Raw genomic sequence first — 72,089 nt, forward strand, 5'->3', positions numbered from 1 at the left:
ACCAAGCAAGTAAAAGATCTGTACAATAAGAACTTCAAGCCTCTGAAGAAAGAAATTGAACAAGACCTCAGAAGATGGAAAGATCTCCCATGCTCATGGATTAGCAGTATTAATATAGTAAAAATGGCCATTTTACCAAAAGCGTTCTACAGATTCAATGCAATCCCCATCAAAATACAATCCAATTCTTCAAAGAGTTAGACAGAACAATTTAAATTCATCTGGAATAACAAAAAACCCAGGATAGCTAAAACTATCCTCAACAATAAAAAGGACTTTGGGAATCACTATCCCTGAACTCAAGCAGTATTACAGAGCAATAGTGATAAAAAACTGCATGGTATTGGTACAGAGACAGACAGATAGACCAATGGAATAGAATTGAAGACCCAGAAATGAACCCACACACCTATGGTCACTTGATTTTTGACAAAGGAGCCAAAACCATCCAATGGAAAAAAAGATAGCATTTTCAGCAAATGGTGCTGGTTCAACTGGAGGTCAAAATGTAGAAGAATGCAGATCAATCCATGCTTATCACCCTGAACAAAGCTTAAGTCCAAGTGGATCAAGGACCTCCACTTCCAACCAGATACACTCAATCTAATAGAAGAAAAAGTAGGGAAGCATCTCGAGCACATGGGCACTGGAAAAAATTTCCTGAACAAAACACCAATGGCTTATGCTCTAAGATCAAGAATCGACAAATGGGATCTCATAAAACTGCAAAGCTTCTGTAAGGCAAAGGACACTGTGGTTAGGACAAAACAGCAACCAACAGATTGGGAAAAGATCTTTACCAATCCTACAACAGATAGAGGGCTTATATCCAAAAATAGACAAAGAACTCCGGGTTAGACTGCAGGGGACAAATGACCCTATTAAAAATGGGGTTCAGAGCTAAACAAAAGAATTCACAGCTGAGGAATGCGAATGGCTGAGAAACACCTAAAAAGAAATGTTCAACATCTTTAGTCATAAGGGAAATGCAAACAAAACAACCCTGAGATTTCACCTCACACCAGTGAGAATGGCTAAGGTCAAAAATTCAGGTGACAGCAAATGCTGGTGAGGATGTGGAGAAAGAGGAACACTCCTCCATTGTTGGTGGGATTGCAGACTGATACAACCATTCTGGAAATCAGTCTGGAGGTTCCTCTGAAAATTGGACATTGAACTACCTGAGGACCCAGCTATACCTCTCTTGGGCATATAAAAAAAAAAGATGCCCTAATGTATAACAAAGACACGTGCTCCCACTATGTTCATAGCAGCCTTATTTATAATAGCCAGAAGCTGGAAAGAACCCAGATGTCCCTTCAACAGAGGAATGGATACAGAAAATGTGGTACATCTACACAATGGAATATTACTCAGCTATTAAAAACAATGACTTTATGAAATTCATAGGCAAATGGAGGGAACTGGAAAATATCATCCTGAGTGAGGTAACCCAATCACAGAAAAATACACATGGTATGCACTCATTGATAAGTGGCTATTAGCCCAAATGCTTGAATTACCCTAGATGCATAGAACACATGAAACTCAAGACAGATGATCAAAATGCGAATGCTTCACTCCTTCTTTAAAAGGGGAACAAGAATACCCTTGCAGGGAATAGGGAGGCAAAGATTAAAACAGAGACAGAAGGAACGCCCATTCAGAGCCTGCCCCACATGTGGCCCATAAAAATACAGTCACCCAATTAGACAAGATGGATGAAGCAAAGAAGTTCAGGCTGACAGTTATCAGATGTAGATCTCTCTTGAGAGACAGAGCCAGAATACAGCAAATACATAGGCGAATGCCAGCAGCAAACCACTGAACTGAGAATGGGACCCCCGTTGAAGGAATCAGAGAAAGGACTGAAAGAGCTTGAAGGGGCTCGAGACCCCATATGAACAATAATGCCAACCAACCAGAGCTTCCAGGGACTAAGCCACTACCCAAAGACTATACATGGACTGACCCTGGTCTCGAACCTCATAGGTAGCAATGAACAACCTAGTAAGAGCACCAGTGGAAGGGGAAGCCCTTGGTCCTGCTAAGACTGAACCCCCAGTGAAGGTGATTGTTGGGGGGAGGGGAACACCCATATAGAAGGGGAGGGGAAGGGGTTAGGCGGATGTTGGCCCGGGAACCGGGAAAGGGAATAACAATCGAAATGTAAATAAGAAATACTCAAGTTAATAAAAAAAAAAAAGATTTCCTGTAAGGTATCATCCAATTATAGCATGTTGAGGGATAAAACAGGGTTTTTGCTTAATCTTTTATTTTCAAAGTTTCATTGTTCGGCATGTAATTTTTGTCATAATTAGTACATAAAATGTTTGGATGTCTTTTACATGTTATGTATGCACATATAAAATTTACAGTGTTACTATATATCTTTAAATATTTTTTATTTAAAATCAAGACTTGTTTTTGGCTTTTTAAAAAAACCCAGTTCATTGATTGTTTTAGCCACCCTTGCATTTGCATATGTATTTCTGTGCTTTGACACTGGTTTTAGTATCATTTACTTCAGAGTAGTGGTCTTTTACACAGTTTTTTTCTGATTAACAATGAATAATAATTTTGTCTTTCACAAAAATCAAATAACCCTATTATATTAAAAAATAGAGTACAGAGCTAAACAAAGAATTCACAGCTGAGGAATGCCGAATGGCTGAGAAACACCTAAAGAAATGTTCAACATCCTTAGTCATCAGGGAAATGCAAATCAAAACAACCCTGAGATTCCACCTCACACCAGTGAGAATGGCTAAGATCAAAATCTCAGGTGACAGTAGATGCCGGCAAGGATGTGGAGCAAGAGGAACACTCCTCCATTGTTGGTGGGATTGCAGACTGGTACAACCACTCTGGAAATCAGTCTGGAGGTTCATCAGAAAATTGGACATAGTACTACCTGAGGACCCAGCTATACCACTCCTGGGCATACACCCAGAAGATGCTCCAACATATAACAAAGATGCATGCTCCACTATGTTCATCGCAGCCTTATTTATAATAGCCAGAAGCTGGAAAGAACCCAGATGCCCTTCAACAGAGGAATGGATACAGAAAATGTGGTACATCTACACAATGGAATATTACTCAGCTATAAAAAAACAATGACTTCATGAAATTCATAGGTAGCAAATGGATGGAGCTAAATGCTATGCACTCACTGATAAGTGAATATTAGCCCCAAAACACAGATTACCCAAGATACAATCCACAAACCACATGAAGCTCAAAAAGAAGGAGGACCAAAGTGGGGATACTTTAGTCCTTCTTAAAAGGGGGAACAAAAATATTCATAGGAGGCGATATGGAGGCAAAGCTTGGAGCAGAGACTGAAGGAATGGCTACTGAGAGCCTGCCCTACCTGGAGATCCAGCCCATATACACACAGCCACCAAACCTAGGCAATATTGCTGATGCCAAGAAGTGCATGCTGACAGGAGCCTGATGTAGCTGTCTCCTGAGAGGCTCTGCCAGAGCTGGACAAATGCAGAGGTGAATGCTCACAGCCAATCATTGAACTGAGAACGGAGTCCCCAGGGGAGGAGTTAGAGAAAGGATTGAAGGAGCTGAAGCCGTTTGCAACCCCATAAGAACAATAAATAATACCAACCAACCAGAGTTCCCAGGACTAAACCATTATCCAGAGAGTACACATGAACAGACCCAAGGCTCCAGCTGCATATGTAGCAGAGGATGGCCTTGTTGGGCACCAATGGGAGGAGAGCCCTTGGTCCTGCCAAGGCTGGACCCCCCAGGTTAGGGTAATGTCAGGGTGGGGAATTGAGAAGGGGTGGGTGGCTGGGTGGAGGAACACCCTCATAGAAGAAGGGCGAGGGGGGATGGAATAGGGAGTTTGTGGATGGGAAACTGGGAAATGAGATAACATTTGAAATGTAAATAAAAAATCAAATAAAAAATAGATGGTTTTATTATTTGCTTATTTTCCTACTTTTGATAGACATTTACATTCAAAGAGATGATTTACTACTGTAAGAATCAACGATAAACAGAGAGGAGCAAATAGGGACTCGTAGTAACCGTGGTGGGAAGGCAAGCTATACTCTGCAGGAAGCCTGCGTTCAGTTCTGGTTGGAGTTTACTTTTGGGGACACAAAGATCCCATCTTAATGTAACTGTTTGTCTATTTAAAGCATTAGAGTAGTGTAATTAACATTGCAATGGCCAACTAGAGTATCACTTCAGCCCCTTGTCTCTGTCCCTAAGAAAAGCATCTTCTGAACTGTCTCATAATTTGCAAGTCTGTTTTCTTCCCTCAAACATAGGGTAAAAATCTTACAGTACTTGGTATGATGCTGCAGCATTGGCTGAGTGGTTACATCAGCCAACGGTGTGCTGAGAGAAGCAATGTCCAGCAGCTGGACAAGTTACAGCAAATGAGAAGACAATTTCCTGTCTTCAGAAACTTGTTCTAAGGGAGTCAGATGCACGGTAAAGACCCAGGACATGAGTTCAATTCCAGAGCTTACATCTAAAAGCTCAGGTGGTGTTGCATGCCTGGAACCCCAATACGGGAAAGGTGAAGATATGCTGGTTTAGCCTAGTCAGTGAACCCCAGGCCAGTGAGAAACCTTATCTCAAAAATGAGGACCAGAATGAGATCAGAGGGCTCTATATGCTTACACACACACACACACACACACACACACACACACACACACACACACACACACACACACGCATGCACAGAGACCCCTACCTTACCGCCTCCCCACAAGAAACTAAACCCAAACAAGTTATAGACAGAAAATAATCCAAGAGAGGATTGAAGCTATTTTGGCACAGTGGTCACCTTGGAGCTGATGGCAGTAGCTAAATCATGGATGTACTCTGAGAGAAGGCTAACGAGATTTCCTGACTGTAAGACACGTGTGTGAATCGGGATACCAAAGCAGCTTGCATTTTGTTGTCCTTGCAGTTGCTATCTGCCAAAGTGGGGAATGACTGGAAGGTCTGGTTGGTCTGTTTCTGCATGGTCAGTGTTTGGGAAGCTTTGCCTGCTGTTTTAATGATTAGATGCCTTTGAAACCAGCCAGACACAGAGAGCAGATGTATATGAGAGTTCTAGTTAAGGCAGAATATAAACTTCATAGTCATCAGCACGCACATGATATGTTAAGTCCAAGTCGTGAGACTAGTTAAGGTGTATTAAGAATTGGTTTAGAGGTCAGAGGACTGGGTTTTGGGAAATAGAATTTAGATGTCGAAGGTGTGAAGAGGATCCATAAAACAAGTCTGGCTTTCCAGATAGGAAGGAAAACGAACAGACAAAGAAGAAACAGAAAGAAATGGCACCCAGGTAAAGGGAAGATGGCAGCGTGGGGTCCAGGATAAGGACAGCAGTGACAGTGGGATTTAGCAGGGCAGGTTCTTGGTTCTCCTGACAAGAGGTAAGACCATGAGGAGTGAAGTGAAGCCCTAGCTTTGGGTGTACAAGAGCACAAGGGGAAGCTTGTTCTAAGGTGGGAGAAATCAAGCCCAAACTTCTGAGCTGGTGGCCATGGCTTTCTGTATCTACGTCACTTACTGCACACCAAGTCCGAGGAGATGACATCTCCACTGTGGAGTAGCGAGCTTTACTGAAGTACTGGGGTCTGATAAGATAGTGGGTCCATTAATATTTGCATAGTTTAAAGAGGAAAAAATGTGTGGCTTCATACAGATGATTAAATTTTGCTTTTTTAAGAGAATTGGAAGTAGGCAGGTGAGAAGGGACAGACAGAGCAACAGGAGGAGGAAGAAGGTGGCCGTTCATGGCTGAAATTCAGATTTTAGAGACGGGTGGTAATGCACAGAGCTTTGACCATCAGCTAAAAGGAAACATTCAGTTTGTCCATGGGGCAATATCATTAATGCTTCTGTAATAGTTCTATAAGAAAAAAACCAACTACGTGTTTTCAATAGTATTTTAGAGATAATTTCATTATTAGATAATTCTCTAAAATATAAGTACCAGTAAATATTAGCAATGGAAATCCCAATATAGATGAGTTTTTAACACAATTATTCTTTTTTTTTGTTTTTTTTTGTTTTCCACCACATTCTTCTTGTATTTATTAGTTGTTTTCTTCATATAAATCATTGCTTTCAAAGAAAAAGATCTAGCTTTCTTGAATGCTTTAAAATCAAGACAATTTTCCCATTTGATGTCTTAAAATGAATTCAAACCTGAAAGGTAGCTCAGTTAGGGCTTTTTTTTTTTTTTTTTTTTTTATTAACTTGAATATTTCTTATATACATTTCGAGTGTTATTCCTTTCCTGCTTTCGGGCAAACATCCCCTTCCCTCCCCCCCCTTATGGGTGTTCCTCCCCACCTCCCCCATTGCTGCCCTCCCCCGACAGTCTAGTTCACTAGGGGTTCAGTCTTAGCAGGACCCAGGGCTTCCCCTTCCACTGGTGCTCTTACTAGGATATTCATTGCTACCTATGAGGTCAGAGTCCAGGGTCAGTCCATGTATAGTCTTTAGGTAGTGGCTTAGTCCCTGGAAGCTCTGGTGGCTTGGCATTGTTGTACATATAGGGTCTCGAGCCCCTTCAAGCTCTTCCAATTCTTTCTCTGATTCCTTCAACGGGGGTCCTATTCTCAGTTCAGAGGTTTGCTGCTGACATTCGCCTCTGTATTTGCTGTATTCTGGCTGTAACACAATTATTCTTAAAGGTTTTTTTCTGAAATGATATACTTTTAAATAACCACAAAATTCATATTTTTGATACATTTTGTGTGTGTGTAGCTGTGTACTTACATACACACATACACATGTACACAAACACTTTTTAGTGCATACACACATACACAAACACTTTTTAGCACATACACAGAGGTCAGAGAACAACTTGTGAAAGTTCTATTATTCTACAGTCCCATGAATCCAACATAAGTCTGTAGGCACAACAGCAAACACCTTACCCTCTTAACCATCTTGCCAGCCCCAAGCTTCTTTTTAAAATATTGATTTACCTCATTTTTATTCTCCAAGATTTAAGTAGGCGACTTCTAATTAACCTGCTAGGGAATTTATAATAAATAGCCTCAAACTCTTTGAAAAATAACTTCTTGTCTATACTGTTTCATGAATCTTCTAGGGAATTTAATAGTATTTTAAATTCATATAAACACAACCCTAGAATAAATTTTATTGAATAAAAATGTTTACCTGTGCTTTTAAAAAATGAATGTCTAAAGTTTTCATCAATTCTTATAAAACTACTTTAAATATGAACCAAGCTTAGTATTTACAACTTTTATGATAATTATCAGTATATTTATGTAACTAGCAACTCATCAGGATCCTTTTTTTGAAACAAAGAAAGCCCTCCCATTGATGCCAGATAAGGCCATCCTCTGCTACATATGCAGCTGGAGCCATGGGTCCCTCCCAGTGTACTCTTTGGTTGGTGGTTTAGTCCCTGGGAGCTCTGGGGGCGGGGAGGGCGGGGTCTGGTTGGTTGATGTTGTTCTTCCTATGGGGTTGCAAACCCCTTCAGCTCCTTCAGTCCCTTCCCTAAGTTCTCTATTGGGGTCTCCACGTTCAGGCCAATGGTTGGCTGCAAGCCTCTGCACCTGTATTTGTCAGGCTCAGGCAACATCCATATCAGGCTCCTATCAACAAGCTCTTGGCATGTGCAATAGTGACTGGGTTTGGTGGATGCATATAGGATGGATCCCTAGGTGGGGCAGTCTCTGGATGGCTTTTCCTTCAGTTTCTGCTCCATTCTTTGTCTCTGTATTTCCTTTAGACAGGAACAATTCTGGGTTAAAAATTTTGAAATGGGTGCATGGTCCCATCCATCAACCAGTGGCCTTGCCTAACCTCTGGATACGATTTCTACAGGTTCTCTCTCCCCTTTGTTGGGTATTTCAGCTAATGTCATTCTTTTTGGGTCCTGCGAGCCTCTTGCTTTCCTGGCATCTGGAACTTTCTGGTGGCTACCAGTTCCCCATCCCCCACTGCTACACACCTCTGTTCAATTTCCTTACCCAACCCTGTACATCTCCCCTGTCTCCTCCCACAACTAATCCTGTCCCCCTTTTCTTCTCTTCCTCCTCTCTTTCTCCCAAGTCCCTCCCTCTCCCTCCTGTGATTATTTTGCTCCCCTTTCTAAGTAGGACTGACGCACCCACACTTTGGTCCTCCTTTTTCTTGACCTTTATATGGTCTGTGAGTTGTATCGTGAGTATGCTGACCTTTTTTTCCTAATATTCACTTATCAGTGAGTACATACCATGTATGTTCTTTTGTGACTGTGTTACCTCACTCAGGATGGTATTTTCTACTTCCATCCATTTGCCTGAGAATTTCATAAAGCCATTGTTTTTAATAGCTGAGTAGTACTCCAGGAGGCCCTTGGTCCTGTGAAGACTAGATGCCCCAGTGTAGGGGAATGCTAGATCAGTGAGGCTGGGGTGGGAGAGTGGGTCGGGAGCACTTTCATAGAAGCAGCGGGGAGGGAGATGGGATAGGGGGGTTGTGGAGGGGAAACGAGGAAGGGGGATAGCATTTGAAATGTAAATAAATAAACATAAATAAATAAATAAAACAATCAAAAAACAAAGGAAGCTGTTAAGTTGAACACTATGAAACTTCTTTCTGTAAGTCAAAAATAATGGCAAGTTAGCAATTTAATATTGCTCAACATAAAAATGCCAATTTGGTTCTTCTAACATTTGCTAGATTGATAAAAATAGTAAGTTACAGAGATCGATTTCTCTCTGAGGAACTGCAAATACTTGTTGATAGTATCACCCCTCATTTAGTGTCTACTACATGAAGTGTGGCCCCTGGTTCTATGGAATGTATTTATCATGTCTGTCTGTCTGTCTATCTATCCATCCATCTATGTATCACCTATATATCCTCTATCATTTTCCATCTACCTATAAAAGTATCTGTAAAAATTAAAAAGAAACATGGATATGCTATTATTAAAGTTAAGTTGATCAAGTTTAAAAGCTTCCTAGCCTTGAGATAATAATAAAGGCTTTGTGAGGGGAGAGAATGCAACCCTTGAAGAAGCTAGCATTATCTTATGCTGAGAGGTGGCAGATCAACATTGTTTACTACCATAACAAAAAGCAACACTGTGACCTACCACAGGTAGATAGATAATGGGGTACAATGCAGGGTGAAAGTTCAATGATTCTTTCTCAGGAAACACTAGGGGTTAGATTTGACACAAGGAGCAGGAAGGATGTGGGAAAACTGAGTCGGCCAAGTAACACAGAGGTGGAGGATGGTTTCCTGAATGTGATTCCTACTAGAGAAAAATCTGAGTTTAATCTTTGTGTTCTATACTCACTAGCACACAGAGCAGCCTGATATAGAGAATCAGGTGCAGTATCGACACCATGGCGGAAATAACAATTCCTTTACCAAACACAGATGCCATTCTTCTGGTAACTTGTGCAATACCCTCTTATCCAGAGGACAGGCTAAATCAAATTAGATATTGTGGATTTCAAGTGTACATGAAACACACACACACACACACACACACACACACACACAGGCACAGACAATGTTTTAATTATATTATTACGTATAGTTCTATCTTAAAAATTACAACTTAATAAAACATGCCATGAAGAAACAGGGCTCCTCAAGTTTTCAGCTTGAGTTCAAATAGAATAGAAAAACTTAGCCTTCTCTTGGGCATCACTACTGAAAGACAGTTGCCTCCAAAGCACAGAGAGAAACGGTCATCTTTCTCCTTCAGTTGCTCATCGGGAAGAGCCTTCTTCAGGTGATAAAACTTACAAGCTAAATTAAAATGCACTCTGTTCATTGGCAAGCTACAAGTGCAAGAATAATGTGAGCACGGTGCTTGGGAGTTTTTGATTTATAACTCTACGATTCTCTGCTTACGAAGCTGCCGTCCAGGAGACAGAGCAATGAATCATTACAATTGTCTATCTGGGAAATGTCAAAAGATTAAGGAAGGGCAGACGAAGAGAGAGAAAGAGAAAAGCACATTTCCGTTGAATAAATATTTCCCAGTTAATGGGAATGTATCAGTTGCACATAAGGCTTGAGAAGTATGAAACTTTTAAAGAAAGGTACCAATAAACCACAATGCTTAAATTCCCTGGTTGGAAGACAGATTATCATCGTGAGCCCTAAGAACTCAATTACTTCTTCCCAACAAGAACTGGGTGACTTCCCTCTACATATTAAGGGTTTGAAAAGCAGAGTGAATAAAAAAATTGATAAAAACCCAAACAAAAAAACACACATGGCTTGATACTTTGCCAATACAAAAATAAGCATCCACTGAATGTTTATTTATTGTTTAAATTACTTCTTATTGTCACATACTATGAACAGAACATATATCTTACCACACACAGGATAAAAGCAAATAAGTGCAATATTTTATACATTAAAATCATAATCAGATCTGTACAACAGATAAATAAATGTAAACCTCTAACAGTTAGCTTATAAAAAAACTGAACAGATCATTTATTGTTAAAAATCAGCAGTTTACTCGAAATTCTACTATGGTCATACACTTCAGTCAAAGGATTTGGAACTTCACTATGCTGTACAGGTTCAGATCGATAAATATTTTTTTAAAAAATGAGGACATAATAGGGAATACCAAATGGCTAAAAAGAAACTTCCAAACATTGGAAATAATATACACTACTTAATCAGTGGCCAGCAAACATTAATGGACCCACAGGGTAGTTTTTTGTTTGTTTTGTTTGTTTTTGTTTTTTTTTAAATCCTGGTATAGATTAGGAAAAAGAAATAGATTGTTTGCATTGAAAGGAAAATTTGGCCTTTTTGAAAATAAGCAACAACATTCACAATAACAAAACCTTGTCACAGAGCTTTAGAACAACTCTGAAGGGCAAAGTGTACAAAGAATTAGGCTTACACACCTGCGAACCACAGCTAGGAAAAAAATCACATCAGGAAACACACAGCGGATATAAATACATATGGGTTAAAGACATACGGTTCCTCATTCCACAGCATTGCACATGTGACAGAAAAGAACACTGCAAGTCACTTCGGTACTAAATTGTCTGTGAAGGAGTAGGTTCTGTGTGTACGGATGCAGACACAATGATTAGCACACAGAGGATATCAAGACACACAGTGGTGTCACTAAGCTAATTAACTTACTTACTAGGTTTACTGGTAAGTCCATCATTCCCTGCCTTCATATGCTAACTAGAATCACCTATAAATGGAGACACTAATCTGGTAGAAAAGTGTTTTCCACATGCACTTCTATACGATACAGCCTGGTTCATTGTTTGTATGCATTTCACATTGGATATACACAGTGTTGATATATACAATCACACAAGTTCAACGGACATCACAAAACTGTCCCGTTGCCAAATGTTTATATTTACACAGTCATTAATATCTTCACACAGATGATTTTCTTGTCTAGGCAGATGCAACGTAAGCCCGAGGGGTTTGCTGTTAGGATTTCAGGAGCCTACAGTCTTGATTTATCTTGAATGGAGGATAAGACGAGTAGTCCGGCAAAGAATGCAAGTGTACCCGCCAGCCTTCTGAAGAGGGCCGGGTTATCTTTAGGAATAACCACGTGCGCGAGGTCAGCAGTGATCTGCGAGATCTCATGCGCCACGCACACGAAGATGAAAGTGCTGACGGCGATGTTGAGCGTCGGGTTCCCAGGGATGAGTACCAGGATGCCCCGCGTGTCCGCCGCCAGCCATATGTGGTACTGACAGATGAACAGCTAGGACAGAAACACTTCAGTTAGGCGTGCACAGAGCACGAGTGAGCAAGTCAGGACTTTTCCCAGTTTAAACACGCCATGATGCTGCGGGCTTCTCAGCCCACTTCATTCTCACCGCGGCCCTAAAGCCTGCTGTGCTCCTGCTAACTGAGAGAATCAGAAAAGGATGGAATCCTGGCCAGAGAACTTGGAGAAACTTACCTGCCCTGTTTAAAAAAGTAACTCAATAAACCTCACATTCTAAAACGTATCTGTTATAACTGCACTATGGATCAGTTGAAAGCATTTTATTTCCAATAATAAAGGTCAGAGTCTGCAGAATGTGCCTCAGACCCCATGGCTTAAATTGATTTTGTTGATAACTTTATCTTTTAGAGCTCACACTGTGATGAATTTGACTATCTTCCTACAGTGTCCGGTCATATTAAAGTTACATTTACTACAGTAAACATTAGAAATCTCAATCCAGCAATATATAATTATGGAGATGAATAAAAAGTCAAAATCTCCCCGGTGTGAATTCATTTATATCTGGTTTAATACTTTTCTTCTTATTCAAGAGTGTGAAGAATGCTCTGACAGCGACCTACATCTAGCTATTGTTTAAAAAGTCTTTAAAAATCTTCCCAAATGCTTTATGACTGTTCAATGTATTATTCACCTAGAATGACTTTAGTCTAAAACAGTGTGTTGGACTTGCACGTTCGCACAATCACACATAGATGAATGCATACACTCAGCAAAACATTAGAGTACCAACCTCTAGTGAAATTTTTCCGAACCAAGCGAAAAATGAACTGTAAATAGAGCGGGCATATCCAGGGGTGTTCCTTATCAGGATGAAGGCTACGATCTACAAGGGAAACCCAAACAAGTAAACGTGAACAACACATTTATTTAAAAGGATTTGAGTGATGCCTTAACATTTATATTCTGCAATTTGATAATTTTTTAATTGATAAATACTGGTAGGGTATTTTGATTAGAGTGGATCTAAGCTGGGATTCTCGACACATGATCTGTACAATGAAGAGTAGTGTGGTTACTAAGAGAAGTGCTTTATTTTATGCATAACGAGGAACATGCTATTCACCGCCAACACCAGACTCTGTGAAGTTGACATACTCTGGCTTCACTCATGCACTGTCTGCCGGGTGGCCACTCTTTCTCTTTATATAGTTCAGATGCCTTGTTTAGGTTTGCATATGAAGGGTCCCTAAAATGGAGTCACCCACTGGTCAGTTTATGGCTGGCCAGATGGTCTATTGCTTGATGGGGCCTAGGTAGAGATAACGGATCAGGATCAAAGGGGACTCGCCTTCTCCTGGCCCTTCTCTAGCTCTGCCTCTTGGTCTCATGGGGCGAGCAGCTTTGACAGGCCACATTCAGTCAGGGCGCTCTGCCTCACAACCCAGATGCACAGACCTGCAAACTTCCATGAAACCCAGGAGATCCTGAGTTAAAGCCAGCCTTTTCTCCATGAAGTTGCTTCTCCTGAGTATTTTGTCACAGTGACAGAAATCCAATGAACGCAATCCTTCCTCCACTGACAGGGATGTGTGTTTGGGAAACAGCAGGGCCATGAATATCATCAGGTTGCTGCTGCAAAGCCTGAGAGATGACATCATCCTACACAGCATTCATACGCAGTAGTTTTCTGTCTGGATTTTTACTCCAACATAATCTCCAGTTTGGGGGCTTCTGACTTCTTACCCATCTCCTGTATCTTTTTGCACAAGGTAGAACAGCCTTCCTTACATTTTTGAAATTCTAATTCACAGTTTCATATCCAATAACCAGTTTATTGAGCAAAGTGCTATCCTCAGAATTCATTTTCTTTTCAAAGGAGCAAGATATTAAAAAAGAGATTGTATTTTTCATCATTATCTTTTCAAAACTTTCTCCTATCAAAGGGTTTGAATACATTTAAACATAAGAAAAGAACTTCTATTGAGTGATGTTTACCCCATGCCTCACTTACAAGATGCAGGCATTCTCTGGAAAGCAGAGGTAAGGAGGTGAAAGGAGGCATGTGGCTAATCTGACTGGAAGGAACTCTCAGACACAATTCAACTGAGGGATACTTGTAGCAATGGCATCAGAGACCTATCACCCTGGCCTGTCTGTGCCAGTTTCAGAATTTGAGGAAAGGGAGTTAACTTGGTTTGATTTCTCATCGACACAAATAGGGATGCGGTATGAAAATGTCGGCAGGTATTAGTTGAGGCACACAGTGAAGGTCTATAAAGAAACTTTTAGCATAGTTAACAGAATTAGCATTACACTGTTAGAGGCAAAGATCAAGAAGGGGAGACCCATGTCTGTTTATTGTGTGCTATTATAATTAGCAATTGTAAAATACTAGAAAGATGGATATATATGCATGCAGTCCACTAGGCTGAGCACCAGGAAATCTGGAAGAGTACGTAACAAGCCCCTGCCCTCCTTTCTATCTGGTATTTAATAAGTAAGGGAAAGTGGAAAGTCAAAGAAATAATAACCACAGGGAGCACACTTAGAGTCTGGGAGGTCATTATATGCTTCAAATGAACACAATGCTATTTAAAATTGGGTTAGTATTTAACTTCCTGGGTAGTATAACAATCATTTTCTACACATTCTTTATGGTTAATAGCAGTTCTATAGCTAGTCACTGTTAGAAATTCTTATCAAGTCTGAGAGGGAAAAACCACAAAGTTCAGATTCAACATCTGACACTGGTGAGGGGTACACTCAATGGTGATAGGACACTGGTGAGGGGTACACTCAATGGTGATAGGACACTGGTGAGGGGTACGCTCAACGGTGATATGACACTGGTGAGGGGTACGCTCAACGGTGATATGACACTGGTGAGGGGTACGCTCAACGGTGATATGACACTGGTGAGGGGTACGCTCAACGGTGATATGCTTGCTGAGCACCTGCCAGACCTTGGGTTTGATTTCTTGCTACAAAAACACACACACAGAGACACGCACACAGACACACACACACACACACACACACACACACACTCTCTCTCTCTCTCTCTCTCTCTCTCTCTCTCTCTCTCTCTCTAATAATGAGAGGGGGTAGGAAGAGTTAGGCTGGGAAATATTTTCAGATCCTAAAGGATTTGCCTCAGATATGTATATACTTTCATGACATCTATATATCTGTCTTTTGCTTTTTCGGTTTCTTAGGAGACAGACAGACAGACACCCTCTGCTCACGTGTAAGAATAAGCATGCAGTCAGGTTGGAAGGATGTGGCTATAACATTTCAAGTTCTTAGATGCTGTTAGCATTCACAAGATGGAACAAACAGTCTTAAAAAGAAGCAAACAGCCAATAAAACTAATGTTTCCTTGTCCATTCTTTTACCCTACAAGGAAGAAGCTATGGTCTTCTCACCAAGGTAACTTCAGATATACGAGCATGTGGAGGTGGCTAAGTGGGAAAGAGTTGGTATTATTCTGCTTGCAGCCATTCTCTCTGTCTGCTCTTCTTAAATTGTTCTGTCTGCTATATTGTGAGCGCTAATGTTCCCTCACCCTGTGAGTCACCGCCATGACATTTTGTAAGTCGTACAAAGAGCTATTGGTAAGTAGAGCTGTTGTCTGCAGAAGTAATAGAAATGGCATTCAGAGACATCACTGAACATTTCATTACTAATCGTGTCTAGAGGATGCCTCGCCTGTGTGCGCTGCAGTCCACAGAAGCTGAGAGAGAATAAACCAAACAGTCCCTGCACTGAAGAACACTCAGGGCCTAGGAGACACTCCAAAACCTCTCATGACTGTCCGGGCTGGACTACTCATCCTTTAGATTTTAAGGCCCAATTTCCTTCCAAACCCCTGCTCTTTCATCAGTAAAGGTTAGGAAAAACACCCATGATTTCAAAGCAATCATACCTACTGTTCGCACACTTATGATCATACCCTATAATGACTGCAATTGTCCTTCTGATTTGTAGGTCCAATCTGAGTCCTCAGCACACTCTGTCCCCTTTCAAGAAACTATCCCACACATCTTTATATCTCAGCTCTCTGAATTCCAGTTCCAGTGTCATGTGTAAAGTTCTTTAAATGTGTCATGTTCCCTTCCCCGAGAGGGTCTTTCCAACTGTTTCTTCATTTTCTCTCTTCTCAGGAAAATGATCCATGATCCCTGACCCCACCTCCTTTGTCTTCCAACTAGGCCACATATATATTCTTATAAGGTATGCTATACTTATATTCATAATTATGTGATTAATATAATAACTTATTACAGGGACTGTCAGCTCCGTAAGGATAGAAACTGCTGGATCTGGTCATTGCCAGAACATCTAACATGCAGAATAATCAAAAGATTATTAAATGATTACAAAACACTGAGACAGATGAATCAATGTATACTGGTCCACATCTTCACTAAATCATAAGTTTTGTGAGAACAGGTGTCATATCTTGTTTGATACTTTTATTATTAACATGGAACTTAGCACAATAGATAATGAAGTTAAATAAATTCAAGCAAATATGAACAAGGCAAAAACGAGAAGAGACTGTTGAAATGCTTTGTGTCTGATGTAATTGTTTGCAAATGTGCGTGTGTGTGCCTGTGTGCAGGGCAGATGGGTGCTCTGCGCCCTTAGTTTTGTCTTCCTGCGGTATGTCTCTCACTGAGGTTGGAGCTCACCAATTCGGCTAGGCAGACTGGCCAGCAAGCCCTAGGGACCCTCTGGGATTTAGGTGCTACTGCTGCACCTGGCGCTGGGATGGAATTCCAATCCTTGCACAGTAAACGTCTCACCAACTGAGTCATCACCCAGTCCTGGAGTTAACCTGCTCTAAGTTACAAATGCTTAAATGCATAATTTTCAAACATGAGCTCTAAGAACCCTTTGAGGGTGGTCTTAATATCTCTGTTACTGTAGAGAAAGACAAGGCTTGGAGATTAGGTAACTTCCCTACATTTTCTAGGGTTTGAACTCTTATCTCTTTACTTCTGAATACTATATTCTTACAAAAAAATGTTTAAGTGAAAAGTTGTCTAAATCAAGAGAATGCTTTGGAGCTGTGTGTGGTGGTAACCGCCATGATTTTATTGCCTGGAAGACTGAGGCAAGAGGCTCATAAGCTGGAGACCAGCCTGGGCTGCACAGTATGAAGAAGTATAGAGAAAAGTCAAGGAAGAATTACCTGGACCACAGACACAGAAGGGTGGAGTTCGTTGCACTCTGCTTTGTTTTTGCAACTGCTAGCCCAGATGGAATAGGTCTAAAATAAGAATGCACAGTCAGATCCCAAACAGCTGACCCTTAAACAGACACAGCCTAGAATGGTTTAGTGGTTCTCTTCTTTACAACAGGGCAGCTCACTCTGCTATAAAAAGTACTGTTAAAAGCTCTCCCCAGCAAAGGGGAATGCTAGAGGAGTAAGATGGAGGTGGGTGGGGGGGTGGGTCGGGGAGCACCTTCTGAGAGGCAAAGGGGAGGGAGTGGGAAGGGGGCTTGTGGAGGGGAGACTGGGAAGAGGGACATTTGAAATGTAAATAAATACGACTTCTTTTAAAAAGCTCTCTGGAGGTTCAGTCACTAGTTTTAGTAGCATCAACTGCCTAAGCAGGGAAAGCATGGGGGGAGGGAGAGGAAGAGAGAGGGGGGTAGATATTTGGGCATTTCTGGTAATCTGGTCATCATCATGGACTGCTGCCTTTTCACATTAATGATCACATGGAGCTGGGTGGTGGCAGTGGTGGCTCTGGGAGGCAGAGGCAGGCGGATCTGTAGTCTACAGAGGGGTTCCAGGACAGCCAGGGCTACACAGAGAAACCCTCCCTCCAATCCCCCAACAGGTAAATAGATCGATCAACTGATCGATAGACAGATAGTACATGGTATAATTTTTTCCCAAATTGATTTTAACTTTTAAAATTCTTACTTTACTATACTCTCAGCTAGTATTCATAGGTAACTTATATATACATTCTATTTAGAACTTACATTAATTAGAAAAAAAAACTGTAAAAAGTTTAATGTGTTCATTTAAACTACAATTAACCTTTATTTAAAGGTTAATTTTCTCTATCAGTTAAAAATTTAGAAAATTAGAAACTTATATTTTGAAACTTACCAAGAAAGACACTACTGAAACAAACAATAGAAAGTTGGAGATTTTGTTTGAAAAAAGAGGTTCACCCTTTCCTTCAGAAAGTATTTGCCGTCTCTGCAAAGCCAGATAAATGAAGGCAAACAGAGCCCCATGGAAGACGACCTGAGGAATACAGAGAAAATTGGTTTTGAAGAGCTACTTCTCAAATCCTAGAACCACCCTAGGACATGTAAAACTGCATTTATAAAAGCACGTGGCTAGAGGCATAAGATTTCCAGGCTGCTGGGAAGAGCAAACGTCTAATAAAGCCAGCACGTGCTGGAGAGGGCCAGCCAGGAAAGCAAGCATCCAGCAGAGGCAGAGGCAAGGAGGGCACTGCTAACTTCAAGCATTGGAGACTGAACCTAGGGCTTTATACTGAGAAGCACAAACCCCTCTGCTGAGCTACATCTCCAACCTCAACAATACCAAACTCTTTCAAACATTCTCTAAAACATTAAAACATATTTTATACCTATCCCTTCAATCAAACCAAACAACAGCCCCAAAACTTATGTTTAAAAGGAAAGTATGAATATCAAACAACACGGGGGGGGGGGAGCACACAGCTCTTTCTTTAAAAACAAAAATTATATAAATAACCATAATATGATTTATCACTGCAATGGACTGGACTTCTGTGCCACATCCACTCCCCCAAAGACCCTCTCATATGCTGAAAATGAATTCCCATGTGGAATTTGGAGTTTTGAAGTGGGTATGTGGGAACTGGTCAGGTCATGAGGGTGTAATCTTTATGAGCAGGGTTAGTGCCCTATAAAAGAGACCCCAGAGACCATTTCCAGTGAGAACATGGCCGCCCATGATCCAGGAAGCAGGCCCTCACCAAACACTAAATCTGCCATCACCGCAAACTTGGATTTCCCAGTCTCTGGAACTGTAAGAAATATGCTTTGTTGTTTGGGAGCCAGTCAGGCGATCCTGCTCTGGTTCAGTTTCCCAAACAGACCAAGATAAGCACATCCTAGCAGCTTATCTGCTAAGGCCCTTTGAGGCTTTAGCAGAGACATTTTCTTTGTATGTGGCTGGGAGATGCAATAAACTATCCTGGGAAGTAAACAGGAGTTAGAAAGCAGGGATAACACAGAATAGCTATCAAGGCATATTGAAAGATGGTGAAGGATAGAAAGAAAAGAGCAGAAGGGTAAAGTAATTAGCACCGACTGAGTGCTCTGCTAGGTTTACGTTCTGTTAGTCAAAGGTATCTGAACTATTTCAAGTTAAGTGTGTGGAGTCACTCACCATGTTGTGGCTGCTGCTGCTTTGCACGCCTATCACCAAAGCTACACTGTGTGGAGCTTAATAAGCCCATTATAATAGTGGTTTTAGGGTTGAGAGCAGACTGAAAACACTTGGTTGCTCAGGGGTTTGCTTTTCTTTAAGACACACTTCCCAACATCAACATCTTGTGAAACTCAGGACATATCATGAAAATCAATGAATAGTGTTCTGAATGGTAGAGCACATACATGTGAACCACCAAAAAATTACAACTGTCAGTCAGAGGCCCCTTTACAGACAACACTTAAAATATTTCCCTGCTGAGAGAGATGCATACTTATTTTCTGCTGTCATGAGAAAAGGCTCATGGGTAGTCTGCTTTAACAAACTCTCAACAAGTTCCTTTGTATGAAAACTAAGCAGAAATAGACAGGAGTGCAAATAATTTTCTAACAGTATAATTTGAGGCATGAAGATATCACAAAGTAAATACATACGTAACGGTCTAACCTCCATCTGAACCACCATTCATATACACTCCCTTCCAGTTCAAAACATTTGGAAAGTGGCCAAAGAGAAAAGATCTTCTCAAACGCACCCTAAAAAAAAAGAATCCAGCCAGTTAGGTCAGTGCTCGATTTGCAGGCCATTATCATCTATACATTGTTAAGCTAGGATTAAACAAAGAGTATTCACTTCCTTAACTTCTGTTCAATTCTTTTGAAAACTTGGTTTCATTTCAAAAAGAGTAAATTTATTTTAGCTATGGCCAAAAAATTTAATATTTTTCAAAAACAGAAAAAACCTAATAATTAGAAAATCATTCTATTAAGGAGTTTAATCAAATATCAAAAAATTCTTATATTTAATGGTTAGAAACACAAAAATACAAAATACCTCAGCTGATAAAGGTAAAAATGTAATTTATTTTCCTCTAAATGTCTTTAATTATCTATAATTATTACAGTTGAAAGAGCCCCCTGAATTAGTCACTCCAATCAGCCATCCCCAAATGCTATTACTAGCCACAGTTTCAAGTTCTACTCTGTCCAGTTAGTGAATGGCACCCTCTTATTAATCTGACAGCAAGAGAATGTGAGAACGAAGGGGTAGAAGTCTGGGGGACATTCCTGCACATTAATGAAGCCTTTCAAAGAGAACAAGTCCTCAGTACGGACTAAAGAATGGCAGCAAATTCTACTAAGGAATGCCCCCATTGCTCGACCTACTGCAACAGCATAAAAAAGGATTACTAAGAAATGATTACTGCAAAACAAAGAGAGATATGAAGATAATACTTCAGATACTACTGAGTCCTTGTGTCAGAAGAAATTCATTACTTTAAGAAAATACAACTATTTCCATTTCTCCATAATGTCAACTGCGCATAAAAGAGCTATATCAAGATTTACTCCACAGAAAACGTAGGTTCATTCTTAAGAAGAATTGCAAAATAAAGTCCCCTGGATTATACGTGTATAAATAGTGTACAAATATAGATATAAGCAAGCATATATATATAAAACATAACAGGTATGGACCTATTGAATATAAGCATATAATCTTAGCAACTATATATGAAGAATATCTAGATATAAATGCATTTGTAATTTAAAATTTTATTTCTAATTGAAATGTTTTATTATATTACTGATAAGAAAGTTATTGAGCACTGACTTTAGTGTGCTGTACAGTGAGCAGAACAAAGAGTGAGTGCTCTGAACTAGGTACTTTATTTTCCTTGTCTGGGGTCCACAATGACCCAGAGCTAGGGAAGTTTTCTCATTCTCACTATTTAATGATGGGTCAACTTCCCTTTTTCCATTCAAATGTACCCACAGAAAGCTGGGTATTCATTGTTACCTATTTCTTTATACATTTGCCTTGTTTTATTATTTTATGTATCTCTCATGGAAAAGAAAACTGGATGCCATGCAGAAACAAAAATGTTTTATTATATACTTCTAAATAAGAAAATAAGTACAAAAGCCTAAAAATGCCTCCCTGAAAGGTTCTGAAGAATTAGCTCATACCCCTACCCACACATAACAAAAGGTAAATGGACATTTACACTTGAGGCAGCTTTGTGCAAAATGGAGCATTGTAAGCCAACTGCAGCTTATGTCAGAACTATAGATATTCAAATTAAAATATTTTGTTATGAGTATCGTGATACCCAAATAATATGTCTGCCTGATGGATTTAACCAGCAGATAACAGACCGCCATTCTGCTAAGTGTACAGAAAATCTCAACCATCAAAATAAAGGATATAAGGTTAGAAGTACAAAACTGACCCAAGTCCTGTAAACTAAGTACAGACGAAGTTCTCAAACCCTATGCACAATAAGTGCATTTGACTCTCTCAGTTTTACTCTGTGCACTTAAAGAAAAGCCAAGAAACAGTTTGATGCAATGCACAGTGCACGAACTACACTGCAAATTCTGTCCAGAGACTTCTGATCCTCACTTAGAGCATGTCTCCTAAGAGGCATTCAATAAATGTTTGATTCATCAAAGGTCAAGTCAAATGGATCTTGAACAATTGCCAGAGGAAGAGCTTACAATTGTTCCTGTAACAAAAACAGTGGGAAGAAAGTAGACTGGGTCTCAAACAAGTACACTGAGCACTCATGCCAGTGACACTTAGGTCATTAAAAATGAAGCTAACGAAAAGACTCTAGCTCTCCTCACATACTTAGTAGACAAACTTCAAGACATTGTAAACATAAACTGAGAAGACCATACACACCTGAGAATATGCCAAGAAACATATGCACAGCAGCAGAAAGGCTAGTTTCAACAGTAAGCCGAGATACCAGAAACCATTTCCTAAAAGAGAAAATATGCAACATACAAAGCGATCTAAATATTAGTGAACACACTCAGCACACTGTTTAATGTTTTTGTATTGTGAATGTTTCTCAAAAGAAGCCTTGAATCTGCTCTCTGTAAACGTGTTTAGGGCATAAGTCAAAGGTAAGGCAAAGAGACCAGTGGTGCACTACTGTGTGGGAAGCGGCTGACAGGGGTGACTGACAGCCCTCACCCCTGCAGATTACGGGAGATGCACACTTCCGGTGCCTCTCGGATGCAATTACACCCATGCACTATCGAGTGTTTCAACTGAGTATACAACTATATGTTCAATGCAATGTTCAAACTCAGGGTAAATACTAGCATATGTAACACTGCCACTGCTTAAACATAAAGTTCCAGGAGGTGTATGCTCCCTAGTCGACTAGATTTAACCACAATGTACATTAACATATGCATACTTCAACATACATGTTCCAAGTTTATGCATTTTCCTTAATGTACTGTTTCTATAGACAAACTGTATTCTAAATCTATAGACTGTCCACAGATACTAACAAGTTTTAAAAGTTTTAAAACTTTTCTGAAACTTATTTAACATTTTAATGAAACTTAAAAAGAAAAAATTTATTAGCAAGATTAAAGCTGAAAGTCAGATACAGCTTTAATATTAGAACCAATTCTCTATTTTTTTAAAAATGAAACCCAGAAAATTTCATTTGAATGACATGATCATGGGGAAACTACATTAAGATAAGCAGCTGTGGCCTGACTTGAACATGATCGGTAAGATCAGGATGAGGTTGGAAATGTCAACCTTACGGGTAGGGAACTGGTTCCTTATATGTAAATACGCTGACAATAATGCCTAAAGAATTGTGCAGAGGACAAACTATAAACGCATTGAAACATGAAGGCTTTGAGAGTACATGTCTACTCAGACTCTCCACATGGATAAGAAACCACACAAACAGAGGTGCCCACATTGAGCACAATGTGGGAAGAACCTCTCACCCACATGGCTTCTCCCTGCTTATACGTTCACTACTCTGCTGTATGTAGGGCAGCCTAACAACTGCCTTCCTAGTGGAGGAAACACACTGCAAATGTAAACCAGTGTTCTGTAGTGTCCGTCTGTAGTAAGCTATCTGGCTATATTAGTTTAGAAACAGTTGTAAAGCAAAAATCCTAAAACCACACACACTACATCTCTTAGTGAAACATAGCTTTAAACTAACAGGAAATCTAGTCCAGTGATAGCATATATTTATTGACATCAGTAAGTAAGTCTATTTACCATTCGCCTTTTTCTGGGTTACTTGTGGCCACAGTGCTAAAGTGACATATATGACCATGAACCACACGGTGACCAAGGGGACAAAGTAATAGAATTGATATGGTCGATCCATTACGATACATAACACCACAACCAGGAAATTGAGACGAAATAAGACCTATGAAAATGGAGAAGAAAATGGTTTTCATTCACAATACACATGGAAAGCAAAGACAAGTTTACCTAAATATAGTAATATACTTATGAGTCAAATAATGACTTTACAAATGTATTTTACCAATCCCCAAAGTTTCATTGGCCCCACAATCACTAAAGAGGCTGATATGAAGCATTTTTGTATTTCCTAATGACATTGCAGTAAAGAACCACCCGGGCTGTCCTGTGCCTACAGGTGCCATTTTTTTAAAGAGAGGGAGGAATAAATCACACACCGCCACCCTCCTAGGCTTATGTTTTACAGGCAGAGACTCAGTTCCTCAAGGAAAGCTGGATGTTGATTTGCCCATTAATATCATTCAAGTTTTCAAAGATCTTTGTGATTTCCTTACAGTTGTTTGGATACAGTCTGAATTTATCAATAGAACACAGAGTGTGCGCTGGCTTCTCTCTGTCCTGTCTGCTGACTTTGTGGCCCTGGGTAGAGCTTTTAGCCCCTCTGAGCCTCTCTTCCCACCTATGATTGAGGCTACCTCAGGGTTGTAATAGAGGGAAAGTAATGTTTAGAACTGCTTAGCGAGAGGCAGAAATCAGTACGTATTAATTGACTCTTCCAGCCCTGGCACTATTACACATGCATCTAGGTTCCATTTTCCTCCCACCACTAAAAATGTCTTTCAAATTACTAAACACTTAACACAAAAACTTGAAGATGATATTTCATAAATCCTAATGACCCACGACCTCAAAGTGAGAGAAAGTCATATTTATACTTTCTTAACAGACAGAATAACTGCCTGCATTCTTACCTGACATACTCTATGGATTCCGAAATCTCCTTTGATCCAAAAGTAAGAGAAATGCCCATACCCTGTCTGAAACAGATACGCAGCCACCAGAACGCGAATGTGCATGTACACAGGCAGAAACTGTTGGCAGAAATAAGCAGGGACAGTGTGTGATGACGTGACATTTGGAGGCATAACTTACTGTGCGCTCTCTCCATGCCCTTCCTCAGGAAAGCATCTCATTTGGAACTCTGTCACCCTCATGGCTCTCTGCATCATGCCTAGGCTTAGCCATGCCCACTGCAGTGTTCTAGAGACCTCCTCTTCACAACTGAAACACCACACATTTTCACCTACCAGGGCAGTCATAGGCAGTGCCCTCCTTTCCACATACTCTGTCATCCCATCTTTAGAGTGTGGCTACGTCTCAATACAACTAATTAATGCCTTTAAAAGCTTTGTAACCCCTGAACTTCACTGGCTTCTGTTTTACAGCTACCTGGTCACCTCTGCAACTGTCCAGCCTTAACGGTGCTTAGAGTCATAAACTAAGATAATGGGAATGTCCCAAATGATTCTTTGTAGGATAAAATAACTTATGTGCACACATACCTTAATTAGATGTTAAGGCCTAGATTATATATATTTTGGAATGCATCTCTTTTTTTACAAAGGATATTTTACTCGAGAAGGAAAAACAAACAAACCCCAGCAAGAACCTTTGAACCTACAACACATACACATGTATGCCTAGTCTCTACTCTAGCCAATCTGATAGACTCTGACTCTGAAGATGGGCAGTCCCATGCTTCCTTGTCATCTATCTTCTGTTTCATGTCAATGCATGCCCTGGATCTCCTTCTAAATGCAGTTGTGTTCCTGGAATCCTATCTGCAAGCCAGGAGGTGGTGGTGTCTGTAATCTTAGCGTTTGTGAGGCTGAGACTGGAGGGCCAGGAGCTTCCATAATAAGAGACTGTTTAAAATACCCAGGGCTAGGGCTAGCTCAGTGGTACAGTGCTTGCCCAGTATGCTCGGGGCTTCGGGCTCCACCATAGGCACGCAAAATCTCCAAATCCTATTTTCAGAGTCTAGTAAAAATCTCAGTCTTTATTTTTCCCAAGTCACAATAGTGGAAATGATCTGCATATCAGCTTTTATTAATTGCATTTCATCATTGGTTTTTTTCTTCTCAATGTCTTATGTTGTGATTAAATGAAAAATTCTAAATGCATTAGAATCACAGACCATAGAGAAGAAAAGAGGAAATTTAGTGTTGAAAAAGTCCTTAGAAGTTAGCAGACACAAACGCATCTTTGTCTACTCCATTCTTGAATGGCAGCTCTGGCATAAATCTGAGTTGTTTTTTGCTGCTGTTGATTTTGGAGACAAGATTTCTCTGTAGTGCCCTGGCTATCCTGAGAGATCTGCCTGCCTCTGCAAACAGGTTTGCACTATGTGGTCCAGGCTGATCTCAAATTTATAATCAATCTGTTTGTCTCAGTTTCTTGGTTATGGAATTACAGGTGGAGACAATCACACACAGGAGTAAGTGTGTGCACGTGTACACACACACACACACACACACACACACACACACACACACACACACACACACACACACACAAAGAACGTGCGCATTTGAGCGCAGATGCCCATGGAGATCATGACAATAAACTGGATCTCCTTGAGCTAGAGTTACAGACAGTTGTGAGTGACCTGATATGGATGCTAGGACTGAACTTGGGTCCTCCAGAAAAGCAGCACTCACTCATAACCACTGAGCCATCTCTCTAGACCATAAATGCTTTTTAACAGCAGAAAACTATACTGTTAAGGCAGTCCATTCCATTATAAAATGGTCACTAACTGCTATAAAGTCCCCTGTAGTGTAAAGTTGCAGTACAACTATTTATAAAGGCTGCGACCTCTGCATTTCACAGCATCTTGTCCAGTAGAAGTAAGGAGTAAGTTCTCTAGTAATTTTTAAACATGGCTTCTAGAACCTTTATAGGCAAAAAGAAACAGATGAATCCAATTTTAATAAACATATTCTATTTACTTAACTAAAATATTTTTTTTGGTTCTTTTTTTTTTGGAGCTGGGGACCGAACCCAGGGCCTTGCGCTTCCTAGGCAAGCGCTCTACCACTGAGCTAAATCCCCAACCCCTTAACTAAAATATTTTAAAACTATCATTTAAACATGTTAATGTAAAGGCAATAGTCTTTATTATCTCTAATTTGAAATTTTTGAATTTAGTGTAAGTTGATTGGACTTAATCATATTAATTTGCTTCCCTCTGAACAGCACATTTCAGCTCTGACTAGCTACAGTGTGAGTAGCTACTTGGCTAATAGAGTGGAGTTTGGCTGTAGAACCACATACTTGAGGTGCACCTCTCTTCGTCTGACAGTTCTGCAAGTATTGGAAAAAATTGTCAAACCTATGTTAACCAATGTCAATTACTTTAACCACTCTCTACAAAGCAAACTTTCAAGTCCCTTCAACACTGAGGCTAGAACTACAGAGTTGGGAATGTTTATTTATATTAAGCAATACAATTCTATCACAGGAAATTGCCAAGTTCCTATCAGAGTTATAAACCTTACATAACATCTCTCATAACTTTTGACTCTACTATATATCAAACCAATAGAAAAGCTGCAAAAACAATACAATGAACACAAACAGACTTGTAGTCAAGTGTACTCCTAAATATTTTACCATGGATCTTGTTAGAAAGACAGTTCCTTACATAGCCACATTATCATTACGATGGCCAAAAAACATAGTATCAATAGAATAGTTTCTGCTATATGATCCATATTTAAATTTCTCTGGGCATTTTTGTCTGCTGAACATAGTGGTTCATGTCTGTAGTTTCAAAAGCAGAGGAAGGAGGATAATGTATCTAGGGCCAGCCTATGCTATACAGAGAGCTCTAGACCCACCAAGTCTACCCATCGAGACACTGTTTCAAAGAAACAAGGGCTGAAGAAGTAACTTAGCATAGGATACTGGCCTAGAATGCGTGAGTCTGTGATTCTAATCCCTGACCCTGCAAACAATGAATCACACATTGCATTTGACTGTTATAACACTTTAGTATCTTTTAATACATAGTTCCCTTTTATCTTTCATGTATCTGCCTTCTGACAAAATTTTAAGAGTTGAAATTATTTGAAAGTTCAACTTCATTAAAGAGCTAGGCCGACTTTCTAAACCCTCACGGTCTTTCATGAAAATCTCAAAAAGGAAGGAAACTGCAAAATGAACAAAATCATTGTCTACTGCAGATGCTGGGCTTGTGTCTCTCAGCATTTTAAGCACATTTGATATAAACTTTATTTAAGTCAATATAATAGCTCTTTTAAAAAAGAATGTTTATACCAATAAGTACCATCAGCCTAGGCTATTTAATAATTCTGTGAGATTTTACCATATTTTCCCTTGTAGCATGAAAACTGAAGAACAACTACACACAGACATATTTTATTTAAGATACCACAATTGGACAATTAAAATACTATGGCAGTTAAAGTTTTAAATAACATTAATTTCTCAACTACCCATGAATGACAGCCCCAAATAACTTCTAACCTACATGAACAATGCTTTTCCAGTGAGGACACAGGTAATTTTTAACAACAAAATGTGTATAACAGAAGTGGGACACATAATTAATCATTACAAATGATCTGCTAATGAAAAGTATGTTCTTTCAGAACAGAGTCGTTGTTTTTTCATTGTAAATGAGAATGTATTGGGAGGCCGTCTAGGAAGATGCATTAAATGCTGGGTTGGTAAATGAGTATACAGAATGCCAAATTGCCTTCATCTTTTTACGATGTAATTCCTTTCTGGAATCACTGAATTGAGGAACTTAATCTGCCATTAATTTTTTCCCACCTAATTTCTTAGATAGAAATATCACCACTTAATATGTCAGCAATTAATTACATCTCCAAATGGCACGTTCTTAAAACAAAGCACCCCTCCCCCTATTAACTAAATCTTTATTCATACATCAGAGGTGTTTCCAGGCTCCAACATTCACCTCTTCTCATTTCCCAGAGAATTGAGGTGTTTATGCCATGAGTCCTAAGCCAGATCCCCTGACTGGATTTTCTTCACCGTCTAAGCTTTACTAGCTGCAGCTTAAACTTACAGCTGCAGGGACCACAGAAATCTCAATGCTGCTGCAAGGACACATAGCACAGGTGTGGAATTTCAGAAAGGAGCACATTTCATTTCTTTGCTCTCTGACTTCAAGCAAAATATCCATAAAACTCAGAAGTTCAACTGCTTTTAATTTTCTTAGAAAAAATTCAGTAATAATATTTACACTACTAATTGCTATCCTCCAAGCACTTTCTTTTTACTTGAATTTATCAGGTCAAATACTAAATATTTATAGATGAGTTTGGGATAAGCAACAAAACAATAAAACAACTTGGTACTTCACACATTGTGAATGCGTTTCTAACTTTGAATTCTAAAACATTTTTCCCGTGAGTCTGCTGTCCACTGAGAAAGCTACGTGACAAGCAGCTGCCAGCTTCACCCACAGAAGCTTGTTCTCTCTGGGCGACAGCTGGCCTGTCTTTAAAACAGGGACGACTATAGTCTTCTTAACCCTCCCATAGCCAGGCCAATCCAGACTCTCTTTCCTGGGAAGAAGAAAACGGCGAGGGCAAACATAAGTTTTTAAAATATAAAACTAGTGGGGCCTGGAGCGATGGCTTAGTGATCAGGACACTTGCTGTGCTGAAGAGAACCTGGGTTTGGTGCCCAGCACCTATATCAGGCAGCTCCCGACTGTCTGTCAGTCAGGCTCCTGGGGAGCCAACTGTCTGTCAGTCAGGCTCCTGGGGAGCCAATGTCTCAGGCTTCCACCGGCACTGACACTCAGGGACACATATCCAAATGCAGACACACGATAAAAAATAAATCTTCAAAATGTTTCAATATAAAACTAGTTAACTAAAGTTCTTAAAACACAGTGACAAATAGGATATAAATTTGAATTCTTTTGATAGTAACTAGCCTATTCTAAATCCTTTGCTATTTACAGAGCTTCCTGATACCTTAACTGTTCAACAAGATGATATAAGATATTGGCTATTACTATAGTACTAAGGACAAAGACATATAAAATATAAAGTCTCATTTTTTTATTTTAAAGAAAATTGACTTGGCTTTTAAAATGGTAGACTTTTGAGAGACTTAGGGAAACAGTTGGGTGGGTGGCTTTCTCTTCGGTCTGAACTTGGCCGCCGAGTACTTACCGTGCTGGCCCCTGAGATGTGATAGATGAGAATCACCAGCTGCATCCAGCCCTTCCATTCATCCGTCTGCTCTCTATTTAACACTTTCGTCTGCATGAGGGAACCAAGATCCGTTTGAAAATCTACTGGGAAGTAGTTATTTGGCAAAATACATTAAGAATGTATCACTTTTCTTACAGTATTTAAAGCTAATGTGAAAACCAATGTCAAAGAATCATGGTTGGGGAAAACTACCTCTATTTCTTGCTAAAAGATATAATAAAATTTTTTAAATATAAATCCAATTTGAAAGATAACTATAATGAGATCTTGAGGACTTCAGGTGACCCTTCTGATTTTGCTTCAAATGACACTAAAACCATAACAAATGTATTTATAGGTATAAAAAATAGCATCCTACAATTTCCTTTACAAAATTGTAGAATTTCAGAATTGAGAAAAGATCTTACAGACCTCTTATACTTTCGCCGACAGATAATGTTCCATTATTAGAATTTATTTTCCTTAGCACACTCTTACAGGATATGAAGAACTGATTAATCATGTTTATAAAAGAGCTTTTTCTTTGGAGAAGAGTTTGGTAATTCAAATAAGAGACCCTTATAGAGAAGTTATGCAAATAATTCTGAATGATGGTCACACTTCTAATTTAGGAAACTTGGAGGATCCTAAATAGAAGCCACAGCATTATGTAAGTTCTAATTTTTGTGTACATGTCTGATAAATATATAAATATAAAATATTTGCCTCATATAGAACCATTTCTTAATATAATTATATTTTTACATTTTAATTGACAATGAATACCATCTAGTACTTGAAGGAACCATTCTATTTTTTCTAGTCTTAAGCAAACAAAATAACATAAGTCGTGACATACGGCACCCTTCTTCCTCCTGTAGGAACATGTTTGTAACTTCTGCCATAAAGCATGACAACAGTTTTTGAAAAGACATTTTGTAGTTCATGGAATAGGATAAACTAATGAAAATGATCTTACCTCTTTTGTGTTTTCATTGTAAAACACTCCCAAAACCAAGATGTAAATAATTGGAATAAAGAATGATGAATGTGTATAAAATTTGTTTTCCTTCATAAACAGGTTTGCACGGTCACACATATAGAAATAAGCCATAATCAGGCCAAGTTTGCAAAAAGACTGTAAAAGTATTTCTAATGAGGACACAGGAGTATTGATGATATTCTTCTTTTCCTCACCACTTTCCAAATCAGGACATGGTTTATTCTTCCGGTGAGCATTACGATGAATTACATAGAAGATTAAATACCCAATAATGGATAAAGTAAAAAAGCAAGCAGCTAGCTTCTGAATGAGAGTAAGAGGTGGCCGAGGCTGACAGCAGGAACCATCCACGGGCTTCAAAATTTTATTACAGTACACGTTCATGAGAATCATTGCACTCTGTGAACACACAGGTTTTATCCTGGTTATTAACTTGTCAGTGATACACTCCCCGTCACATTTCCTCCTTAGACTACTGTGGAGATCTTGACACTGAAACCAAATGTTCTTGTCCGTTTTGCACCCTCCTCCCAGACACACGTGTAAATGATGGTATTCCTGCACATGGTAAAAGCTAGTTTGGGCGACTCGAATTTCTTGGATTTTAGTCACAGTAAGAAGTTTATTTTAGAATGTGACCCACGACATACTAAAAAGTGATACCTCCTTCCTACTTAGAATGCACTGATATTGTTCTCTTCTTTTAGAAAATAACAATGAAACAGCAATGAAAAATAGCAAAAACCTCATGGCTCCTAATAGATCAGCTAAAAAACAAAATCCTGAGAGTTGTCAAAGACCAAAGAATTTTAATTAGCAGAATTCCAAAACCATAATAGTTAAGCTGGAGTCCCAGTCTTTGCACGGCAAAATGTTGCAATATAGGTAACAATGAAAAATTAATAATGCTTAGCTAATGATATTGATAATTTGCCTTTTATTTAATTCATAGCTTATAGATAATTTATGAGTATAATATTAAGATATCTGTTGTTATATCAAATGTGGGGAGTGCTCACTATAGTTTGACTGTAACAAACTTATTTTAGGCAAGCTGTCAAGACTCTGTCCAGCTGAAGATTTGGTCAAAATCTAAACTTATGAAAACTACAATTTCCTGCTGGATGTCTGCTGGATGCTGGTGTTATCACTTGAGCATTGTTCTTCAAAGTACTCAATTAACCACTGAAAAAATCCTGTCATCGTGCCCCAGACTGAGGAAGTTCTTGGGTCGGCATTCTTACAAACCCTCATCTACAGATGTTCTGACAGAGTCCTCAACTATGTCCTGGAGTCTTCAAAGCCAGTTTGTACATAGAGAACTGGGGTTTACAAACAAAGACATGTTCCTATAGGTGAGGGATGTTTCCATGAACCCTAATCCTAAGCCTAATTCTACAGAAAGACAGGACTTTATAGCCACACTGCATCCATCCAGTTTGTGGTCTAATACAAGTAACACGGGCTCCTTTTTTTTTCTTAAAATTTAAGTTCCTCCTTACAAACACCTTTTCATTTATAGAATCCCTCACTGGATCTTGCTACAATAAAATAAACAGCCAATGCCAAAACTTTTAAGTGGTTAATGTGATTAATCCCTCTCCCTTTCCCTGTCCTCCCCCCCCCACACTCTCTCTCTCACCACTGCTATTTTAGAAAGTTAAAAAGTCCAGTGGGGTGAGCTCTCCATTGCTGAAGACACCACACACTTAGGACTCAGAACACCTATGATCTATGACAATGACCGGCATGCCAAGTTGTCTGTAAAGGTGTAGGAAGAGCCATTCACATGTTGGTGATAGCCAACAGCTGTCTGACTGAATGTAAAACCCTCTCAACCAAAGGGAAGCCATGGCTGGCACTGAAACCTAGCCAGTTCCAGAGCTAATGAGATCATGGACCTTAAAAAAGAATTTACTATTACTACTTTGCAAGACCAGCACAATTCCTTACTGAATTCTAAATCTTATCCTTATACCCACAGATAAATATAGCGATAGTCCTTCATTAAAGAAGCTTCTCTTTATAGCAAACAGAAACCATCACAGAGTGCACAAGTGGACACGATTCAGGGGTGAATGGGTCATAGGGAAGTACAGCCCCAATAGACACGTTTACATCACAGCCCCTACATCTATGGCAAAGGGAACAATGTGGACCAAGGAGTAGGAAGATTGTGAGAGACGGAATAGCAGGAAGTCTGCTGTGAAATACTCGTCTAGAAATGGCTGCATAAACAAGGCTGAACAATGGTAATATCAAGGGACATGTTAACAAGGAAGGGGGAAATTTTATGGGGTCCTAACCCCCAGACAAAGAACTACAGACAATTAGTGACTGCTGGGAGAAGGAGATATAGGTCTTTCCCAGGGATGAGCTCTCTTATAGGTTGTCCACACTGAAACCATATCCACATACATATAAACAAACAAGAAAAGCAAACTTAGTTGTGTTTATATATTTGTGTATGTATATATGTCCATACATTTCTATATAATAATAATAATAATAGTGTAATAATAATAAAGAAAAAGAGGCTATCAGCTTTAAAGTGTGGGGATGTGGGAGGGGCTGGAGGATGGGAACCTGCAGGGGAGAGAGGGAAGAAGGAAAGTGATATAATTCTTTTCCAACTAAAGGTATGTTTTTGAAAAGCCCTCTAGATACTGTCTTCTAGTGAGTAAAGTGTTTACTTATGAAGTTTTCTTTCACACTTAACAAAGCTTTTCCATCTGTCACTCTGCTGTTTACCTTGACCAAGGCAATTTAAGAAGCAGGAGGTTATAAAAATACTTTTTTTTTTAATCTTGTAAAGTGCGCTCCTCACCATAGCTGTCTCTTGAAGGAGAACAAACACGGTCCTTTGGGCATGCTAAGAGCTTAGAGGCTTCTTAATGGTGACAGCCACTTTAGATGACATTTCATTTTTCCTACCACAGCTACTGCTACATGGAGTTTTGGAGTATCAGAAATTTCTTACTTAGTGTAGCATCAGTTAGGTGATAGACAGCAATCTTATTTCTCCATGTGCATTTGGAGAGAATGAGTAATTAGTACTGTAGTGAGACAAAAGGATTGACATCCAGGCTCTGACTGGTAGCCTATCAGCAACTGAATCTAGCCTCCTCCCACTGACATACAAGAACACTTACAGTTTCTCTGCTTGATTCAGGAAGGTGTAAGCCATCCAAAGACTCCATGATGGTTTCTTGGGCAATGAGTTTGGAAACACTGAACATCTTGACATTGGACTTGGATGTCCTGGCGCTGCTGTTCAGAATGCTGACAGCAGCTTCGTTGTAGGCGTCTATCTTCTCGTTAGTAATCATTTTTCTATTTTCACTTAAGAGATCTTCATAAACTGGGTCTGCACATTGAAAGTACATTTAAAACAAAGGCCAAAGCTTCTTATTGGTAAAAGCATGACCACACACGTTAGATAATCTCCATTTCATACTTTGTTCTGAAACTAGAGGTGACACCGGATATTGAATAAAGTACTTCTACAAAAAGCTGGATGAAGTTGGCAATGTTTTCCTATTTTACATCTGACTTATGAGTCGATGTGTCCCTCAAATTTCCCACTTTCCCATGTATATTATGGAGGGGAAATATTTTCATGTTGCAGCATGCCTCATGAATTTAAAATTCTTGATGTCGATTATGACAAATTACAACTGGAGTGTGGAAGAATGTCTAAGGAGCAATAAGCAGTATGCTTTCCCAAGGCTCTCTGCAGCTCTGGGAAGAGTATTCAAATGATCTGGATGTAATCCTCAGGAGCCAAGTCTGCCTGTTCTCGTCAATGGTTATATGTTAACTCTCGCTCATTTTCCGAACAGAAAGGTTAACCATGAGCCTGAGAACTGAACAGAAATGGCACAACAGACTCTCACTCCCTTTCTTGTTCCTTCCAACTTGGAAATAATTTTCAGAGTCTTTGACAAACATATTGAATTGCTAAAATATCCAAGGCATTTCATATTGTGTGGTGCTTTAAATAATGGGCATTCAATACATTCCTGAAATGAGCTGACTTAATGCGACTTTCACACCCAGGATACACTAGATGGGGTGTCGATTTAAAGACCGGTGTCATTTGCATGTATATTTATTTCTAATGGTTTCGATATTATACAAAGTGTGATTAATTTCTATCTTCACTGCTTTCCCTGAGCACAGGAATATACTCTGCAAAAAGTGAAGCAGTTGGAGGTGAATGTATTTGCCTTCAGGGTTTATCTCTTCACTGTATTTTGCAGCCATTCTGCTGCTTGGTGGATATTTTCTATTTATTTTATGCTTGCTGTATTTATTAGTTTGTTCCTTAAATTTAAAAAAGAAAGCAAGTTCCTCCAGTTTATTCTAATCTTGCAAACATCATTTCAAAATTTATTCTCATAAAGCAGTAATTTTGTTTCTTGGAATGTGGTATAATAAAACCTATACCTTAAAATGTATATAAAATGACATTTTTTCATTACTCACTCCTTACCTTGTAAGACCCAATAAACATCACTAGTCTTGGCCAGTTTTTCTAAGAGCGGTGCTATGGAGGTGATATTCATTTTATATTGAGACAGTGCTTCCTCGCTACCATTATGAATCTTGATGGACCACTAAGAAACAGTGAAGGTTAAGCATTGACTTAGCGCTTAGCACAGGAAAGTAACATATTTTAACAGGGTAATTTAAACACAATTCTAATTTTAGTCAATACTAGAATAACTTTGGTCAAATTATTTAATGAAATACATGTTCACAATTACAAAAAGGCACGATAAAATAGTTTTTGAATGTATAACACTCAAAAATATAACTCTAGATATAAAATAATACTGAGATTTAATATGAAATTTTCTTAGTTCATTCAGGCCCTTTTATTAAAATTCATCAGTCTGGTTAATTATAATTGAAATGGAAATTAAAATGTAAAACAATCAAGAATTCTATTTAATATAAACTAACTTTTTCTTAGCATGTCCTTAAGAGTGAAACAAAGATCAGTCTGTTAGAATGCAGACAGGAACTTACCGTGGCTGCTCCTGCTACAATCACATGGGGCTTCGAAACCGCGTCCTAAAGGAAGAAAAGCCTTATAGCTATGCTATATCCAGGTAGACGACTGAATGTAAGCAACAACAGTCACGTGACTCATACATGCTCTTGACAAATGTACTCTAGTTTATAGATCGCTTCAAAGCTTACATGGCTATATGGTCACAGTGCATGGCAAGACACTTGTGCAGTTAATCCTCTAGTATTCTTACACACACACACACACACATACACACACACACACACACACACACACACACGCATACGCACAGGCACACTACTGAAATCGAACATGACCTACTATTATTCAGAATTCTGAGTCAATTTCTTAGAGTAAAGCTCCAGTGTATTATGTCAGTCAATTAAGAAGTATTCATGGAAGTCTACAGGGTACACAGTGTAAGTGTTAAACAAACTATAGGATCAGTGCCCTAAGGAAACATAATCTGTCAGGAAGGCTAAATCTAACATATATTTAACAAAATATACTGGTGATTACTAAAGACCACATGTGGGGAGACAAAGGAAAAGTCTCTAGAAAGGCTCACAGCTGCACAAGGCACTACTTCCAACCCAGTGAGCTCATATACTAGCACACGGAGATTTGTAACATTGACACAGTGCTGAGTTTTTAGTATCCGCTCTTAAAATGTCTCCTTTCAAAATAGATTCCTACTGCCTTGTGAGACAGGCAGGGGTGATGTTAAGTTGTTCAGTAAGGACCATCCAGAAAAACAGTAGGGTATTCCTCAGCAGGACAGGAGTAGTCAGAATACCAATAGCCTAACCTAGGAATCCAATGCATCTTCTGCCACTCAGAAGACTGATGCTGAAACAGTGTGAGGAAACAAAAAAATAAGCACCACGTTTAATTAATCATGTCACTGACATCAATCTTAGTTGACAACTGCTATTTCTTATCATGAAGGTAATTCGTGTTGACCATGGTCCATTTCCCTTCAGCTGGATAAGACTGTAGTTTATAGCACCATATTTCTTTCTTTTTCCTCATCCCCAGGTAGCTTCCTTTCTCGTTCTTCAGAACAGTGGTTCCAAGCCTACCATTCCACTTGCTCTCCTCCAGCAGAGTCTGACCCTTCAACTTTATACAGAAACAAGAATTGAGACAGCGCATGCGCTCCGCTCTCCCACACGATGCCGCCCGCTTCATCTCCACATTCAGTCGCCTATCTTCCTCTAATAGAAAATGGACTCCATGTCTCAGTCCTAGCCCCAAACTCTTTTCTCGAGTTCCCCTTTCAGCTCTGATCCATATGTCGCCTCCGAAGCTCCTAATATCAATCCTGTCCTGCTCTGCCTTTCTTCTTCCTTCGACCTCAAAGTACTAACTGATCTTTATGCTTCAAAGCCTGTCTTCCCGGCCTGCCTCATTTTCTGCAACCTCCTCAACTTAAGAGCACAGGCTTACTTGGATGAATACTCTGTGTTCTGTGCCAGTTTCTCTTTCTCAGGCCTAGGCCTCACTTCACCAGGCTTTCGGTTTGGACTAAGCCATCCATTCCCACTAATGAACCCCGAGTTGCCAATCCCAGAGGTTCGTTCATCTTACCTAGTTAACATCACATCACGGCCCATCCTCCACTGAAGATGCCTTCTCCCTGCACTGTAACAGCTCAGTCCCTCCACTCTTTCCCCTTCCGCTGCCATTTCTAGATAATTCAATTCCCCGGAAGCTTTCCTCTTTCATCTCTAAATTCTGACATATTCAAGTTTTTCTATGCAAATGCCTTCTAATGACACCTTAATCTATACCAAAACTCATCAAATCAACTAATGTAGCTTCGGCTTGATTTTCGCTCACTTAACAAACCCATCATATGCAGCTGGTTTCTTCACAGGTGAGCTTGCTGTCCTATCTCTTTTCTGCTATATCTTGGCATTCTTCTCCTAACTAGTTTCAATAGATGTCTACTACCCTCAAAATTCAAAACATATTCAATCTAATGGCCTTTAGAAAATCCACTCTAAAGTATCTAGAAGCACAGGCGAATAAAGTTAGTGTTGTTTAGACTATATCTTAGTAGGTAGCTATCCTATGCATTATCAAGTCTCCCCCAAATAAAAAGAAGTAAAACCAAAGTGTGATCTCCAGGCACGCTCAGACTGCTGCCGGTCCCCTGAGCAGGCTGCACCTGTTCTCCACTGTGGTCCATACATTTGAACACGTATCTCAAACAAATGAATTACAAACAGAGGTGAGGTTTCAACATGACCTAAAAAGCTTATCTGTCCCATAGTGTGGTTCAGTTTTAAACAGCTATTGTAAGTCAAGGAGGGTGAGTTGGTGTAAAAATGTCATTATGTAAAACATGTCAACACTTCTAAACATTGCTTTATTCATGACAAATGTAAACAGCTTTAGGGAAAAAATACAGGCTTCATCTCTACAGCATCATGGAGACCACTGTAGAGACTGCAAGGTGGACTTAGAAGAGCCCACGAACTTTCTGACACCAAGAACACACTTGCTGTTCTAATTTATCTCCACAGATTATGGAAAATAAAAGCAATGATACAATCAAAAAAGTTTATAAAGTTGGAGATTTAGCTCAGTGGTAGAGCGCTTGCCTAGGAAGCGCAAGGCCCTGGGTTCGATCCCCAGCTCCGAAAAAAAAAAAAAAAAAGTTTATAAAAGTAAATGCAAGTTAGTTCCTTTTAGTCCCTGGTTATAAATAAGGAAACCTCAGAAAGATGCCAAGAAAACAGGTTTTGTTGGAAGATTATTTGTGTTTATTTAGCTTTAAGATAGGTACTCACTATACACCTCAGCCTTGCACCAAATCAATCAATCTCAATTGCTCAATTGATGTCTCTCCTCTCTTCTCTCCCTACTCCAGACACCCCCGCCCCCCAACCAGCACTTGGACTCAGGGTTTAATGCATGCTAGGCAAGTCCCTTACCACTGACTTCTATGCCCAGCATCTGACCTCACCTTGACCCTTCTTTCTTGTTGTGTCACCCCAAGTTTGAATTCCCTGTGTGACAGCAGTAAGAGAGGACCTCATACATGGAGAATCTAAGTATTATCTACATGGTGATAACAGGCAGAGATATTTAATAACACTTACTCATCTTAGCCAAGGACCTGAATCAATCTCACACACCTTAGAAAAAAACCAGTTTCTCATTGGCTTGTTAAATTTGGTTACACACCCAAAAGCCTGTTTTCAGATACAGACCTCAGTCCACAACTTGATACACTGTTTCATAGAACCATTAACTTCTGGATGCCAAAGAAAATCCTAGGAGAAGAGTTAGAAGTAAAAAAAAAAAAAGATAAAAAAATAAGTACTTTCATTTCCATTATTCAAAATAAGTATTATCACTTTCCTAGAGAGGGTTTGAGAGTAAATTACCAGGTTGTCGAGGACATCTTCACCTGTCATCTCAATTTGGACAAGAAGGTCATGACAGTTCTTCCGTCTCCTCTCTACTCCCCACATTTGAGCAGAACAATCCCTACTCAAATCCGGTAACTGTCCTCAGAATAGTCCCCTGAACTTGACGGAGTCAGCATGTGCCTCTGCCTGCCCTTCCACTTTCCTGCTAGGTTCTGCTCCCCTGACTTTTGGCTCAGTCGCTCCACCTGCAAAGCTACTTCCATCTTGGCTCCTACAAGACACCCATCTTGCCTCCTACACCCAAAATCTCCCGTCGCTCCTGCAGGCTGTCATCTGTATGTGCTCCTGGAAGGCACCCGTCTCCTCCTGCAAAGGCACCCATCAAACTCCTGCAAAATCACCCATCGCTCCTACAAGTCACCAGTGCGCTCTGGAAAACACCCGTCTCGCTCCTCCTCCAGGGTTTTGCATTTTCCGTCTTTTGCCCACAATATTTGTGGCTTCATCCCCTGAACTTGGCTCATCCTCCTTACCCTTGAGGTCTTGATGAAAGCACCGGTTGGTCACAAGGAAAACCACTGCTCATCCTTCCCTGTGTATAGCCCTTCTGCCCTGCTCTCACTTTGCAGTTATCCTACCCTACTTACATTCGTGCAGGACTACAATGTCCTACAACTTCTTTAGGCTAAGGACATTCTTTCTTGTATCTATACAGAAAATTTACATATATTCTTAAGTATCTGTCATTAATAATTTATTTTATATTAAATTACATAGCAAACCACAATAAAGCTAATATGCTGCCTGCTTTCAAGCATTTCTGGGGTCTGGAGGCAAGGTCTTCCTCCTGTGCCCTGGCTATCTGTGATTACTGCATCCCTGTACGTTTGGGATCACACACACGAGCCACTAGACTGGCTTCCCGAGTTTCCTGATGCTTATATTTTGAAACAGATTCGCTCTATTTTCAAAGCTCAGTGTGGCAAAATACATTTTCTAAAAGTGAAAGTGATAATTTTGGGTACACACTGTCTCTGACTTTTCTTTACTGACCCATGTAAAAGTTGAGCTTCTGACAGTCTCTCTGAAGCTGGGTAGGTCTGACTCTCAACTCTTATAGACTATGATAGAGACAAAGGCCTGTAATTTTTCTTCTTTTATTAAGAAATGTTTCTTTTTCTTATGTAAAACATCCTGATTAGTTTCCCCTTCCTCTACTCCTCTCAGGTCCTCCTTGCCTCCCTACACATGTTCTTGAACAGACATTAATCCTGAACTCACACTGGTTTCAAATTACTATACAAGATTATTGCTTCCTGGACAAAATTTTGAGAGCCCAATATTTTGTTATTTCATAAAAAGTTTTCATAGACATTAACCCTACTACTTCCCTCTCTAGATATACTAAAAAAGAGTGCACTGAAATCTATTTATTATAGATACAATGTACAGAGTATTAGCTGATCTACAAATAAATTTACCTTTGAATATAACTCCAACATTTGATTTATTAGCAAAACTAACTTACCACTTTAAGGGATGCAACTTTGTCTTCAAAAGGAATGTTTTCATGCTGTGTAGGAAGGAGGCAACAGAGAAGCTTTAGTCCATAAGTGTTTCTGTGGTATAAATTCATCATCTTGCTATCTTTCCAGTGACATTTTTTCTTATATATAGAACTTTCTCCTACATTAAGTTAATAAAGATATTCTTTTTTTTTTCAAAAAGTTTCAAAGTTTTGACCACTTGAAATTCACCTAAAAATTATTTTATTTGATGATGAATGTTACCAAGTGCTTCAGCAAAGTTAATAAACAGACCTGCCTACACTCAGGACTCTTCAGTAGTATGTGCATGTGGATAAGCTTTTGTGTGTGTGGGGGGGGGAGCATATGTGTGCACATGTATGTGTATGTGTGTGGGGGTGTGCATGGGTGCGTATCTTTTTAGAACTCCCTGTTTTAGTAATTTGGTTTCTTTGTTTAGCCTACTCCATCACTGTGTTACCTTTATTACAACAGTTAAGATAAATGTTTGTATTATAGAACAGATCCTTATTCTGAAGATATGCTGGAGTTACTGATACCTTTCCTCATAAAATGTAAGATAAATCCACTGGTTGCACAACACATTCTGTTAGACTTTACAGGAGTTATATTGAACCTATGGGCCAATCTGGGTTTAACTGACTTCTTTACAATGTTGAGTTATTTTACCAAGGTCATATCTACTACTGAGTCCCATCACTTTAAACTGTCTTTCAGCAAAGTTTCGCCTAGTTCTTGTGCATACAGAAACACCATCTTTACTGGTTGCCCTTTGGCCCCCCCACTCCTTTTTTGTAGCTGAGTAAAACTTTAAAAGTTTTGGTTTTGTATTACTACGGCAGAGACTGTAATTGGACTTTAACCTTTATTTTAGCTGCGCATGTAATGTTCATGTTTACATGTCCACCTTCTGACCAGCTACCCTCCCTGACAAGAACATAGTTGCATCATGCAGGCTCCTGAGTCTTCTTGTCTCCAGACCTTCATCTTTACAGTTTTCAACTAGTCTAATAAAATGAGGAGGAACAGCAGCAATGAACACCATTATTCTCTCCTGATTTCAATGAAGATGTGTCTAACATTTCACCATTGAGAAATTTTCTGTAGGCTTCTGGGACTTTTATCAAGTTAAGCTCGAACATAAATGGCCTAACAGAGAAAGAATGACACCAGTTTCCTGACACAATTGAGACATGCTTGCTAATGGAGTGATATGTGGTTAAAAAAACCCAAACATGTTCCAAGTGTGATCCAATCAGCTCTCACAGTTACCAAACTCAAGGCTACAGAGTCGGAATGGCCACAGGTTAGCCATGCTGGTTAGTTTTATTTGCTTGCCCCTCCTTCATTGAGAGCAATGGGATAATTCTGCACGAATTTGTCAATGTTTTGTTATGTTAATCTTCACTAATCTTAATGTTAAGGGTAACATCCCAATTTTTCCATCTTCTCAGCGATTTGACCATTTGTCATTAGAAAATAACTTTCTGTGGTGATAATGCTTTTACCTCAGTATCTATTTTGTCCTATATTAATACAGCTTCCTTTTCTTCAGCAGGAATTTGCTCACTACTCTTTTTCGTAACGAATACCTTCATGTTTTTTTTTACTTTTATTTTAGGGATACTTTACTAAGCAGGTTCCCCTCTGTCCCTCAGCTCACACCTCCTTAGGTCCCCACTGTCCCTCAGCTCACACCTCCTTTAGGTCCCCCCTGTCCCTCAGCTCACACCTCCTAGGTCCCCACTGTCCCTCAGCTCACACCTCCTTAGGTCCCCACTGTCCCTCAGCTCACACCTCCTTAGGTCCCCACTGTCCCTCAGCTCACACCTCCCACTGTCCCTCAGCTCACACCTCCCTAGGTCCCCACTGTCCCCCCGCTCACACCTCCCTAGGTCCCCACTGTCCCTCAGCTCACACCTCCTTAGGTCCCCTCTGTCCCTCAGCTCACACCTCCTTAGGTCCCCTCTGTCCCTCAGCTCACACCTCCTTAGGTCCCCACTGTCCCTCAGCTCACACCTCCTTAGGTCCCCACTGTCCCTCAGCTCACACCTCCTTAGGTCCCCACTGTCCCTCAGCTCACACCTCCTTAGGTCCCCACTGTCCCTCAGCTCACACCTCCTTAGGTCCCCACTGTCCCTCAGCTCACACCTCCTTAGGTCCCCACTGTCCCTCAGCTCACACCTCCTTAGGTCCCCACTGTCCCTCAGCTCACACCTCCTTAGGTCCCCACTGTCCCTCAGCTCACACCCCCACTGTCCCTCAGCTCACACCTCCTTAGGTCCCCACTGTCCCTCAGCTCACACCTCCTTAGATCCCCACTGTCCCTCAGCTCCACCTCCTTAGGGTCCCCACTGTCCCTCAGCTCACACCTCGCCAGGTCCCCACTGTCCCTCAGCTCCACACCTCCCAGGTCCCCACTGTCCCTCAGCTCACACCTGGGCTAGGTCCCCACTGTCCCCTCAGCTCACACCTCCCAGGGTCCCCCACTGTCCCTCAGCTCACACCTCCTTAGGGTCCCCACTGTCCCTCAGCTCACACCTCCCAGGGTCACCACTTTGTCCCTCAGCTCACACCTCCTAGGGTCCCCACTGTCCCTCAGCTCACCTCCTTGGGTCCCTCTGTCCCTCAGCTCACACCTCCCAGGTCACCACTGTCCCCTCAGCTCACACCTCCCTAGGTCCCCACTGTCCCTCAGCTCACACCTCCTTAGTTCCCCCCTGTCCCTCAGCTCACACCTCCTTAGGTCCCCACTGTCCCTCGGCTCACACCTCCTTAGGCCCCCCCTGTCCCTCAGCTCACACCTCCTTAGGTCCCCACTGGCCCTCAGCTCACACCTCCTTAGGTCCCCACTGTCCCTCAGCTCACACCTCCTTAGGTCCCCACTGTCCCTCAGCTCACACCTCCTTAGGTTCCCCCTGTCCCTCAGCTCACACCTCGCTAGGTCCCCACTGTCCCTCAGCTCACACCTCCTTAGGTCCCCACTGTCCCTCAGCTCACACCTCCTTAGGTCCCCTCTGTCCCTCAGCTCACACCTCAGGTCCCTCTGTCCCTCAGCTCCACACCTCCCAGGTCCCTCTGTCCCTCAGCTCACACCCCGCTAGGTCCCCACTGTCCCTCAGCTCACACCTCCCTTAGGGTCCCCACTGTCCCTCAGCTCCACACCTCCAGGTCCCTCTGTCCCTCAGCTCACACCCCTAGGGTCCCCACTGTCCCTCAGCTCACACCTCCTTGGGTCCCCACTGTCCCTCAGCTCACACCTCCCAGGTCCCCTCTGTCCCTCAGCTCACACCTCCTTGGGTCCCCACTGTCCCTCAGCTCACACCCTCCAGGTCCCCACTGTCCCTCAGCTCACACCTCCTTAGGGTCACCACTGTCCCTCAGCTCACACCTCCCTAGGTCCCCACTGTCCCTCAGCTCACACCTCCTTAGGTCCCCACTGTCCCTCAGCTCACACCTCCTTAGGTCCCCACTGTCCCTCAGCTCACACCTCCCTAGGTCCCCACTGTCCCTCAGCTCACACCTCCTTAGGTCCCCCCTGTCCCTCAGCTCACACCTCCTTAGGTCCCCCCTGTCCCTCAGCTCACACCTCCTAGGTCCCCTCCCCACTGTCCCTCAGCTCACACCTCCTTAGGTCCCCACTGTCCCTCAGCTCACACCTCCTTAGGTCCCCTCTGTCCCTCAGCTCACACCTCCCTAGGTCCCCACTGTCCCTCAGCTCACACCTCCTTAGGTCCCCACTGTCCCTCAGCTCACACCCCCTAGGTCCCCTCTATCCCTCAGCTCACTCCCCCTTGGGTCCCCACTGTCCCTCAGCTCACACCTCCTTAGGTCCCCCTGTCCCTAGGTCCCCACTGTCCCTCAGCTCACACCTCCTTAGGTCCCCACTGTCCCTCAGCTCACACCTCCTTAGGTCCCCACTGTCCCTCAGCTCACACCTCCTTAGGTCCCCACTGTCCCTCAGCTCACACCTCCTTAGGTCCCCACTGTCCCTCAGCTCACACCTCCTTAGGTCCCCTCTGTCCCTCAGCTCACACCTCCTTAGGTCCCCACTGTCCCTCAGCTCACACCTCCTTAGGTCCCCACTGTCCCTCAGCTCACACCTCCTTAGGTCCACTCTGTCCCTCAGCTCACACCTTCTGGGTCCCCACTGTCCCTCAGCTCACACCTCCTTAGGTCCACTCTGTCCCTCAGCTCACACCTTCTGGGTCCCCACTGTCCCTCAGCTCACACCTCCTTAGGTCCACTCTGTCCCTCAGCTCACACCTTCTGGGTCCCCACTTCATCAGTGCTGTTTCAGCACGGTGGATAAGGGAAGGCTGGGGCTGGGGGTGAGTGGGGCAGGCCAACTACTTTACCTTATTTCCTTCTTCTTTAAACTGGGGGTTAATGATTTTTACAAAAGAATAAAATAATTGACGGATCCTGGAATCTCCAATAAATGCAATGTGTTTATCTACAAGGCAAGTCTTTGCTTCACTGAAATGAAAAAAATTAATAAAGCCAACATAATTAAAATAGAAAGAACATGGCTTAATAATAACAATATTTTTAAAAAGGTCAAAACAGTACAAACTGTTAGGCAATCACACAGCTTTAGAATTAGGTGGCCAGGTTTGTTTGACTTACTACCTTATTACCAACTAAGTCACTAATAACACCTTAGCATTACACGTCGAAGACTCCAACTGTACTGGCCTTTATGCTATTACTCAGAGTGTTTGAGGGGCCAGGCACCCAGGTGCAGAACAGGTCCTCTCCCACATCCTGTCCTGGTCACCTGTTACCTGAGATAAAGTTGTTTTGTCAAAGTCCTTCCTCTAAGGCTTCAGGGCAGCAGCCTACACTTGGAATCAGCTCCACCCCTGCCCAGCCCAGCCCAGTTTTCTATCAGGAAGTCTCCAGCCCACCGCCATCCTGTACAGAAAAATACTATATATGCTTTACCCCTGCCTCTCGCTATATATTAAGATTAATGCTAGGAGAGAAAACAAGCGAAGGGAAGATATTTTACCTTATTTTGTATTTATGCATCATACAACTGTGAGGTTGCCAAACTTTTTCTCCAAGAAATCTGCCACTCGAGAGAAGGAATTCACACGAATCATTGCCTATGACAGTAAAGCATGTGGTGTTGTAAACATTAGTATTTATTTACTTTATATTTTCCTTGTCCTGTCCTAGTTAGTGTCTGTGAAATCAGGCAGTAAAGTTTTCTGGTCGTCCTTATGCCTTCCAGATGCACGCAAACCTTTCATGAGAACCACGGTCCACATCAGCGCACTGGCAAACACCTTCCCACTTTACCCTTAGGGGACTTTTTCTTCTTTTTAATTACAAATGGATTCTTCTCTCATACAATAAATCTCAACCACAGTCTCCCCTCACTCTACTCCTCCTAGCCCACCCCCACATCCCCTCACCCTCAGGCCCATCCCCTCCCTCTCTGTTTCTTCTTCAGAAAGGAGCAGGCCTCTGAGAGATGACAGTCAAAACAAGGTAAAACAAGACAGGGTAAAAGCCCTCCTATGGGGGCTGGGAAAGCCAACCCCACAGGAGGAAAAGAGTCTCAAGAGCAGGCAAATGAGTCAGAGACACCATTCCCACTTTTAGAAGTCTTCCAAGAATTCTGAGCCAACGGCCATAATACATATGCAAAGGACCTGGTGCAGACCCATACAGGCCCCATGCTCCCACCTCTGTGAGCCCTGGTGAGCCCTGCTTAGTTGATTAAGTGGGCCATGTTCTCCTGGTCTCCTTCATTCCCTCTGACACCTATAGTCTTTCCTCTCCATTTTCCTTGGACTTCCTGATTGCGGAGGCGAGGGACCAGAGGGAGACCTGCAATTTTGACTTCCTCTCCACATACTGTCCGGCTGTGGGTATGTGTACCCCCTCCCATCTGATGCCAGAGGAAGCCTCTCTGATGACTGTAAGGAACTTCTAATCCTTAAGTGCTATGGCCACCATTTTGGCGGCTTCTTCTATTTCCACTTTCTTTGTTCAGACATCTCAGTCTGAAGCGGGCTTTTATAGCATGTTGTCAATCCTGTTCCCGAGGAAAACAAATGTGTAAGGGTGATAAGAAGGACTTTGGGACTGACCTCTGTACAGCCACATGTGTGTTCTTACACATGCATGCACGGGCACATCTAGAAACCTGGTTTTAAACTGAGGTTGAGAGCTGCCTGGCTAGGAACTCCTTCTAGCTCTGTATAAATCAGGAGAGCCACTTTACCCTTTGGCCATTTTATTTTACTTTAGCCAAATACACTGGATCAAAAGGATGAAAGGGAGATATTTGCATTAACTGCACATTGTAGGAAAGCAGATTTTCAAGTTAACCTCTAGTAGTTCCTTATTAAAGTTAACAGCAAGCTAAATTTGGTTTATAAATATAGTTACTTCAGGTTGCACTAAGGGGTCTGGTTAAAGGTACACAGGAGAACTGACAAGCAACCAGTACTGAGGCACTGGGCTTCGAGTCAAGGACCACCAAGCTGGCTGCTGTTTCTATCTGCCAGGGTACTGGGTCCACGCCAGGGCTCCCTGAGCCGTGCAGGAACAGTCCACACTGGACCACAGTGTCACAATCACACCTTCCTTTCTCAATCTAGTTATTTATTTATCTGCCCTGGCATAATACACGTGAGAAGAACAAATGTGCAAGGCAGGACAGGCCAACACAGAAGTGCTATTGTCGCAGTATCCCAAACAAAATGAAGGGAAAATTCACAACACTGCACCACCTTGCTGGTGAGAAACTGGCTAACAAATGCAGGATACCATGATTAAATTTTGGCATTATAAATGTACCCTAAGCAAGAGTTTTTTATTTCAAAGATTTTAATAAGCTATCTCTAAATATAAATAGTTCTTAATTTTTTCCAATTTTAAAACCTAATTCTAGCTCAAAAAAAAAAAAAGCACAAAAGTAACCAAAGATGAATAAAAGAAGAATAATTGTGGAGAAACTCAATGCAGTTATTTTCCTGAGAACAGCACCCCTGCAAGTACTCCTTTATGGTGGCCCCATAGCAAAATTCCTAATCTAAATTAGGGTAAGTTTAAAATGAGAAAGAAAATGTGATTCTTATTGCATTTCTACCTTTTTAGATATACATATAAAATCAACTTATAAGTTAGTAGCAACTAGTTTTAAAGGAATGAGTTATGAGTTGCGAAAGCGAGGTATTGAGCTTACGGTGTGTTCCTGTCCTTTATTATTATTTAATGAAAGTCTCAACAAAAACACTTAGTGTCTCCATGCGGAGACAGAAGCGCCATGCCCATAGCTTAAACAGTCCTTTCTTTCGCTGGACGCCGTGACATGCAGAGTTCCTTCATTCTTGGTGCCACTGCCCACACCAGGCCCTCAGCTCATCTACTGAAAAGGCAGCTGGGCTCCTGTCCTGAGCACATTGAGGAGAATTGGACAGCAGAGAGGACTTGAAGAGATCAGCAAACAAGCTCTACCAACACAGAGCTGAGTCTGAGAACAAACTTCCTTCTTATGCAAGCTGGTTGGTGATGACTTTGCTTAATATGTAAGAGTAGCCTTTTCACGTTTAGCAAGATAAAAATAACAGAAATAAGTATGTGTGGAATCTAATTAAAAAATAACATGATTTACAAAATTTTCTAAAATGACATATTCTAACGTGCATTCTCTTTTCTTAGCAAGGAAATACTTTCAGATCAAATCACTAAATGTATATCTAACTATTAAGACAATGTCCCACATTTTAAAATTCTGTATACTATACGTAAATCCTTTCCAACTGTATCAAGACAAAACAAAGAAATCTCTGGTTGCTATTTTCAATTGTCTAATATAAATCAGATAGTTACTTTAATATAGCCAACTTGGGCCACAAAAACACAGAGAAATCAAACTAGGAATACAGCTTTTAAAAGGCAATTCTAAAAAGGCTGGCTCCAACATTCACATTATCTAGATGGTGGATCACTTCTTCCTTATCCTATTATTACTAGAATAATACTTCCAGTCAGTGGCTGTAGATATTCATTTGAACGCGTAACTTTTTTTTTTCAACAAGAGAAAGGATAAAGCAACTAAACAAGCAAACCAGGAAACTGAAAACATGCCAGCAGCAACAACTAAAGCAAGCCTTCAATGTCTTTCATAAACCACAAGCTGTGTTTTCCTTTGAACAAAATATCACTAGGACACTTACTGCCTTTAGACTGAGTCACCCTACTAAAACTGTATTGCCTACTACTAACCATGAAAATACCACACTATACAGTGTACACATGATATGCTCCAGAGAGGACTATGTCTAAGATGCAGGTTCACTCTGTGCTGGAAACATCACTTAAATGTTCCTCTCCAAAGCTGAGCATATCCAGGGACTCTAACAGCTTCACACAGACATATGTGTAAGCACAACACCGCTGCACATAAAACATAGAAAAGTTTAAAAAGTTTAAGAAAGAAACAAACAAAACAGAAAGCTGAGCACAGTAATGCTAACATTCGGGAGCAGAGGCAGGAGCACTGGCATTTGCTTAGTGATGGAAAGGAAACTGATTTCAAGAAACGTAAGAAGTTTGAAGGAAGTTAGCTTTGCCACTGTAAACATCTGCTTAAGGGTTCAGACACTAGCCTCTAGCCAGAAGTCATGCTTTTCTCTATAATCTTGGAGAAGATGGAGATTTTTAAGAAGGCACTTTAAAGCTCATTCTAACATACTATATGAAATATTAAAAGTTCAAAAAACTGCTTCTTCCTAAAATTGAGAATAGAACACAAAATTCACTTCAAGTCACACCAAACCAAATAAATTTTGCAGGGGCACTCACCCAATAGGTATCTATAGAGTTCCTACTGTGTGTTAGGCTCTGGCTATTTAAAATTGGTTAAGATCCACTTGTGTGTGTGTGTGTGTGTGTGTGTGTGTGTGTGTGTGTGTGTGTGTAAGAGAACAAGACTGATTCTTCCAAGCACTACCTGGTACGTATGGACAAGTTGCCTTGGCAGACACTGAACTGCTCACTCCCACTACTGTGAAGACAACATTGGAGTCAAGTATTAAAAAAGCCCTGGAGTCTTTTCTTTCAAGGGAAGAGAGAATGTTGTAGGCGGAGAGAAGCAGAAAAAGCAAAAGTGTTTTTACACTGTAAGCTCAATGCTTAGGAAGAATGTGAGGGTACCAAAAGAACACCATGCTTTTAAGTTCTATACATGCGACCTCTAGAAAATTATTTCTTGGTCTGAAAATAAATGGGCAAATGCTTTACTGGTAGTAAATTAGTAGTTCTAAATTATCTAGCATTAGTAATTAAGTTCTTCTTCCATAGAGCTTCCATGAAGCTCTAAGAAAGGCAGTCTACACATAATGGCACCAGGCACACTGACTGGTGCTAAATCATAGCTCAGCCACTGACTAGCTGTATATTCTTAGGCAATTTACTTAACCTTTCTGGCTTCATCTTTAAAATGTAAATAATTCTCTAATTCACTGAATCTAAGACACATCATTATTTTTTCATAGCAGGAAAAAAATGTTACCAATTAAACTTTGACATGCAATCAAAGTTTTAAAGACTCTTCTTGATTACGGAAATGTTAAAAGGGGGGGAGATGAAATACTGTACCTCACAGAGGCTCTAAAGATGGAATGAAGTATGAAAAGCCTTTAAACACTGCCTGCAGACCGGAAGTGCTCAATGTCATGCACAGTACTGGGAAGTTTTACTTTCTAAAATGTGTAGTTCTTTAAAGTTGAATAATTTTTAAAGCAAGAGGGGTGTGTGTGTGTGTGTGTGTGTGTGTGTGTGTGTGTGTGTGTGTACACGCTTGATGTGTATTCATACTCACATACCCAAGATCCTAATGTCTAGTTCCTCTAAGACTGCAAGTCCATTCTTGTTCCAACTACTTCTACGTGATTCAAGTGTATGTTTATCTGTGAAAGGCACTGCACCTGACATGGTTTGACACTGCCACGGCTGCAATGTTCCTGGTAAGATGTTTAGTTTTCCCTGCACAGACTCTGGTGCACGTTCTTGATATTCAATCTGGGCAAGTCCCCATGGCAGGTGCACTGCTTCACACTCAAGGCACTGAAGTACCTCTGGAAACTCATGACTCCCTTCTGGAGGAGACTTTACAACCCGAGACTGCTACACTGACTCATAAGGCCCCATCTGACATTCTATTTTCCCCGGATGATGACAGACCTTGGCAAGATGCACAATATAAATTTAAAAATTAGTATTCCAAACTTAGCAAAAGACAGCAAGCACAATAAAAAGACAAGTAGGCAGGGCAGATGTTTACATTTGGGACAACAACGTTGCAGTTATAAACTTTAGCTCCACTGACATCACAAACCTCAAGTTGAGTTAGATGACAGTCATCTCATACCAAACTAGCATAAAAAGATTAATCACATTAAAAGAAACATGTTTTCCTAGTTATCAAAAGTCGTTGCATAAGTACTGCTAATTGTATTGTAAATATGAAAATGTAGGCTTTCTTGCTGGCAGCTGTAGAAGTTAAGGCTCTGATAGGTCATCTGCCACGAATCTATAGAGGACTGGAGAATTGCCACAACGATATAAGGACTCTATCTTTTTAGTTCAATTTAGTAATTTGTAAGATAATATATTTGTAAGATACAGTTATGATACTAAAGTGTAATGTCTGGAAAACTCCAGAGTAGGCAGAAAGCATCGAGTTTGACCAAAATGGCCTCCACTTTGAGAGACCACGTGAAATGGGAAGACAGCTCAAATTCTAGTACTTTGGTGACTGGGTTGTCCAGTATAAATGTGCCCAGTGCTAATGTGCACGAGGCTATCACATTTGACTATCTCACAGTCACCAAGAGCTGTCCATATAATGACTTTGATGGTACCAAAGGTCAAAGTCAAATGATCCTACCATTATAATTTTCTTCCTACTGTCAGTGGCTGACTGTCCTCGTGGCAGTTTTTCATAAAATCAAAAAGGGGATCAATCAAAAAGACAAGCAAATATGCCTAGATAACTGGATAATTCCTTCTGAGGCGAGGTTATGGTTCCTTTCCAGCATCCCACCAGTATCTAAACCCATATTGAAGGCCAGCTTTCAAAAGGCTTATTACATGCTTCGCCCGCCCAACTCCTTAACTTAAGAAGCAACCAAAACCAAAACCCTTGCCTCAGTGCCTTTACTTTCAAAAGTGTGCAACCCAAACTCTTGAAAAGTGTTTGAAGGGCTGGTGGCACCTCCTCCAAGGGAGGGAGGTGGGCCATGGGCATCTTAAGTCAGACTGGCCCTCTGGCAAAGGCCAACAGGGGGCCCAAGCCGCTGTCCAACCGTTGGGCCCTTAAGTGGCAGGGCAAGAGGCAGACCCCTTGGGCGCGCAATGTGCGACCCCAGCGTCCCGGAGGCGGTGCCGCGGGCAGCCCCCCGGAGAGCCTCTGGTCCGACCTCCTGCACGGGAGCGAGGGCCGGGCACGGCTCCAGAGCCCTGCTTCAGCAGGAGGTGGACCCGAGGGCGGGAGGCTGGGGGCTGAGGGCTGCACGGCCCAGCCCGCTGGGGTCGGTCGGGGGGCACGTGGGGCGCCGCGGGGCCGCGGGGGCCACGGGCGCGTGGGCGTGCTGCGGCGGGGGCGGCCTCCCGCGCTCGGGGGCCGCGGCGCCGCCTCCCCGGCCGGCCCGGGCAGGGGAGGCCCGCTCACCTCGGTAGTGGCGGGACGCGAGGTGGCACGCGGCGAGCAGCAGCACGGCCACCAGCGCCAGCACCTTGGCGCTCCTCACGCTGAAGTAGTGGTTGATCTCCCGCTTGCCCAGGTTGTAGGCCAGAGCCGCCATCTTGGTTCCTCCATGACAACAGTGCGCGGCGGAGCGGGGAAGGGGCGCCGCGCAGGGGCAGCACTGGGGCGGCCGGCGCAGTAGCCAGCCGAGGAGCAGCCGCCAGCTCCCTTGCCCGTCGCCCGCACCGTCGGCCGAGGAGCCAGAGCCTGCGGCCTCGGTGCCGCCGGCCTTCCCCGTGCCCACGTCGGCCTCCCCCAAACCCCGCCGCCGTTGCTCCGCCGTGCCGGTGCCCCAGGCGCCCTGGCCGCCTGTCTCCTCCCCTTCCTCCTCCCTGGTAGCCTCCTGCCTTAATAGCAGCTGCGCGCCAGACGGGGGTCCGGATGCCCTGGGGCTCCTGGGGTCACTGGGCCCAGACGGGCCTCCGGGGTCACCGGGTCACAGGCGGCGGCGGACGGCGACGGCTGCACAGGCATTGGGGCTGTGGGCAGAGGGCCACGGCCTGCAGTCCAGCCCAGATGCCAGCTCTGGGGCTATGTCCAGGTGGACTGGCTGCTACCTGAGCGCAGGTTGGGGCAATAGAAGTACTGTTCCGGAAGAAAGTACACTCCCTGCTTCCCTATCACACCCTTTCTGAACTTTCTTAAAAGAGGCCACCCACGACTTATCTGGCAACTTCCTCTGCACCTAAGATGCTGGACAGGCGTTTGGGTGGCTGTAAATCCCAACACTCAACCCAAGAATAAGGCCCACGTCCACCCTTTACTATTCAACTGTCCAATGTCCTGTTTGTCCAGTTGCAGTGGGTGTAGATACATTCAGTACAGCGTATAAAGTACCTGACAGAGGCCTTAGTGTGAATGTCAGTATAAGAGCCCCACTTCTTTATGTTTACATAAAGGCTCTGTTGACACTAAGACTGGCCAGGGTAGCAAACTGGTTGCCTATGGGCAGTCCTGGCTCTTAAAACTTAGTTAATGTTTTGTGATTATCAATAGAACCAGTATTCTGTGTGTCCTTTGTTAAGGACTGTTATCCCCTTTGATCTTGAGATGACTTGCAGACCAGAATGGCTATTGACATTGTGGTTAGAAGAGTCATGGTTGAGTTGGAGGTGTTTGCAAGCGTTCTTTACACCTTCCACGCGTGTGCTTCTAGGCCCTTCTCAACATTCTAGAATGTTAGAGAGAAGGGACTTAGAGATCCTGTCGAGTCATCCCCGTCCTCTCCACTAAAGGATTTTTTTAAATTATATTTCCAGGCACGAGCGTCATATCATGAAAGATCCTTGTCGCTTAAATGAAATCACATACATCACTGTCATAGATATAATGCTAATAAGCAATAACGTTAAATAAGTGTACAAACACTTAGGCACTGTTCCCTGCAAATGGTCGCTTAATTTTGGCTCTTTTCTGATCTGAGGCTGATCACAGAATTGAATCAGATACAGCAACAACCAGATAACTGAGCTCACAAAATGTGGCTTGCCAATCATACCCTAGGCACATTCTATGATGTCATCAGCAGCAAATTAGAATTTCTGATCCACCTTCAATAACCAGTGTTAACCTACAGGGTTGACATAACGCTTGGCAAAAATAAAGAAGCCTGGCGTCATACTTGTGATTTCTAGAAGGCTTTCGGAGATACTGGGGAAATCTGGGAACCGACTTTGTCCCTTCCTCCATTTTACAGCTACCCCTCTAGCTATTCCTATGTTTCCTGGTAGATATTGCCACATAAGATGGCCCTTTCCTGTGTCATCTATAAATGGTCCCTCTCTCCTAGCTGCTGGCCTTTCCACTGATAAATGTCCCTTTTAAATTAAAACCACCATTGGCTTCTATGTTCCTTTAGAAAGAGTAGTTGAAATTTTCAGTTGCTTGGTTTCCATCCTGTTCTGAAGAACTAAATGGTTCTTTGCCAGTGCTATGAGGAAGGATTTCTTGTTAAATCCAAAGGACACTTTCCTTCCTTCTTCCCTTCCCTCCCTCCCTCCCTCCCTCCTCCCTTTCTTCCTAGCTTCAAATGCTATTGAGTATCATATTTGGTATTTATCCATCAAGTTTTCTTCCTTCTCTAGACCTACTTTTTTGCCCCTTCTTCAGAGCACTGGCCAGGTGCCGGTTGTTAGGCTGCTTCTGGTGATTCCTGTGGACCCATCCTCACCATCAGTTGGGTTCCCTATCCTCCTTAAGGGATCAGTTACCCTCTATTCACAGATATACACACAAGACTGTGTTGGGTCATATTCCTGAGTTTATCTTGTCCCTATAGAGCTGTCCTCTGCTTAGGATAGCTTTTCATTAGCGAATTGTTGGCATTTCTGATGTCAAATCATCCCTGGTCTTCTACTATCTACGTTTAACCTACAAACCTCATATACGGGATCAACCAAGCCAATGTCGACCCTGTCTTTAGTCTCTTCTAAATAGTTCATAAATCTGTTGCCCCTCCCCATCTCCTAGATGTTGCTTGAGTGAAATGTGCTTTTCTTGCTGAATGCTAAAATCATGGGATTAATAGTCTTCTGCTTATTTGTCTAACTCTAACGTATCTAGAATGTTTAATTAATAGCTAGTTACTTCTTTTCTAATAACATTAAGGAAGAGGGAGAAGAAGAGAGATTGTTGGGGAAGGGCATCTGATGTTTCTTTCTCCTATAAATTACTTTAAAACAAGTCTCTCTCTCTCTCTCTCTCCCTCCCTCCCTCCCTCCCTCCCTCCCTCTCCCTCCCCCTCTCCCTCCCCCTTACTCCTTACTCTATCACATGGGCTTTTCTCTTTAACAATCAGACTCCTGAGAGGAGCACACCATGGCTGTTCCCTTGTGGACTGCTTATTGCTTTTGCGGGTGGAGAGTAGACAGGATCTCAGCACACAGTACCAGCTGCATTGACTTGTTATGCTACCCCCTCAGCTTCCCAGAGGCAAGGGTTATGAGCATGAACCACCACACCTGGTTTCACATGTTTAAATAGAGAAATGAGGAAAATGGAACTGTGCCTACTGTTTAAGTAAACATTTCTTAAAATGTCAGCCAAGGGGCTGGAGAGATGGCTCGGCAGTTAGGAGTGCTTGCTCCTCTTCGAGAAAATTACAAGCTGGTTTCCAGTAGCTATGTCACAACCTTCTTTACTCCAGCTCCAGAGAGTCCAACACTCTCCCCTGGCCTCTGTGAACACATAAGCACACGCAGACACATACGAATGAATGTTTTAAAAAGGAATATCTGTATATATAATGTAACATATATGTTTTATATCATACATGTATTTATATATAATGATTACTTAAGAAATCAGAAATAATGAAATTATCAAAACTATTTGAAATAAGAATTTATATCTACTCATTGCTAAGGATGGATCCTAAGTAAATGTGAAGTGCTTGATATGATATTCTTCTACTGATATGAGGTCATCAAAATCAAGACATTTAGAAGCTGAGCGTCTAAAACATGCACAGATTTCCTACTCTTTGAGCATGCAAGAATGCTTCAAATCATATATTCATGTGAGGACATTGGTTGGACCGTACATAATTTATAGGTATATGTGTACAAGTTGATGCAAGCTCAACTCTTTAACTGACATGCGTACACTGTCTGGGAAAATGGACTTAGTTATGAATCACCATGTGTGTTCTCTCTGCCTTCCCCAAAGCTCGTTCTTTCTCTTCAGAACCCACCCTCAGATTAGGTTCCAGCCTCTATTGGCCCACATTTCCACTTCCTCTCTCTCTTCTCCTTCCTAGTGACTTTCTTCTCCTCCTCTTCTCTTTCTTTAATTGCTACAAAAACCATTTGCCATGGCTGATATTGTCACTTCCCTGCTTTAAAACCTGGGTGGCTCTTCAGGGAACAACATGATTTCCAGCCTTCTAACATGTTGACGATAGTCTGTGATCAAACTCTAGCTCGTAGTTTTCTAGTTATGCTAAACTGGAACTAGCAACAGGACCTGTCTGTGGCATTTCTTTTTCTGTTCCTCTTAAATTTAAATGTGAAATGCCCTGCCTAGGCTCATGTACTTGAGCACTCGGTCAAAACTGAAAGTGCTGCTTTAGCAAGTTGTAAGTCTTGTAGACAGAGGCTTAGCTGCTCCACCTAGCACTGTAGAAGGATTGTAGGTTATCTTCATTTTAGACTCAGCCATTACTTCATGATCCTCAGTGATGTGGTCCAGCAGTCTCACAGCCCTGCTGCCACTGCCTGCCCTGTCGTACTGCACTACCTCCCCTGAACCATGAGCCAAAAGAAATACTTAAGAATATGGTCACAGTGATGAGTAAAAATAGTAACTAATTCAATAACCCTGGCTTGAACTATTTCTTTTTCTTCCCACCAATATATTAATTGTACTTATTTAAAATCTCTCTCTCTCTCTTGAAGATTTTGCTTCTTCCATTCAACTGTCCTGTGCTCCTAAGGGAGTATAGATCTTTCCCTCTCCAGATCCGTCATGGCACGTTCTTCATGTCTGTGATTCATGTCTGTGTGACCATTCTGCAGAAAGGCCAAGCCAATAAGAACACGCACCTCCCTCGTCTGCCATACTGTAGGCATGGAGACACCATTAGTTCTCTTTGGGGGAGAACTATCCAGTGCACCTGTCAGTCACCCAGTTATTGTGTTCATCTCCTTCACCACTTCCTTTGCTTGATTTCATATGGTAGAGCACAAATAATTAGTCCTTTCATGTCATTTTAAGGAGAAACATGTAAAAGACTCACGATAGATGAACATGAGATGAGCATCGAGAATCATGAGAATCATGACAACTTCTGTGTGTGGTCTTCAGGGAATGCAGCTCTAGGAAGGACTATTGCGTGATGAACTGGGGAAAAGTCCTTACAATATTGCTTTTAAAAATTGATGCTTACACATAGGCATATTGAAAGTTAAAGGTGAAAGCACCCAGAACATGATAAAGATTTATGCATGAAATTCTGTCTCAAGTTACCATCCTTTTCCCACCCAGGACAGAAGTCCACAAAGGATATCCCCTCTGTTCCCAGCTTGCAGCCATTCTTTTAGGCACAATCAGCAATTTCTCCCACCAGTGAGTCCATTTTGTTTGTTTGGTTTACAAACTGGAAAGGAAGACATGGTGCTCTGACAGTCACTATGCCCCGGATCTCCCTCATAGACTAAGAAACATTTGCTCTATGGAGTAATAAGTTCGAATAGCTGGAAATATACAGTTCACTCCTTCTAAAAGCCACACTGTCCTTCGGAGAAGGTGAATGTGACTATCTCACATTGTTTCTAAGGTAGAAGACTGTAGCCATTGATTGGATCAGAGCATGGCAACTGAAATCTGGAAAAGAAAATTTTAAATGATTTGCCTGCCTTCCCAGCCTCTTGGCCAAATGGCAGTAGCACTTTTCATTGAGCAGGTTAAGGACAGGCAATGGTGGTTAATTGAGTTATACTTGTTGCAGCTGAAATATCCAAACTGCGCTAGGCCTCAGGTAAGTCTAATGCTGTTAGGCGCTTTCTGCTCTTCACTGTATAATAGAATACCTGCAAATGTCTGTAAACAAATTAGGATTGCTTTTTGAGTGGGGCCATATAGCTCACAGGGACATGCGAAATGTATTTGGTAATGTCTGTAAAGCACTTGAAATGTTTTTTTTTCCCTTCCTTTAGCCACTTTTTCCTCAGGGATACTTTGCCCCCCATACTTCTAATTCCAACTCGTGCATTGATAAAGAGTCATTGTCTACTCAACACTTAGTGGGTTGCCCAAGATGACTCACGAAGCTTTTTACAACGCACCCAGAATTCACGATTCCATTTCTCACTGTGCAGATCTGCCTTCCTGACTTGTGACATTTAGATAACACTTTTAGCTTACAGGAGTGGCAGTTATAACTTTGTGGTCCTTAGGGAAAAACTTTTACTACGGGGGTAGAAGAATGTAGTAAAACAGAGCGTAGGTTTTTGAAAGAACATTTGGTACCTGACACCTGGCACTCACATTTATGAGCTAAACGATCTGGCAAATCACTTTACCTCCTGGACTCCAGCTCTCTCACCTGTAAAGTGAAGACAATGGCACCCGCCACTCAAGGCTGTTTGTATGTCTCGGGGAGTAATGTATAGTTCTTGACAAGTTAATGATGCCCAATGAAACCTCCTCCTTCCTTCAAAATTCATTGCAATTAGTCAACTTGAAAGCAATTGTTCTTAAATCTTCCCTCTGTCTATGCAGGCCAACTCAGAGATTGACTGATATTATTTAAAAAAATAGCCAAATCAAACACACATATGTTTATTTAAATCATTAAGTAGTCCTTGACTTAACCTTACAAAAAACAAAAAACAAAAAACAAAAAACAATCCAATATTAATGTTCTCACCTTTGGACAATTCACTAAACATCTTATTTCTCAGTTTTAAGTACTTTTGCTTAACAATCTAAACTCTTGAAAGTATGTCGTGTGCAAGTGCATGTGTGGATGCACACTCACGGGCGTGTGTGTGTGTGTGTGTGTGTGTGTGTGTGTGTGTGTGTGTGTGTGTGTGTGTGCTTGAGTGCTGGAGTTTGAATCTGGGCCTTCTGCATACCAGACAAAGTTTCTAGCATTGGACTGTGCCCCACTTTATAAGGAACTGTTCTGTGCGTGGGCAGACCGAGATTCAGTCTCAATATATTTTGGCTGGTTGTTTACATAGTTCAACAAGAGGTTCTAACTAATGAGATGTGCTTCCTTAAGTCAGTATCGATTCACTACGGAGGCCAAACAATTAAATTCTGCCAGGTAATTTCATTAGAGAATATTGGATTGGTGATTTAAATGTCTCTATTGTTTTTTCATCTATCCAAAGCCCAGGAAAGCAAGCCCACAAATCTACCCACCAAGATTTTGCCTTCATTACTTTTGGATTCTGGAAAATTCCTCTTTCCCTTGAAGTATTCAAACAAGCGAAAATACTCAGCTGACCACCAAATGATGTTGCTTCTCGCTGTTAGATTTTACCTATGAAATTCTCAGGTGACATTGGTAGGTACTGTCCTAAATGATACTCTGGTTAAATGTCATTTAATCTCAAATATGACTCCAGGTATTATCTTCTAAATTTCTTTTTTTCTTTTTGGTGTGAATTATATAATTTTGGAAGTTTTTTATTACCTTTTTATCGTGTGTTTGTGTGTGTGTGTCTGTCATCTGTCTGTCTGTCTATATGCATGCATACATGCCACAATGCACATGGGAACATCACAGAACAACTTGGAGGAGTCAGTCCTCTTTTCATGTTGTATGAGTCCAGGGCATTGAATGCTTTGCAGTTAGTGGATTTACCTGTTGAGCCATCCTGCCATTATCTATATCGATATCTAAACATCTATAATTATGCAACAGGTTTACTCATCTATTTCTATATCAATATCTCCACCATCACAACTGGACACAGTAATATTCTCTTTGAGAGAGAAGCACATGAGTTTGATTGCGTTTCTCTGGGAGTAAGAATGCACTATGGATGTTGAAGTCCGCCAAAGATCCTCAGATGGCTTTTAATGCCATCAATAATGGTAGGCTCTGACATATGCAGGCAAAGACTATTTTATGAATGAAAAATGTCCTATAATTTGACTACTCTTGGTCAATGCACACCGCCACGTGGAATTTTTTTTTTAATGTCTAGTACCCATTTCTGGGCCTCACTTCTTCCTTCAGGTAAAAACCCAAGCTTTCCAGATTCTTCAGTTACCCTATTTAAAAAATCTTAAAATACTCAAAATTTATTTTTCTTAACTTAGAATATTATTGTAGAAAAGCAAAATCAAAAGACTCACCAGATTACCTTAGCACACTTCTAACCAAGTATGCATAAGAAACAAACATGTTCTTATCAGAATGACCATTAATATTTTAAGGGGGAAAAAAGTACAGAAAAAAGAAGTCACGGGTCTTTTAGGGATGGGAAGCTTACTTTTTTTTTTCTTTAACAACTCGATAGAAGCTTGACAAAGTCAGCACCAGACAGAAGACTGTTGAAAGGGATATGGAATTTTGTCATGTAGAACAAAGATGTAAAATACAAAAGAATAGCATTGACTCCCATTCCCCAACAGTTCAAGATTTGATATGTAGAAAATCACTTTCTAGTTTCAGGTTTCTACAGTAGTAGTAGTAGAGTAATGGGTCCATGTATTCTCAGACTTCACTCTTAGATTAACTCATGAATAAGCAAAAAAAAAAAAAAAAAAAAAACATTGCCAAACTTTGAATATATTTCTTCGTTTCTTTTCCAACTCATTATTTGCAGTAGAAGAAAGTACTCTTCTTTTGCACATCTATAAACTTCTATGTCTATTAGGCCTTGCATTACACAGTCTTTCTAAAATACATGTTAGAAAACCCAGAGCTTTTACTTCAATATAACCCCCTACCTTTGCGACAGTGTCTTCCTGTGTGTTCCAGGCCTCAAACTTGGACTCTGCCTATTTCATCATCCTGAGAGCTGGAGTTACCTTGAGCACCACCATGCCTGGGTATCTTCATTCCCTGGAATTTAAAAACACACTTTGTGCTTTGTACCGATAGATGTACTTTCCTTTTTCTAAGATTTATTTGTGCGTGTGTGCATGCATACGTGTGTGCATGTATATGCGTAGTACATGCACATGATTTCACATGCCCTTGGAGATCAGAAAAGAATATTGGGCCCCCTGGAACAGGAATTACAATGGTTTGAACCACCAGGCATGGATACTGGGAACCAAAGCCAGGTAGGTCCTCTGCAAGAGCAGTCAGCCTTTTCAGAGTGATGCCATCCTTTCAGCCCCTAGTTGGCCATCCTTTCAGCCCCTTGTTTGTACTTTGCTATCGTGGCATTAATACAGCCTTTGGTCATGCATGCAGATGATAGCTTTAGGCCAAATCAGTTTCTGTTGCAGAGAAAAAAACCTTGAGTTCAAGAAATATCTTTTCCATACAGTCTGCAAATTCAGTGAAACCCATAAAGAAACACACAATTCCTTTGAGTCAGAAACATCCATTTTCCAAATGTTTGCAAAGCAAATACAATAATTAATATGTTCAATTACCAACAAAAGACAAAATATATTTTGAAATTTGCTGTTGACCAAATTAAAAAAATTTTTTTTTTGCCTAAAAATTACCCAGTGTTCAGGTTCCTCATTGAATCATTAGATTGTTGCTCAAAGGTCATTTCCTGGACCATGTGTTCCTCTATGCATCATTAAACTTCCTCAGAACTACCCACCTCCCTCTGTCCTACAGAAAATGGCTATAAATAATAAATATATCTCTACATAATGTTGAGTAGGTAGGTAACCATCTCCCTATAGTATTTCCCCCATCCTGTGATTCCCCTTTGTACATTAGTAAGCGTATACGCCTTTTTCCTAAAGACAAATGATAACAGAATAGTCTGAGCTTTCAGAGCTAAATACAGATGTTGCTTATGTTGGAAAACCTCACCATGGAAAGTCACATGTCACTACAGTACCATTTGTGTTCCTGTAGCTTAATGGTGAGGCTATAGTTTATATGCTTCAGGTCAGTTTCTACTTGATTTTTTTTCTATATCAATTTGATTGAATTATTTATTTTAAGTCTTGTCTAAGAATATGAAGCTGTACACCAGTAAGTAACATCATGGCGTCCACCAGAAAAATTTTAAATAGTAATTCCAGTTAGAACATCTGGCCAAAGGGATTCCTATAAAAACAACAGACTGCTAACTTAGCCAAGAAGTTATTATTTAATTTGCAAATTATCAAAATTTACAGAAGACTGTAGCTATTAAACTGGTTCAACTTTAATACAGACAGAAAACCAAAAAAGACTCAATCGATGGTACATATGAGCACACAGCTTGTATAAAACCTGTCCAAGTGAAAACTAGACTGAATCCCGGTGTGGAGAGGGTGTGTGCTAGGAAGTTCCACACCTAGGAGAGGAACTGTTATTGGCTGTCCTTAGCGTCTGAAAGAGGAATGGGCGGTTTTCTCTTAAAGTTTAGTTCATTATAGGTCCATCGCACAGATGAAGGCTACATATCCAAGGATATTTTGACAGCACCACTTGATGAGAAAAAGGACAAAAGAGGCATGGGAGGGGTAACCTGAGGTTGAGTGAGAAAGGAGGGGGCGGAATCTGGGAATAGTTGTGGAAGGGAAGGTAACTATGACCAAACACATTGTATGAGATTCTTTAAAAGAACTTACAGAAAAGAAGCTGGCTTTCTCTGTGTCTCTCAGTCCTCCATGATGGTGGCCTAGCCCATCCTCTAGCTTCATTAGCATCCTCTCTTGATGTCCATACTGTAATTGCTTATCCAGTTCCAGTAATTGCTTATCTCAGGCCTCACATTCCTCTTGGCTTCCCATTTAGAGGACCCCCCAAGATGAAGTTCTCTTGATGGTCCTCTAACACATTTAGTGTTGTTTCACCAAAGGGATCTGTGAGTCAACCATTTGCTATGTGGAGAAGTGTGTGTGTGTGACAGTGTTCTGCAGAAACAGGAAGCGAATTTAACCACATCTTAAAGCAGAGAAGATATACAGCTGTTCTCAACTCGAGTTATCAAACAGGCCCAGTCTATAGGAGAGTCAGCATTACCGTGTGAAATCGTGTTTCTCTACATACCCACTTCGGATCTTGAAGTCTTCCCGAGGATTCTTTTTTTAACATCTCAGTAATTTTGATTTATTTACTTTTTATTTAATGTGCATTGGAGTTTGCCTGGATGTATGTCTGTGTGAGAGTGTCAGATCTTGGAGTTATCCTGAGCTGGTTATGTGGATGCTAAGAGTTGATCCTGAGTCCTGTGGAAGAGCAGTCAGTGCTCTTAACCACTGAGCCATTTCTTCATTCATCCCTACAGATTCTCCAGTTTTATGTGCCCACTTTATCAACTTCCTAAGAAACTCGTGAACCCATTTACAAATACACTCTTCTTACTGAACCAGTGAGATTACAACTCTTTATAAGGGACTGTTCATCTCCATATGTCAAAGATAGAAAAATATTGAATTAATTTGATTAAAGTAAAAGATATTCTACAACAAAAGACAATCACACCTACTGAGAACCTGCTGTCATGCACAGACTCATCCAAGTTAACAATGGCAGGCCTGTGAAAACCCCCGTGGCAGATGGCAAAGAGATGTGGTACTCTTAGGGAACACAAAATATTTTCTTGGCGTGAGTTGAGCTCACAAACAGAAGGACAAGTAAATTAGAAAAGGGCTGAAAAACCAGATTTTTCATCATCTCTCATCCAATAGAAACTGACACCTAGTATCTCCAGGGAGACAATACCCAACATTACACCATAACACTAGATTCTCAAATACTCTATCACCGAGGAGGAGTTAGTTGTCATCAAGGAGTTGGTTGTTCACATCAGACCCAAACTTACATGACTCTAAAGTTAAGACTGCCTGGAGCTCTGACATTCCTACCCTCTTCTCTCTGAATCCAGCTGTGGGTCCAGACAACACAGGCACATTTGAAGACTCTCAGGTAAGAACTAGAGAAGATGAGAGTTCTCACACAGTACTGGGGGAGAAATGATTCTGGCACTTTAAATATCGCTTTAACTGAGGAACACAACAGCCAAGAGGACAAGATAGTATGTCACCGTTGAGCATTCCCAAGAAGGATTCTGAAAAAGTCAAATGACTACTGGGTTTATAGCTCAGTTGTAGAGCATGTGGTTGCTACACATACAGCCCCAAGTTCCATCACCACATCAAAGCAAGAAAGATGAATAACTTCATAATCCAACAAAAGGAAAAACATAAAGATCTCACTTAACTCGAAGGAAAAGGTGAAATGTTACACGTCCAATGGAGAATTTTTCTAAAAGATTATAAATCAGGAATGTCTAAATAAATGTGTAAATAAAAATAAAACCAATCCCTAAAATGGGCAGGTGGAAAGTTAAAAGCAAACAAACAAACAAACCGCAGGCTGGCTCAGCATCACACAGGATTTGCTTATCCATAGACGTCATTGTGCAACCAGTTAACCACGGTTTACTGTTGTGTGAAGTTTTGCAAGGACAGTGGAGGGGGAATCAGACACTGAAGGGCTGTGGTAACAGTTATTTGTAGTAATGTTTACTGAGTCACATTTGTTTTCCTATATTGAGCTGGTGTTGCTTTGGGATAGGAAGTAGTAAAACAGATTGGAAAGCTACTTTGGATTAGAAACTACACAGATTGGTAATTTTGTGGATGTAGCAATCATAAAATATGTTTTTTTTTTTTTTGGTTCTTTTTTTCGGAGCTGGGGACCGAACCCAGGGCCTTGCGCTTCCTAGGTAAGCGCTCTACCACTGAGCTAAATCCCCAGCCCCCATAAAATATGTTTTAAAGATCATTCTTGGCCAAAGTTAGTCAAAGTCTTGGTAGGTTGCTTCATGTGGTCTGGATTTAGATGATGTTGGGGACAATATGGGGAGAGGTGTGAAACATGCCAAGCACTGAATTTCTCTTGGCTGGGTGTTGCCATCCACTCTGTCAGTATGGGTCCCTTCTTCTGCTGTCCACACCACAGCCAATAGTATCATCTGAACTGCTATGCTCCTGGACAGATCTCCTGGTTTCCCCTTCAGAACTGACTGAGAATATACCTCCTGTACTGTGACTCGAAGCTGCTTATCCCATTAAAAGATTTAGAAGGAATGAAGGGGGATCTTAATGCGGACACTGTTCAGCACTGCTATAAATTTGACGTGTGAATATTCCAAGTTTAGAAAATTATTTGAAGAAAATTTAGGAATTGAACTAGTTTTGAAAGTTTTGGAGAAGCTCAAGTACAAATAGATCGAGGACCTCCACATGAAACCAGATACACTGAAACAAATAGAGAAAGTGAGGAAGAGTCTCAAACACATGGGCACAGGGGAAAGTTTTCTGAACAGAACACCAATGGCTTATGCTCTAAGATCAACAATAGACAAATGGGACCTCATAAAAATGCAAAGCTTCTGTGTCCCTGCCAGCGGGGACCCAGTTATTCAGGGTGCCGAAGAGGCTTTCTACCTGTGGGCCAAAATGGGGGTGAAGAGAAGAAGGAGACCAAGCAAAAGTTCTGTTGTCAAGGTCTCGTTTATTGAGAGAAATGTACAGCATTTAAAGCTCTGAGGCAGGAATAGAAGGGGGAACTGAGGCTTAGCGTGGGGGAGTTTGGGAAGTGCCCAAGGATAAGGTGAATCACTACACTGCAAGATATCCTCCTATAACAAAGAGGCAACAGTCTTCCGAGGACATGTTCTTTGAAAAGGTCGAACCCTTCTCAGGAATCTGCTCAGGGACATCCGGTGTTTTGTTCAGGCTGAAACATGCTGTCATTGCTCCCAGGGTCTTCCTGGGAGAGGCTTTAGTTCAACAATCTCATGTCCGTATGGCAGTCATTTCAAGGTTAAACCTCTGTGGCCATGCAGCCCAGAGTCAAGTAGCCACTTTGAGCTATGCAGTCACAAAGCGGCTAGGCCCAAATCCAATATGGCTCACTACACTTCTGTAAGGCAAAGGACATTGGGAAAAGATCTTTACCAGTCCTACGTTAGATAGAGGGCTAATATCCAAAATATACAAAGAACTCAAGAAGTTAGACTCCAGAGGATCAAATAACCTTATTAAAAATGGGGTACAGAGCTAAACAAAGAATTCTCAACTGAGGAATATCGAATGGCCATGAAGCACCTAAAGAAATGTTCAATGTCCTTAGTCATCAGGGAAATGCAAATCAAAACAACCTGAGATTCCACCCCACACCAGTCAGATGGCTAAGATCAAAAACTCAGGTGACAGCAGATGCTAGCAAGGATGTGGAAAAACAGGACCATTGTTGGTGGGATTACAAGCTGATACAACCACTCTGGAAACCAGTCTGGCAGTTCCTCAGAAAAATGGACATAGTACTACCTGAGGACCCAGCAATATCACACCCAAAAGGTGCTCCAACAATATATCAATGACACATGCTCCACTATGTTCATAGCAGCCTTATTTATAATAGCCAGAAGCTGGAAAGCACTCAAATGTCTCTCAACAGAGAAATGGATACAGAAAATGTGGTACATTCACACAATGGAGTACTACCCAGCTATGAAAAACAATGACTTGATGAAATTCATAGGCAAATGGATGAAACTAGAAAGTATCATCCTGAGTGAGGTAATTCAGTCACAAAAGAACACACATGGTATGCACTCACTGATAAGTGGATAGTAGCCCAAAAGCTCAGAATACCCAAGATACAATTCACAGACCACATGAAGCTCAAGAGTGCGGATGCTTCAGTCTTTTTTAGAAAGGGGAACAAAATACTCACAGGAGGAAATATGGAAACAAAGTGAGAAGCAGAGACTGAAGGAAAGGCCAAACCTAGTCACTGTTGCTGATACCAAGAAGTGCTTGCTGACAGGAGTCTGATACAGCTGTCTCCTGAGAGGCTCTGCCAGAGCTTGACAAATACAGAGGCAGATGCCCACAGCCAACCATCGGACTGAGCACAGGGTTCCCAATGGAAGAGGTAGAGAAAGGACTAAAGGAGCTGAAGGGGTTTGCAACCCCATAAGAAGAACAACAATATTAACCAACCAGAACCCCCAGAGCTCCCAGGGACTACACCACCAACCAACGAGTACAAATGGAGGGACCCATAGCTCCAGGAGCATATGTAGCAGAGGATGCCTTATCTGGCATCAATGGGAGGGGAAGCCCTAGGTCCTGTGAAGAGTGGACCCCAATGTAGGGGAATGCCAGGGCCAGGAGGCAGGAGGGAGTGGGTGGGTGAGTGGGAGAGCATCCTCATAGAAGTAGGGGGAGTGGGGATGGGATAACAGGTTTCTGGAGCAGAAACCTGGAAATGGGACAACATGTGAAATGTAAATAAAGAAAATATCCAATAGAAGAAAAGGAAAAAATAAAAGATTAATTAGGCATCACGGTATAGGTTAAAACATCAAAAACAAAAATGTAATTTGAGAAGTATGAGAGAGACAAAAAAATGAATTTCTAATTTCAGTGATGATGGACAAGCAATTAAAATGGATGTTTACAAACAAAAAAGGAAAAAGAAAAAAAGAAAGTTTTGGAGAGAAGAAACTTTGGAGATTGAGAAGTAACGAAATCCTCAGCCTACAGCCTTCATTCGGCTCCTTTATTCTAGGAACAGAGGCCGGCCACACCCTTGTGGCTGCCTTGCAGGTGATCTTCGACTTCAGGCCAGCTCACTGGGCTTCATCCCCTTCAGAGAAAATGGAGAGAGAGGAAAAGATGGCGCTGCATGGCGGATGGCGCTGCATGGCCTGAGGAACCCGTACCCAATTCTCTTTTTGGTGCGAGTTGGAGAAATGTCTCCTCAGAGTCACCTGAGCATTTGTTAGTGTCCAAAATCAAATAAGGGGAACTATAGGACAGTCACCCAGAGATTCGGGCCCCCTGCAGGAGGTAGGACAGCCTGTCTCCTAGGTTACCGTCTGCTCATGCTTGTACTTGTGGGGCTGCCTCTGCCATGGCAACAGAGGAAGAAGGGGCCTGAAAAGAATGAGGGGAGAGAAAGAGGCAGTACCCCACCTTTCACCTTGGTATGGCAAGGATGCGAGTGTTCCCCCAACGCTAACAGACACTTTAGGTTACAGGGAGACGAGCTCACTTCCGGTGTGCCCCACTTAATGAGTAAGGTACACTGGGCACACTATTGGAGATGGGAAATAAGCCAGAAGGAGGTCTTCATCTGGAGACTCGCGAAGTCCTCTGAAGAACTAGCATTGGAGAACATGGCTGCTTCAAGGGAATGTCGAAGATCAGGTGAGTATCCAATCAAAACAGTCTTTAATATTTTAAAGGAACAGGAAGAGGTGTGAAGGAGAACTTGGGAAAGAAATATCCTGGGAGGGAGGATGGTACTGAATTTCACAAATGAAGTCGATTGGAATTTTACTAAGAGACTCAACAGATTTGACTGCTTTTGAGTTACTGTCCAAAGGCAGGGAAGGAAAATCATGTTGTTCAAATATGAAGGCAGCGATGGGGACTATGTAAAAATTATTTTGTGCTTGTTCCTCCATAAAGACCAAACTAAAAATAAACTTATGTGGAATTGTCTTGTCCAGTGTTAATTCTATGAGGCAAACAGAGTCATGTGCAGAGAGCAGTAAGAGAGCAGTGTGGCCAGGGGGCTACTCTGGAGAAGTGGGAGGGCATCGCCATGCTAGAGGCACCCTTGGGAAGAGCTGTCCATTCCAAATTGTAGGCCAAGAGCAAGAAGAGGCTCTCTAGACTAAGACTGAGAAGACCCTGAGACCGGATGTGGTTGCCAAGGTGAAGTGTGGGCAGTGATAGATGATGTCTTGGGTGATGTGAGCGTAGGCCAGTATCAGTGTCAGAAAGATTTTAGGCCATGTCTCAAAACATCTTCAGGCATTCCTTGGTCGTTGCATCCTTATAGAGAATTCTGGATTTACTAATCTTATTTTGTTTGCTATATAACGTAGATTATAAATGCTTAACAATTGTAGCCTCAAACCTAAGAAATTACCAAGAACTCACCTTTGTTTCCTTATGATCTCTTAGATTCTAAACACCTAAATAATCAGAAAAAAATTGTTTTATGCTGTTCTGATTTTTATTTCAGGGCTCCATACCCAAGGATTAATCCCTTGCCATCATGAGCGTGTACATACTCAGGGAGATGTGGTAGAGACCTAGAGCTGGAATGAGAAGAGTTCTTCCATGAAAATAAAACAGGAAGCCTGTGTGTTGTCCTGAAGAGCACATATTAATCACGACGAGAGAAACAACTTCTCTGCTAACACGTGGGCAGTGAATTAGAAGTACTGACAACACGCCGACCAAAAGTTCTCATCTCATAGCTATGGTTTAAAACCCAGGATAGGAAGCCTTTTCTCCTTAGCTTTAAAGCGTGGAGATGGAAATCTTGGTCAGGAGCTGTACTGCTTCTCATTTGAGCACAGCTCTGTAACCACAGTAAGGAATGCAGAGACTGCCAGGGACGTGCGCTGAGCTCCCCAGAACCAATGTTCCCGGTTTCTTCTCTAATATGAATTACAGGCTCCCCCAGCACAATCCCCACCCCTCTTCCCACTACACTTATGCAAATAGTTGCTCTGAATCCAACATGACACCTTCTAGTTAATCCTGGAACATTAGGTATTGCAGCAGTTGTCTGGTGGAAGAAACAGAAAAAAAAAATCTCTTCGCTATGGAAATAACTCCAGAGAGCATGATAAACGGAGGCTTATGAATAGTGTATCCGTTATTGCCGTCGCCATTACGGGAGTATATTTCCTCGGGTTCTTGTGGGAAATTACTTTCTTTGGCACATTCTTGGGAATTATTTCCTGTGTTCTATTAGCTCCCCGGGATGACATCCTAAAATGACAGATGCAGATCTGTCTAGTGTTTCGTTAGAGTACTCCGTAGCTGCCCTCAGCGTTCCTTGCCTGAATGAATATTATATTCTCTTTGAATATTACCTGAGAACGTGATTCACAGTTTAGTCTTATTTTTTTTTTTAAACCACAATGGCTAAGAAGGAAACCTGTTCTGGAAGGAAAGAAGAGTAATACACCAGCAGGCCAGGCAACCCTTGTTCCCACCCTCACTCTGCCATTCTTGGGGGGGGGTCCTTTGGCTATCCCGTGTGCTCCTGTAACTCACTCTTACACTCCTTTTCTGGTTTATGTGTCTTACGGAACTCCTCCATCGTCAGGCACTGAGTATCAGCTAGGTAACTTAAGGCTCTGCGGGTGAGGCAAAAAGTAAGTATAACATTGCAGAAGGGGCTTGCAACCCCATAAAAACAACAATGCCAGCCAACCAGAGCTTCCAGGGACTAAACCACTACCCAAAGACTATACGTGGACTGACCCAGGGCTCCAACTGCATATGTAGCAGAGAATAGCCTTGTTGGGGCACCAGTGGAAGGGGAAGTCCTTGGTCCTGCCAAGGTTGGTCCCCCAGTGCAGGGGAATGTCAGAGGGGGCAGTCGGTAAGGCGGGTGGATTGGGGGAATACCTGTATGGGGGAGGGGCAGGGATGGGGGGCTTATGGACAGGAAACCGGGAAAGGGAATAACATTTGAAATGTAAATAAAGAAAAAATCTAATAAAAAATAAATAAAATTTCAAAAAAAAATGTTTTTGGAAAAAAAATATAGCGTCCAGGACTCCGCTGCTCTGCTGGTCACTGCAGTGGGTCAGCCATGGATCTTGCATGTGGAGGCTCGCTGTGTGGAACGCCCCTAAGGGTTGGGGTGAGGTCAAGACAAGCACCTCCAGTTACTCTCCAACTGCTTTCATATTCAGGGCACTTTTCTAGAGCCAGCTAGAGCGCAGTGAGTGCGGTGAGCGGAGTGAGCCTAGGCAGCAGCAATGGCTGCCACGTGAGGCCTCTGAGACCAGAGAGGCAGCGCACTTGGGAACTGCTGAGAGATCTTAGGGACCAGACTAGCTAGACACTGAGGCAAGATTAACAGAGTGAGAGTAAAATCCCTATAGCGAAGAAAGAAGAAAGGAGGGGGCTGGGAAGGGGGAGAGGGAGAGAGAAAGGGAGGAAGGGGGAGAGGAAGAAGGCGGGGAAAGGGGGAGAGGGAGGGAGGGAGGGAGGGAGGGAAAGAACAATGAACGTAGGAAAGATAGAAATCCAAGAAAAATTGTTTTTTGTGTGTTTGTTTTGTTCTGTTTCTTTGCGTACCTCTGACCATACTGAAGTACACTCTGTAGACCAGGCTGGACTCAAATTCAGAGATGGCCGCCTTATGCCTGGAGTGCTGGGATTAAAGGCTTGTGCCACCAGCTCCCAGCAGGGTTTAACCTCAGCCTGTGAAACTTTCTATCCTCTCTCCTCAGCTTCCCAAACGGCCCCTGGGTTTGTGCACTAAGATTGCAGGGGTGGATTTGAGCAGAGTGACTGACACACCGACCTTTCATACAGCGTGCGGCCACGGAGACAGACTTCATCTCCACAGAGTATAAACAGCAACGGCCATCTCTTCAACATTGGGTTTCAAGGACAGTGAAAGGACTTCTGTGGCTGACACATTTGAGTCAACTTCCACTGGTCTTACCCACCCTGTAGTAAAAACTGAGGCTGTCTCATAGATACTTCAAATATTCTACACTTAAATTGGAGCATCCTCATGACTACAAACTTAAGAACTCTTAAGTGCCAAGTGTGCATGGTAACGACTCAATAAATACAGCATGATTTCCTCCCGACTGTCAGGAAATCCCATCACCCTTGTTTGGGTTTGTCCTGCACAGTACAGCTCTCGTTTCCCCCCAGAAACAGTAGGGAGGGCAAGCAATGCTCAAGGTAGCATAGGTAACCACGAATCAAATGTATTTACAGTATTTCACCTTGATGACTTTGTAAACTCGTTTTCAGATGTTCAAGATATACGGGGAAAATGCACAGGAAGGAAAAAAAATCTGCATTATCAAAGCCGGCGAAAGATAATAGCAACTTGCAGAAAGCGTGAAAACCTAGAAACTTTAGAGCGGGGCCATGTTCTCTGTGCTGCTGGGCGGGGAGGTGAGGGAGGGGGCGGGGAGGAGGGCATAGTGATTACTGACTTTCTCAACTTTAATGTTTTTCTCACCAAACATGACAATTGACAGAAGGTGGGATGAGAAGCCACAAAAATGGATTTTTCACCCCAATTAGATGTGAACAATATGTTCTCTGTGTGGTGAGTTCCTGTGTATACGGCTGACTAGGATGCCAGCAATTAATGGGGTGCTATGGTTAACACTGTTCCCTAGAAGCAATGGAAATGTCAAGTCAGACCCTGACTGCGAGTGGGATGTCACCAGGGCCAGGCCAGCAGCTGGCTGTCTT

At 41.7% G+C, this 72,089-nt stretch overlaps 1 protein-coding gene across 1 annotated transcript; it reads right to left on the reverse strand.

Moving 5' to 3' along the window:
* Nucleotides 1-10,269: 10,269 nt before the first annotated feature.
* Casd1 (CAS1 domain containing 1) lies at nt 10,270-52,955 on the reverse strand. Its single transcript, XM_032906975.1, has 18 exons — nt 52,152-52,955; nt 45,471-45,567; nt 44,815-44,935; nt 40,438-40,482; nt 38,748-38,810; nt 35,523-35,567; nt 34,984-35,107; nt 33,641-33,855; nt 30,465-30,887; nt 29,465-29,554; nt 24,197-24,316; nt 23,232-23,388; nt 21,870-21,949; nt 19,616-19,717; nt 17,859-17,999; nt 16,926-17,003; nt 12,519-12,611; nt 10,270-11,758 (listed from the first exon to the last, which is right to left on the reverse strand). The coding sequence occupies exons 1-18, from the start codon at nt 52,282-52,284 to the stop codon at nt 11,492-11,494; spliced, it is 2,394 nt and encodes a 797-aa protein (XP_032762866.1). The 5' UTR covers nt 52,285-52,955; the 3' UTR covers nt 10,270-11,491.
* Between the last annotated feature and the right edge of the window lie 19,134 nt (nt 52,956-72,089).

The sequence above is a fragment of the Rattus rattus genome, chromosome 6 (genome assembly GCF_011064425.1).
Source record: "Rattus rattus isolate New Zealand chromosome 6, Rrattus_CSIRO_v1, whole genome shotgun sequence".
NCBI classification, from domain to species: Eukaryota; Metazoa; Chordata; class Mammalia; order Rodentia; family Muridae; genus Rattus; species Rattus rattus.

Excerpts from the sequence above, each read along its gene's own strand:
- Casd1 (XM_032906975.1), bottom strand. The coding sequence starts at position 52,284 with ATGGCGGCTCTGGCCTACAACCTGGGCAAGCGGGAGATCAACCACTAC. Across the intron at positions 45,568-52,151 it reads CGCGTCCCGCCACTACCGAG|GCAATGATTCGTGTGAATTC; the intron begins GTGAGCGGGCCT and ends TTACTGTCATAG. Across the intron at positions 18,000-19,615 it reads GATGGAGGTTAGACCGTTAC|GTCGTCTTCCATGGGGCTCT; the intron begins GTATGTATTTAC and ends TGTATTCCTCAG.